General features: G+C 39.4%; 1 protein-coding gene across 1 annotated transcript; it reads left to right on the top strand.

The window, feature by feature from the left end:
* Nucleotides 1–4,390: 4,390 nt before the first annotated feature.
* LOC307131244 (uncharacterized protein) lies at nucleotides 4,391–33,464 on the top strand. Its single transcript, XM_079824800.1, has 4 exons — nucleotides 4,391–4,458; nucleotides 11,579–12,014; nucleotides 18,438–19,837; nucleotides 31,883–33,464. The coding sequence occupies exons 2-4, from the start codon at nucleotides 11,630–11,632 to the stop codon at nucleotides 31,895–31,897; spliced, it is 1,800 nt and encodes a 599-aa protein (XP_079680926.1). The 5' UTR covers nucleotides 4,391–4,458; nucleotides 11,579–11,629; the 3' UTR covers nucleotides 31,898–33,464.
* Nucleotides 33,465–72,089: the final 38,625 nt, after the last annotated feature.

Genomic DNA, 72,089 nt, shown 5'->3' on the forward strand with positions numbered 1-72,089 from the left:
CTGTATAAAATAAAAAAGGCACTATGTTTATGATATGGCTCACATATTTAGGTCTAATAACTACATTTTTGTCTATAAAGTCTTAAAACCACATTCTGTGATACAACAATAGTATTTACAAAGAATATGGTGGATTCACAACTGTCATGCCATTCACTGGAAGCAGATCGAGTGAAATAAACGGTGAAACAGATGAACAGATGCCGTTTAAACTCTTTTTTTCTCTCTCTCTCTCTCTCTCTCTCTCTCTCTCTCTCTCTCACGCACACACACACACATATATATAGCCTATAGTGTTTTGTAAAGTTTTTTTTTTTGTTGAGAAATCTATCGCCAGCACACAGCACATATTTACACATTCAACAAAAGATACTTTTCTGATGACTAAATTCACGTCTCGCGCACGCACTGTACGCTGACACTTGCATAGGCGTATGTGAGAATTCAGACTTTAGTGAGAACCTGAATAGATTTCCATTTATTTTATATCAGCTAATGATATTTCTTACCCAAGATCTTCCCCTAAATTTATCACAAACATGAGCAATACATTTAAATAAATAATCGTTTTTCCGATAATAAGCTTACTGATCAACGTGTTAATAAGTTTTCAATTTGTAACAATATAAGTGAGGACATTTAGTCTTGAAATATATTGTCAAAACAAGTTGAAGCATATGAAAGCGCACGTACACACACAGCGCTCTTCTAAACTGTAATTAAGATCACCTGTCTGTAATTATCGTTTCATTATAACCTGATCCAGAGTCCTGCACGGGTCCGATTTTGTAAACCCACAACCGCAGTGCTTAAAACCGCATCCGACCCCACTAAATAAAATCTGCACCCGACCCGACCTCCTTAAAATAGAACCGAGACCTGACCCGCACCCACAATAAAATCTGTTTAGCATATCACATTATAGACACACTTACAAAAATGTTTATTGCCAGCATACAGAAGTTATTACACGACCATTAACACAAGGACAACTTCAGCCGGGACATTCTAAACGCTTGAAAAATGCTTAATGTGGCTTAATGTAGGTAAGACACTGTTATAGATGCTCTGTTGGGCGTCGTGACGTCATTACTTGGCGTGGCCTTCATGTTGATAGCCTCCTTTACAGCTACTCGGATTCCTGCGCACTGTTTATAGACGTACTCCCTCTCAGTCGTGTCTTAATTTGATTCATTTGGCATTATTATTTCAACCATGGTAAACTGTTGCTGCATTGTAGGGTGTAACAGCGCAACACATTATCGCCATGGGAAAAAGGCCGAAAATGGATTAACTTTCCACCGCTTTCCTGCTTGGAGGCGTAACCACGGAGACCAAGTAACAAAGGGTCGTCGGCTTTCACAAAAGGACGCTGTCAGCTGGATGCAAGAGATGGAATTCACGTGGAAAGGGTGATTGGATCCGTCCGCAACAAGTACACTATTTTGTCAGATAAAGTACAGATTCACATGGTGTTGCCATGCAAGGATGAAGACATGACATTCCTCGATCTGTATGTTGTGCTCTGACAAACATGAGCCCTAGTGTTGTGCTGAAATAAATGTGCATTAAATACAGCCATAAGTGTCTGTTGTATTCATACCCACAATCGTCACAATAAATATACTTAATTTAAATGCATGTGTCTTATAAACAAGAAGCAATAACAGTATAATGTGCTAAAGCAAGAAGTGTCACACACTCAGATGTTTTTCAGTGTTTATTTGCAAGTAGTGCAACCTGAGAACACAGAACGCTGCAGTGCAGTTGGAATGCTTCAAGGTAAAAGGTTACATAGGCTTCGTGATCTGCAGCTCCTGAACCCATACATTTGTGAACTGCACATTTCATATGGATCCAAACAGTTAATAGTTCCGATTTTGTCCATATACCGGTCCCTGGCTTCCCGATTTAACGCATCCCAGTAAATTTCACATCCATTCTCCCAACTCTGCTTCTGCTCATTCGATGGAGTGAGGACTCCTCTGTATGTTTACATTCACGAGGCCATCAACATGGCCGCCACGTCCCTGAATGCAACGCGGCACCCAAGCCCTATTAAGAGACCAAACTCAGTAAACATAATACTAATAACGTATACTATGTACAAAAAAATCAGATGAGCCCAGAAAATGAACGCAACGCGTTTAATTACACGTTAAGCGTTTTCCTCCCATAGAAAACCATTATAAGAAAACGCTTAACGTGGCTTAATTTACTAAGACAGTGTTATTAAGAGACCAAACTCAGGAAACATAACAAAAATACTGTTCGATAGAACAGCTTGTGCTTGGTTTTGTTACCGCAGTTATCTGCGTGCTTCCTCAGCGATGAACTTCCACATTTGCGGCTATCTTTTCTTCAACTTCTCATGATCCATCTCGACGACTGCAGTGCAGGCAGATCGCACGCGCGGTTGTGATTCTTCTGGGAGGGCGCGCGCGCGGCCACAAATAAACTGATATGGATTTGAAATTATTTTATCAACTTGAAATACAGGCAAGGCATATTTTTGTAAATGCATATTTTTAGGAACCCATCTACAATATACATACATATATTGTTATATATAGGCCTATATTCGTTTGCACGTGACTGTTTAAAACCCGTGTTTAGACCCGTGTTTCTCCCTTGTCCGACCCGCACCCGTATCCGACACAGTCAGATGTTTTTCACCCGTTTCAGCAATATTCACGGGTCACCCGTCGGGTACCCGCACCCGTGCAGGACTCTGACCTGATCCTTACCAGCATTTACCATTTGGCCTGTGGATAGACCAGGTTTATCGTGCTGTCTACTGCATGTTGTAAGTACAAGTTTGCTGAGTTGTTGTGTACAGATGGTGTATTACTCATCTGTTGTGTTGTTTAGAATAAATACCTAATCTGTGTCTTGAATTTCTTGTCCTTCGTCATGTTAATGGCAGCTGAGCCCTTAGGTTAATTGTTCTGTATGAGGTGGTGTTCTTTTGAGTTAGTATATTGCACATCGCCACTTACTGTCTGGATGTTCATTCATTCTTTTTCATGTGAAGTAACCTAATGGCCATAGAGAATGTAACAGTATATAATGCAAAATGGTAATTAAAATATTACTCTTAAGTCCAAATTATGAGCTGATTTTATTTACTAAATGTAGTAAACAGTTGCGCAGAGAACATGTTTGTGAAGGAGTGATCTAAGGTTAAATGGTTACATTGAATACCTTGTGTTCTTCAGAAAAAGACCTTTTTACAATGTTTTTTCACATTTATTTTTATTTTTAAGAACTTGATAACAACTGAAAACTGGCCATATCCCTTAGGACCAGCCTGATGTTTCACAACTGGCTATATCCAAATATAATGTTGTGTTAGGGCAAACAGAAACCGGCAGTCTTTTACAACTTATCATTAACATAAATATTCCACAGTCTCTAGTCTCGACTCTTCTGTTTTGAAAAGTTAATGTATGACACACAATATACTGGGGCTGATGCTATTTATAAATATAAAATATAGTACAAAGACATTGCTCTATAAACAAATTAATTTAACTACAGTAGGTAACATGTTGTTCACTGATATTAAAGTTAATAACAAACCTACCGAGACTTATTGAAGATCAGGTTTTCTTTACACTGATCATAAAGACCATACCTTCTTTACTCATTTGAGCAATGCAGACGTCAAAGGGTTAGTTCACCCCAAAATGTAAATTCTGTCATGAATTCCTCTCTCTCGTGTTGTTCTAAACCCATCAGACCTTCGTTCATCTTCAGAACATAAATTATGATATTTTAAATTATGAGCTCACTGACCTCTCCATAGACAACTTTAATGAACAGTTTAATTTCCCAGAATGGTAGTAAAAATGTCATTAAAATAGTCCATGTGACTCGAGTGGTTCAACCTTCATGTTATGAAGCGATGAGAATACTTCTCATGCACAAACAAATAAACAAAAATAATGACTTTATTCAACAATGTCTTCTCTTTCCTGTCACTCAAAAATTGAGATTTTATATTATATTTATTATATAATAATATATTTATCATTGAGAATATCTAGATGTAGATCTATATATTTAGATGTAGAATCTTATAGTCTACATCTTAAAATCATCAATCATAATTAGGTTATTTTCAGGTATTTTTAAACTCAAATGAACTTTATATGTACTTATATATTATACAAATAATTTATTCCCCTAAACAAAACAGTTTTAACTTTTAGACAAAGTCTCTCAGTCTTTAGTTTCCTAATATTTTCAGCACATCATTGAACAACATGTATTTAAATATGTATGTCACCAATACATTCAACTCTGAATTTCTGCCATCTCTTGTACTATTTGTATTTGTGCACTTCTGTGATTGTAGACTGGAGTGTGTGAACGGGACTTTTATTTTGGTGTGGTGATGTGACGTCATAAGGCTGCGCCGCGCTCCTGCATGTGTTGCGATTCTGCTGGAGAAAGGTTTGTGTTTAAAGTGTTTAAAGTGTTTAAAACTATAGAAACCATCTTCAAAGTTTTACAAGCAACGCAGATTGAATTACTTATTATTAAATGTAACATTGCATTGCTTTATCTAACATTTATCAGCGTTGTGTGAGTAAAGTAACAGAATAAACTCACGAGTAGAAACTGAGCACGTGTATGAAACTCTCTAGTGTTCATTATTAGTGTGTAGTGCTAGTGTTGAGTGTTACTGAGACTGAATTAGAGCTGATAGAGACTCAGTTCATCATATAAACATGAGTTCAGTCTCTGGAGAGTAGAGATGATGAGAGAAACTGAGCTTTATCACACTCTAGTGTTCATTATTAGTGTGTAGTGCTAGTGTTGAGTGTGACTGAGACTGAACTAGAGCTGATAGAGACTCAGTTCATCATATAAACATGAGTTCAGTCTCTGGAGAGTAGAGATGATGAGAGAAACTGAGCTTTATCACACTCTCTAGTGTTCATTATTAGTGTGTAGTGCTAGTGTTGAGTGTGACTGAGACTGAACTAGAGCTGATAGAGACTCAGTTCATCATATAAACATGAGTTCAGTCTCTGGAGAGTAGAGATGATGGAGAAACTGAGCTTTATCACACTCTCTAGTGTTCATTATTAGTGTGTAGTGCTAGTGTTGAGTGTGACTGAGACTGAACTAGAGCTGATAGAGACTCAGTTCATCATATAAACATGAGTTCAGTCTCTGGAGAGTAGAGATGATGAGAGAAACTGAGCTTTATCACACTCTCTAGTGTTCATTATTAGTGTGTAGTGCTAGTGTTGAGTGTTACTGAGACTGAACTAGAGCTGATAGAGACTCAGTTCATCATATAAACATGAGTTCAGTCTCTGGAGAGTAGAGATGATGGAGAAACTGAGCTTTATCACACTCTCTAGTGTTCATTATTAGTGTGTAGTGCTAGTGTTGAGTGTTACTGAGACTGAACTAGAGCTGATAGAGACTCAGTTCATCATATAAACATGAGTTCAGTCTCTGGAGAGTAGAGATGATGAGAGAAACTGAGCTTTATCACACTCTCTAGTGTTCATTATTAGTGTGTAGTGCTAGTGTTGAGTGTTACTGAGACTGAACTAGAGCTGATAGAGACTCAGTTCATCATATAAACATGAGTTCAGTCTCTGGAGAGTAGAGATGATGGAGAAACTGAGCTTTATCACACTCTCTAGTGTTCATTATTAGTGTGTAGTGCTAGTGTTGAGTGTGACTGAGACTGAACTAGAGCTGATAGAGACTCAGTTCATCATATAAACATGAGTTCAGTCTCTGGAGAGTAGAGATGATGGAGAAACTGAGCTTTATCACACTCTCTAGTGTTCATTATTAGTGTGTAGTGCTAGTGTTGAGTGTTACTGAGACTGAACTAGAGCTGATAGAGACTCAGTTCATCATATAAACACGAGTTCAGTCTCTGGAGAGTAGAGATGATGAGAGAAACTGAGCTTTATCACACTCTCTAGTGTTCATTATTAGTGTGTAGTGCTAGTGTTGAGTGTTACTGAGACTGAACTAGAGCTGATAGAGACTCAGTTCATCATATAAACATGAGTTCAGTCTCTGGAGAGTAGAGATGATGGAGAAACTGAGCTTTATCACACTCTCTAGTGTTCATTATTAGTGTGTAGTGCTAGTGTTTAGTGTTACTGAGACTGAACTAGAGCTGATAGAGACTCAGTTCATCATATAAACATGAGTTCAGTCTCTGGAGAGTAGAGATGATGGAGAAACTGAGCTTTATCACACTCTCTAGTGTTCATTATTAGTGTGTAGTGCTAGTGTTTAGTGTTACTGAGACTGAACTAGAGCTGATAGAGACTCAGTTCATCATATAAACATGAGTTCAGTCTCTGGAGAGTAGAGATGATGGAGAAACTGAGCTTTATCACACTCTCTAGTGTTCATTATTAGTGTGTAGTGCTAGTGTTGAGTGTGACAGAGACTGAACTAGAGCTGATAGAGACTCAGTTCATCATATAAACATGAGTTCAGTCTCTGGAGAGTAGAGATGATGAGAGAAACTGAGCTTTATCACACTCTCTAGTGTTCATTATTAGTGTGTAGTGCTAGTGTTGAGTGTGACTGAGACTGAACTAGAGCTGATAGAGACTCAGTTCATCATATAAACATGAGTTCAGTCTCTGGAGAGTAGAGATGATGGAGAAACTGAGCTTTATCACACTCTCTAGTGTTCATTATTAGTGTGTAGTGCTAGTGTTGAGTGTGACTGAGACTGAACTAGAGCTGATAGAGACTCAGTTCATCATATAAACATGAGTTCAGTCTCTGGAGAGTAGAGATGATGAGAGAAACTGAGCTTTATCACACTCTCTAGTGTTCATTATTAGTGTGTAGTGCTAGTGTTGAGTGTTACTGAGACTGAACTAGAGCTGATAGAGACTCAGTTCATCATATAAACATGAGTTCAGTCTCTGGAGAGTAGAGATGATGGAGAAACTGAGCTTTATCACACTCTCTAGTGTTCATTATTAGTGTGTAGTGCTAGTGTTGAGTGTGACTGAGACTGAACTAGAGCTGATAGAGACTCAGTTCATCATATAAACATGAGTTCAGTCTCTGGAGAGTAGAGATGATGGAGAAACTGAGCTTTATCACACTCTCTAGTGTTCATTATTAGTGTGTAGTGCTAGTGTTGAGTGTTACTGAGACTGAACTAGAGCTGATAGAGACTCAGTTCATCATATAAACATGAGTTCAGTCTCTGGAGAGTAGAGATGATGAGATAAACTGAGCTTTATCACACTCTCTAGTGTTCATTATTAGTGTGTAGTGCTAGTGTTGAGTGTTACTGAGACTGAACTAGAGCTGATAGAGACTCAGTTCATCATATAAACATGAGTTCAGTCTCTGGAGAGTAGAGATGAGAGAAACTGAGCTTTATCACACTCTCTAGTGTTCATTATTAGTGTGTAGTGCTAGTGTTGAGTGTTACTGAGACTGAACTAGAGCTGATAGAGACTCAGTTCATCATATAAACATGAGTTCAGTCTCTGGAGAGTAGAGATGATGAGAGAAACTGAGCTTTATCACACTCTCTAGTGTTCATTATTAGTGTGTAGTGTTGAGTGTGACTGAGACTGAACTAGAGCTGATAGAGACTCAGTTCATCATATAAACATGAGTTCAGTCTCTGGAGAGTAGAGATGATGAGAGAAACTGAGCTTTATCACACTCTAGTGTTCATTATTAGTGTGTAGTGCTAGTGTTGAGTGTTACTGAGACTGAACTAGAGCTGATAGAGACTCAGTTCATCATATAAACATGAGTTCAGTCTCTGGAGAGTAGAGATGATGGAGAAACTGAGCTTTATCACACTCTAGTGTTCATTATTAGTGTGTAGTGCTAGTGTTGAGTGTTACTGAGACTGAACTAGAGCTGATAGAGACTCAGTTCATCATATAAACATGAGTTCAGTCTCTGGAGAGTAGAGATGATGAGAGAAACTGAGCTTTATCACACTCTCTAGTGTTCATTATTAGTGTGTAGTGCTAGTGTTGAGTGTTACTGAGACTGAATTAGAGCTGATAGAGACTCAGTTCATCATATAAACATGAGTTCAGTCTCTGGAGAGTAGAGATGATGAGATAAACTGAGCTTTATCACACTCTCTAGTGTTCATTATTAGTGTGTAGTGCTAGTGTTGAGTGTTACTGAGACTGAACTAGAGCTGATAGAGACTCAGTTCATCATATAAACATGAGTTCAGTCTCTGGAGAGTAGAGATGAGAGAAACTGAGCTTTATCACACTCTCTAGTGTTCATTATTAGTGTGTAGTGCTAGTGTTGAGTGTTACTGAGACTGAACTAGAGCTGATAGAGACTCAGTTCATCATATAAACATGAGTTCAGTCTCTGGAGAGTAGAGATGATGAGAGAAACTGAGCTTTATCACACTCTCTAGTGTTCATTATTAGTGTGTAGTGTTGAGTGTGACTGAGACTGAACTAGAGCTGATAGAGACTCAGTTCATCATATAAACATGAGTTCAGTCTCTGGAGAGTAGAGATGATGAGAGAAACTGAGCTTTATCACACTCTAGTGTTCATTATTAGTGTGTAGTGCTAGTGTTGAGTGTTACTGAGACTGAACTAGAGCTGATAGAGACTCAGTTCATCATATAAACATGAGTTCAGTCTCTGGAGAGTAGAGATGATGGAGAAACTGAGCTTTATCACACTCTAGTGTTCATTATTAGTGTGTAGTGCTAGTGTTGAGTGTTACTGAGACTGAACTAGAGCTGATAGAGACTCAGTTCATCATATAAACATGAGTTCAGTCTCTGGAGAGTAGAGATGATGAGAGAAACTGAGCTTTATCACACTCTCTAGTGTTCATTATTAGTGTGTAGTGCTAGTGTTGAGTGTTACTGAGACTGAATTAGAGCTGATAGAGACTCAGTTCATCATATAAACATGAGTTCAGTCTCTGGAGAGTAGAGATGATGGAGAAACTGAGCTTTATCACACTCTCTAGTGTTCATTATTAGTGTGTAGTGCTAGTGTTGAGTGTGACTGAGACTGAACTAGAGCTGATAGAGACTCAGTTCATCATATAAACATGAGTTCAGTCTCTGGAGAGTAGAGATGATGGAGAAACTGAGCTTTATCACACTCTCTAGTGTTCATTATTAGTGTGTAGTGCTAGTGTTGAGTGTGACTGAGACTGAACTAGAGCTGATAGAGACTCAGTTCATCATATAAACATGAGTTCAGTCTCTGGAGAGTAGAGATGATGGAGAAACTGAGCTTTATCACACTCTCTAGTGTTCATTATTAGTGTGTAGTGCTAGTGTTGAGTGTTACTGAGACTGAACTAGAGCTGATAGAGACTCAGTTCATCATATAAACATGAGTTCAGTCTCTGGAGAGTAGAGATGATGAGAGAAACTGAGCTTTATCACACTCTCTAGTGTTCATTATTAGTGTGTAGTGCTAGTGTTGAGTGTGACTGAGACTGAACTAGAGCTGATAGAGACTCAGTTCATCATATAAACATGAGTTCAGTCTCTGGAGAGTAGAGATGATGGAGAAACTGAGCTTTATCACACTCTCTAGTGTTCATTATTAGTGTGTAGTGCTAGTGTTGAGTGTTACTGAGACTGAACTAGAGCTGATAGAGACTCAGTTCATCATATAAACATGAGTTCAGTCTCTGGAGAGTAGAGATGATGAGAGAAACTGAGCTTTATCACACTCTCTAGTGTTCATTATTAGTGTGTAGTGCTAGTGTTGAGTGTTACTGAGACTGAACTAGAGCTGATAGAGACTCAGTTCATCATATAAACATGAGTTCAGTCTCTGGAGAGTAGAGATGATGGAGAAACTGAGCTTTATCACACTCTAGTGTTCATTATTAGTGTGTAGTGCTAGTGTTGAGTGTTACTGAGACTGAACTAGAGCTGATAGAGACTCAGTTCATCATATAAACATGAGTTCAGTCTCTGGAGAGTAGAGATGATGAGAGAAACTGAGCTTTATCACACTCTCTAGTGTTCATTATTAGTGTGTAGTGCTAGTGTTGAGTGTTACTGAGACTGAACTAGAGCTGATAGAGACTCAGTTCATCATATAAACATGAGTTCAGTCTCTGGAGAGTAGAGATGATGAGAGAAACTGAGCTTTATCACTCTCTAGTGTTCATTATTAGTGTGTAGTGCTAGTGTTGAGTGTTACTGAGACTGAACTAGAGCTGATAGAGACTCAGTTCATCATATAAACATGAGTTCAGTCTCTGGAGAGTAGAGATGATGAGAGAAACTGAGCTTTATCACACTCTCTAGTGTTCATTATTAGTGTGTAGTGCTAGTGTTGAGTGTTACTGAGACTGAACTAGAGCTGATAGAGACTCAGTTCATCATATAAACATGAGTTCAGTCTCTGGAGAGTAGAGATGATGGAGAAACTGAGCTTTATCACACTCTAGTGTTCATTATTAGTGTGTAGTGCTAGTGTTGAGTGTTACTGAGACTGAACTAGAGCTGATAGAGACTCAGTTCATCATATAAACATGAGTTCAGTCTCTGGAGAGTAGAGATGATGGAGAAACTGAGCTTTATCACACTCTCTAGTGTTCATTATTAGTGTGTAGTGCTAGTGTTGAGTGTTACTGAGACTGAACTAGAGCTGATAGAGACTCAGTTCATCATATAAACATGAGTTCAGTCTCTGGAGAGTAGAGATGATGGAGAAACTGAGCTTTATCACACTCTCTAGTGTTCATTATTAGTGTGTAGTGCTAGTGTTGAGTGTGACTGAGACTGAACTAGAGCTGATAGAGACTCAGTTCATCATATAAACATGAGTTCAGTCTCTGGAGAGTAGAGATGATGGAGAAACTGAGCTTTATCACACTCTCTAGTGTTCATTATTAGTGTGTAGTGCTAGTGTTGAGTGTTACTGAGACTGAACTAGAGCTGATAGAGACTCAGTTCATCATATAAACATGAGTTCAGTCTCTGGAGAGTAGAGATGATGGAGAAACTGAGCTTTATCACACTCTCTAGTGTTCATTATTAGTGTGTAGTGCTAGTGTTTAGTGTTACTGAGACTGAACTAGAGCTGATAGAGACTCAGTTCATCATATAAACATGAGTTCAGTCTCTGGAGAGTAGAGATGATGGAGAAACTGAGCTTTATCACACTCTCTAGTGTTTATTATTAGTGTGTAGTGCTAGTGTTGAGTGTTACTGAGACTGAACTAGAGCTGATAGAGACTCAGTTCATCATATAAACATGAGTTCAGTCTCTGGAGAGTAGAGATGATGGAGAAACTGAGCTTTATCACACTCTCTAGTGTTCATTATTAGTGTGTAGTGCTAGTGTTGAGTGTTACTGAGACTGAACTAGAGCTGATAGAGACTCAGTTCATCATATAAACATGAGTTCAGTTTCTGACGAGTAGAGATGAGAGAAATTAAATAAATATATAGTGTTTGTGTAATTTGTTTTCTTTTATTAGTTTGTAGTGCTAGTTTTGAGTGTTACTGAGACTTTTGATACTGAAATAGAGCTGATTGAGACACTCAGAGATTTAATGTGGATTTATTTTTCGTCTTAAACAGGACAAACACACAGAAAAACTCCTGGAGAAGCGACTGAGATCATTAATAAAGATGGTGTTTATTAAAGAGGAGAGTGAAGACCTGAGGATTGAAAATGTATTCAGTTTGAAACATGAAGAAACTGAGGAACAAAGAAAGAAAGAGGAGAGTGAAGACTTGAGGATTGAAAATGTATTCAGTTTGAAACATGAAGAAACTGAGGAACACACAGAGAAAGAGGAGAGAGAAGACATGAAGATTGAAGAAACATTGAGAGTGAAACATGAAGAAACTGAGGAACAAACAGAGAAAGAGGAGAGAGAAGACATGAAGATTGAAGAAACATTGAGAGTGAAACATGAAAAAACTGAGGAACACACAGAGAAAGAGGAGAGAGAAGACATGAAGATTGAAGAAACATTGAGAGTGAAACATGAAAAAACTGAAGAACACACAGGTTGGTTTCATTCTCAAAGCTGAACTCACTCATTTGATATTTTCAAGTCTACACGCTCACAGATCCTCTCATTATAACAAGCAAAGCTTATACTCAATGTAAATAATTTTTTGTGCTGTTAGATTCATTGGTTTATAGAGGGATTTTCTGTCGATCACTATAACGGCTGCACTGCTTGCTTTCTGTAGTCTAAACTATGTTTCTTAAGAGGACCAACGTCCACATATACCGCAAAGTTTCAGGAATGACGAGCGCTTTTAATTGACTGAATCCGCTATCCTGTTCCGCGAGTCGCTCCTGAAATGGCCTAGACCAGGTAAACCCAGCCCAAACTGCAGGCGATTTGATTTTGGCCTGTACCTCAGGCTGGAAACTTGTACATATTTCTATCCTGCTTCTGTTACAAATTTGCGGGGACCAATCAGAAACCGGCTTATTCACCTGGCGCGCTATTGGCGGGTTTAACACAATGACGGATAGTTCGGTGCACGCGTGTAACCGAGTGCAATCTTTAACAGTTCACAGTCGTCTTGTTTCAAGCGCCGAACACACTTCAATCTGAGTTCCCACACTCGCCCCCAGGGTATTTGTAACTTGCGTTTGCAAAATCTTTGCACTCACATCTAGAGCTTAAAGGGATAGAAACTTCTGTCATCATTTACTCACCCTCAAGTTGTTCCAAACCTGAATGAGTTTCTTTGTTTTGCTGAACACAAAAGAAGATATTTTGAATAATGTTTGTAACCAAGCAGAGAAAGCAACCATTGACTACCATAGTATTTTTAGTCAATGGTTGCTCTCTCTGCTTGGTTACAAACATTATTCAAAATATCTCCTTTTGTGTTCAGCAGAAGAAAGAAACTCATACAGGTTTGAAACAACTTGAGGGTGAGTAAATGATGACAGAAGTTTCATTTTTTGGTGAACTATCCCTTTAACAAGTAAAACGTGACAGACATATTCTCTTCCATTTCTACTCTGTTAAAGAAAAGTTACTGTAATGTTAGCTTTTAGAGACATCAAAGGGGGAATTTCCTTAGGCCAGATTTTGCTCCTGATTAGATTAGATTAGATTCAACTTTATTGTCATTACACAAGTACAAGTACAAGGCAACAAAATGCAGTTTAGGTCTAACCAGAAGTGCAATAGCAGCAAGTGCAGGATATACAGTGGTTGCGTAAGTGCAGGACATGGATATGTACTGAGTATATATAAATATGTATAAATAGAGAGATGGTTATTACTATAAACAGAACTGAATTTACAGGTGAATATGTACAGTGAATATAATATACAGATGGCTATTACTATAAACAGAATTTACATGTGAATATGTACTAGGAATTTAATATACAGATGGCTATTACTTTAAACAGAATTTACAGGTGAATATGTACTATGAATATAATATACGGATGGCTATTACTATAAACAGAATTTACAGGTGAAGTTTATTATTAAGTTTACTATTTATATCATTAGTTCCATACACAGGCTTGCAGTCGGCGGTGAAGAGGGAGTAGAGAAATGGGCTTAGCACACAGCCCTGTGGTACACCAGTGTTGAGTGTAATGGACGTGGAGCAGGTGGATCCTGATCGAACATTCTGGGGTCTGTCTGTTAGGAAGTCCAAAATCCAGTTACACATTGAAGTGTTGATGCCCAGGTCTCCAAGTTTGGCTATTAACTTGGATGGGATGACAGTGTTGAATGCTGAGCTGAAGTCAACAAACAGCATGCGTGCATAAGTGTTCTTATTGTCCAGATGGGTGAGCACAGAGTGCAGTGCCATGGAAACGGCATCCTCTGTGCTCCTATTGCTGCGATAGGCAAACTGGTGTGAGTCCAATGTGGATGGTAGAGAGTCTTTTAGGTGTTCCAGGACCAGCCGCTCAAAGCACTTCATAACGATGGGTGTGAGTGCTACAGGGCGGTAGTCATTAGGGCACCTCGGGCTAGAGTGTTTTGGCACTGGCACAATGGAAGTGCGTTTAAAGCATGTTGGTACAGCTGCTTGGGCAAGAGACAGGTTGAAAATGTCTGTAAAAACTGAAAAAAAAAAAAAAGCTGCTCCGCACATGCCCTGAGAACACAACCAGGGATGTTGTCTGGTCCAGCAGCCTTGTGTGCGCTGATCCGGCTCAGTGCCTTGCAGACATCTGTGGAGGAGAGTGTGATTGGTGGGTGGTCAGCTGAGGGTTTGAGCTTGGTGGCAGTTTCTCTGTTGTCTCTTTCAAAACGAGCATAGAAGTAATTTAGCTCGTTCAGGAAGTTGACATCAGTGGCTGCGGGGGTGGACTGGGTGGGTTTGTAGTCGCTGATGGCCTGGATGCCCTGCCACATGCGTCGAGGGTCAGAGTTGGAAAAGTGTCCCTCTATCTTTAGCTTGTAGCAGTGCTTGGCCTTTTTGATGCCCCTCTTCAGGTTTGCTCTGGATGTACTGTAGGCTTGTGCATCTCCTGATCTGAAGGCAGTGTTGCGTGACTTCAGCAGGAGTCGCACTTCCCTGTTCATCCAAGGCTTCTGATAAATGTACCCTATACAATAGCCTACTCATCAAACATTCAGTGTGTGATTGTGTAAAGGTGTTCACGAGATGCCAACCTTTCGCAAACTTGCTTTCAACGGCGAGCACTCGTTCTCATGGAGACGGCGGTGTGCACGGAGGGGAGGGGCTGTGTGTGTGTGTGTGTTGTGTGTGTGGCGCGCAGGGGCGTAAATCGCAGAGTGGATGGGGGGGACAGGACCCCCCCTATATGAGGGCTGTCCCCCCCTAAAAACCATGCTGAGTATTGTAAATAATATAACAATATATATTTAAAATAAATGTGTAAGTAGTAAAACAATACAAACGCAAACGGGACAAAAAAATGCGTTTTAAGTTTAGAAACATTTTGAGTCCCCCCTTGCCTCACAGTGGTTTGATCCACCGCACACCTCAACTAACGTAGTAGAACGTAGAAAAACTACCACACAAGTTTGGGGAGAGAACAAGGCTCTTCAGACAGCATTTGTGAAACACCAGTAAGTCGCGGTCAAGGCTATTTTCACTTTAAACGTCAGATGAAGTGATTCTTTTCTTTTTAATACAGATTAGGCAAAACACTGTTAACATCACTTGCCCACCGCCGCACCCCCTACGCTCCGCTGTATAGTAATAAAATCATTGAGTTCAGTTAGAGAACTGACAAAACAATTAAAAACTGAACGGGTCTGCTCAATACAGCACGAGCCGAACGAGCAAACAGCTGACAGACAAGATTATCGAAGATTTGGTTTCAAAGTGTAAAAGCGCCTATTTAAGGGAGTGTGTCATTGTACTGTTTTGTTGTTGTGTTTTTCATTACGAATAATAGGCTAATGAACCCAAAATTCAAGCAACCCGCCCCCAAATTCTAAAAATTGGCTAATTCTAAACCGAAAGTTCAGTCAGATCTGTGTAGGGTTTTGCTCAATATGATGATAAGGGGCAGATCAGAGGGCTTGCTGCAGTTAAATATCTAAATATCTGAATATCATATTATAAAATACTATGTAGAGGACGCAAGATAATTTAATAATTATAATATGACTGCGTGTTGAACCTTAATCGTATTTAAACTACTATTGCGTTGTTGTTGGTCAGATAAAATAACATAGAAAAGAAAAACGGACATTAGATAATTTTTCAGTGCACCAAAACGCCAAATAAGTACAAAATGTTGTTTTTTTTTTTTTTTGTGGTACACACATCCTTACAAGTACGATTTTGGCTGTATTATTTGTATTTGTGTTATATTTAGTGAAAGAGTTGATTTCTCTAGTGAATAAAATTATGCTCTATATTAGCCGTTATATTCATTATATTCTACTTAACCTGTTAGTGATGTCTTGATTATTTCATGCATGTTAAATAAACCTGTCGTGAAAATGACAGACACTGTGTATAAAATTATATTTCAACAATGAATTGGAGAAAAAACTATTTTATAATTGGAGTTAAGGGTCCTGCACACGGTGCGATTTTTCTAAATCCTTTGCGAATGTTGCTTGTCAGACTGTATGAACATGATCCCTGATGTAATGTCACACTGTAGGATCTCAGTTGTCATTATGTCAGACTGTACGACAGTCAGACGTGAAAAACGGACGCAAGCAAGAGACTCGTACGGACTGAGTTTTACGTCATCAATCCGTGATACGTTCGGTAACGGTGAGCCGCATTCACATACACAACGGTAGCGTTCAGCAAACAACAAAAACAAGCAGTGGCATTTTTCATTCACCTGACTCTTTTCGACATGTTCCCTGTTGTGATTTGATGTTGTAGCACGAAATGCGTCATTGGGTTCTGCGCTCCTACTGATTCTTGATTTGACGATCGTCCTAGGAGAAGTCACACTGCAGGATTGCGCCTAAAATCTTCTGACACTGCCAGAATTTTGTCCGAGGTAAAATTTGATCGCAACGGTCATTAATTGGTTGTCGGTGCACATGTCAAACTAAAGATCAAAGACTTCAGATTTTAGCCTAGCATCAGAGAAATCTTTTATGATTTCAAAATTTGTCTCAGACGGCCAAATCGTGGCCAAAATTGCACAGTGTGCACCCGGCTTTAGAGGGTGTGCAGCTGAAGCTTGACCTAACAGAATTAAAGGGGTGGTAAAACACATTCTTTCGAAGGCTTGATTGTGTTTGTGGGGTGCACTGTAACGTGTTCATGCTTCGTTTAAAAAAAAATTCATTATTTTTCATATATTTTACTTTTATTCTACACTACTCTGTCCCTCTTTGTAAAAACGGTCTGATGGTTTCCGGGTTGTATGAAGCCAGTCCCTCAAAATACGCAATGGGCTCAGATTGGTTAGCTGTGTTGTGATTCGCTAACCGCCTAGTGCACGTTTGTCGGAAACATCACGCCCTTTACCTTTACCGGTAGACTGTGCTTTGGGTAGTATTAGAAACAATGGCATCAATAAAACCATACCAATTTGAGCCAGAATCGGACCCAGACAATTTTAGTGAAGATGATCGAGCAGAACCTGTTCAGTCCTCAAGAGTAAAGACTGCGGATCTATAGTGATCGCTCCTGAATGGCACTGTTACTTTTGTATTTATAGAACGATTATAGCCAAATATCTGTCGCAAGAACTATTAACCCAAAATGAACACTAAACATTGGCTTTACTAGTAGCCAAATCAAACACAGAACCATGTTTAGCATGCCTGTAGATAAACAATACATAAAAGCTCTAATCAAAGAATAATTTACACTAATGCCAAGTTCGCTGTTGAGATTTAAAAAAAAGTTTGTAACGTTAGGTGTTTGTCGGATAACGTTAAGTATGAATGAGCATTTAACAAACTGGTTTGCAGAGCCAAACAGCGTTATCATCTGTTTACTTCCTTGCCACAACGTACAATTAACAATACAGACTATTACAGGAAAACACATCAACGAAAAATAAATCATACTTACAGGTTGTGGCCCGTAAACAGCTTCTGTTTTTGAATCCATCCTTCAGGACAAGCCGCTGTGCGAATCCTGCATTGAACTCGCGAAGATTGTGGAAGCTTTCCTCCGTGAATTGTGCAGCGGGTGCCCTGGCAGTGTTTGTCTCGTGCAGCTGAACCGCGGCTCGTGTATTGCAAATACAGACGAATATTGTCCATTATGTCACATTTTCCGGTCTTCTCATCCGACCCCTGTTCCCCTCTGTCTCATACACACACGCATATAAAATGTTGTATATTAAACGCACTGCAACGCACTCCCGTCCCTAGGAAGGCTGAACAGAGTGGACCTGCAATCCGGATGAAAATAACAGCGTTTCGTCGGCATTGCGCCAACAACACTCCAGCCTACTAACCACAACAACGCTTCCCCCCGGCGATACAAAATGGCCTCGCCCCCACTTATTTAATATTCTCGGAGGAGGGGTTTATGTAAATATTGGGGCTGGTGATGTCAGAGACCCTGGAGGAATGTCTAGTAGTCCCTACTGGCCGTTTGCTGTAGTCCTTAGAAATTGATTTCTTTAAAAGCAAATATCTCCCTTTGCTTTAAACTTTGAACATTGTAACTTTGCAGATGTTGTTTATGCTCAAACAGCAACATTACACATTAGCTAAAGTTAGAAAAGTCAAATCGTGCTTTACCACCCCTTTAAATAGCAAATCGAATCATAATATCTGTCAGAAAAATCGCAATTAGATATTTTCCCCAAATCGCAAATCCCTATATTCCAAACCACTTCAATAACAACTGTGGCAGTGTCCTGAACACATAGAATCCAAACATGATGAAAAGTGAGTTTGTAAATTTTCCTAAAGAACTGTAGCTTACTGGGTATAGGATGTAACATACATGTTTCTGGTTTAATGTCTTTGTCTGTTGTTTTGTGCCATTTAACTGGGGTTAACTTGTTTTTTGTCTCTTTTAGATCTGATGGCACTAAAAGTGGAGAGCCAAGAACTAAATAAAATGGAAGAGAAAGATCCGTATGGGCAACATCATGATTTCATAGCTGGAGAAAAATCTTTTAGTTGCTCACAGACTGAAAAGATTTCCTCACAAAAAAAGTCTGGAAAGAGTTTAATTGAAAAACAGCACCTTAAAGTCCACAGGAAAATGAACACTGGGGAGAAGCCTTACACCTGCCAACAGTGTGGAAAGAGTTTCAGACGTAAAGGAAACCTTGAGGAACACATTAAAATTCACACTGGAGAGAAGCCTCACACCTGCCAACAGTGTGGAAAGAGTTTCACTCAAAAAGTAACCCTTAAGGAACACATTAAAATTCACACTGGAGAGAAGCCTCACACCTGCCAGCAGTGTGGAAAGAGTTTCACTCGAAAAGGGCATCTTAAAGGCCACATGAGAATTCACACTGGAGAGAAGCCTTACACCTGCACTCAGTGTGGAAAGAGTTTCAGATGTAAAGGAAACCTTGAGGAACACATTAAAATTCACACTGGAGAGAAGCCTCACACCTGCCAGCAGTGTGGAAAGAGTTTCACTCGAAAAGGGCGTCTTAAAGGCCACATGAGACTTCACACTGGAGAGAAGCCTTACACCTGCCAACAGTGTGGAAAGAGTTTCACTGATAAAGGAACCCTTGGGAAACACATGAGAATTCACACTGGAGAGAAGCCTCACACCTGCCAAAAGTGTGGAAAGAGTTTCACTCAAAAAGAGTCTCTTAAAGTCCACATGAGAATTCACACTGGAGAGAAGCCTTATACCTGCCAACAGTGTGGAAAGAGCTTTATTCAAAAAGGGCTTCTTAAAGGCCACATGAGACTTCACACAGGAGAGAATGCTTACCCCTGCCAACAGTGTGGAAAGAGTTTCACTCATAAAGCAAACCTTGGGAAACACATGAGAATTCACACTGGAGAGAAGCATTACACCTGCCAACAGTGTGGAAAGAGCTTCACTCATAAAGCAAACCTTGGGAAACACATGAGAATTCACACTGGAGAGAAGCCTTACACCTGCCAACAGTGTGGAAAGAGTTTCACTCATAAAGAGTCTCTTAAAGTCCACATGAGAATTCACACTGGAGAGAAGCCTTACACCTGCCAACAGTGTGGAAAGAGCTTCACTCATAAAGAGTCTCTTAAATTCCACATGAGAATTCACACTGGAGAGAAGCCTTACACCTGCCAACAGTGTGGAAAGAGTTTCACTCGTAAAGGAACCCTTGAGGAACACATTAGAATTCACACTGGAGAGAAGCCTCACGCCTGCCAACAGTGTGGAAAGAGCTTCACTCGAAAAGGGCTTCTTAAAGGCCACATGAGAATTCACACAGGAGAGAAGGCTTACACCTGCCAAGAGGTAATGACCCCTTCCTCTCCCAACTTGACTGGCCTGCACAGAGTCCTGACCTCAACCCGATAGAACACCTTTGGGATTAATTAGAGCAGAGACTGAGAGCCAGGCCTTCTCTTCCAACATCAGTGCCTGACCTCACAAATGTGCTTCTAGAAGAATGATAAAATAAAATAAAATCCCATAAACACACTCCTAAACCTTGTGGAAAGCCTTCCCAGAAGAGTTGAAGCTGTTATATCCGCAAAAGGCTGGCCAGGGTTAGTTCACCCAAAAATTAAATGTCATTTATTCTCACCCTCATGCCGTTCCACACCCGTAAGACCTCCGTTCATCTTAGGAACACAAATGAAGATATTTTTGTTGAAATCTGAAGGCTCAGTGAGGCCTCCATAGGGAGCACAGAAATGTACACTCTCAAGATCCATTAATGTACTAAACACAATTTAAATCAGTTCATGTGAGTACAGTGGTTCAATATTAATATCATAAAGCAACGATAATATATATATATATATATATATATATATATTTTTTTTTTAAGAATCTTAAACATAAATAGCCACACAAATGTGGTCCAGGAAAAGCGTACTTTGATTATCTTCACTGCATGCATATTTAAAGGTCCCGTTCTTCGTGATCCCATTGTTCAAACTTTAGTTAGTGTGTAATGTTGCTGTTAGAGCATAAATAATACCTGTAAAATTATAAAGCTCAAAGTTCAATGCCAAGCAAGATATTTTATTTAACAGAAGTTCCCTTTCAAAGCCTACAGCGAACGGCCGGCTTGGACTACATCCTGGTACTTCCTTCATTAATTACGTCAGTAGAACAGTAGAACAGACTAACCTCCGCCCACAAGAATACGCGAAAAAGGGGGCGTGGTCTTGTTGCTGTCCCACGTGGAGAAGAGGACGGTCACGTGGAGAAAAGGAACTGTAGCTTGAGTGTGTTTGTCGCCATGTCGTCGAGACGCTGTTATTTTCATCCCGGAGTCAAATCACCTTTGTTTGGCTTTCCCAGGGACGCTATAGAGATCATTCTCCCGTTAAGAGGCATGACCTTTCCGTACAACGTGCGCTAAGCTGCTGTCGAATCACAACACAGGAACCGCTGGCACAATCAGAACTCGTTACGTATTTCTGAAGGAGGGACTTCATAGAACAGGAACTCACCAGCCGTTTTTAGGACAGTGAAAACAGCGGTATACAGATAAGTAAATTGTGTGAAAAATACTGTTTTTTTACACGCGAAACATGAACACATGTTATATTGCACACTGTAAACACAATCAAAAAAACACGAAGAACGGGACCTTTAAAACAAAATGAAATATAACATTCAACCTATAAATATGTGGTTCAGGCAATATGTGAATATGTACTCTGATTGTCTTCACTGTAATAAAATGAAATATGACAAACACAACTCTCTTTTTGTTAAACGTCAGTTTTAATGATCAATAATGGCCATTATAAAAGTATAAGTAAAAGGTATAGGAAGCTCTCCAATAAGAAATAAAGCAAACCATTCAGTCAAAAGTATAAAGTCAGCACTTTAGTAGGCTATGGTGGTAAAGTTAAATATGCAAGGCATGTTTATTTATAAATCACATTTCATACACAATGGTAAATCAAAATGCTTTATAGAACTGGTCGATATAATCAAAAAATAATATCTGTATTTTGGTTTAAATGGCGATACACGGTATACATCCTGGTATTTTCTAAGTTTTCCTATTTGGATGCAAAAAATCAGTATACATTTTTTTTTTTTATAGATTTTTTTTACATCCTGCCCAGTGATGTCCTAAAAACAATGTTGATATTGAAAGCTATAAACCAATACAGTGAATGTAATGTAGGATATATTATGTGCAAATTGGAGGTTTACAATTAATAATTTTGTTTTTAAATTCACTAAACTAAAAATGAAAATAAAAACAAGCATATTAGCCTATATTTATATATAACCACATTTTAATGGTCGCTTTCATAAAAATATACTTACTTTTAGGTTTAGAATTCCACATATGGCACATTTATTGTCCAACAACAAATATTTTAGAAGTATACTTTAGTCAGAATTATTGCATTTCTATTCTTTTGCGCTCCGTCTGTTTGGCGCACATGCACGCAGTGGCGCTCGTTCACGGAATTTTAGCAGAGATTCACTTGCAGAAGGTGTGTCCTCTCCTGACATAAAATGGACATATTTGCATGACTTTCTAACATTTACTGATGGAGAATATACCTGTGAAATGTAAGTTATGCACTGAGGAAAGCACCACATTTCAAACGCATTAAACAGAACAAATAGGCTATTTATCTGTCTGTCAGCACAAGTATCTCTCAGAGCGTCTGACTGGGCAAGCTGCTTTAAACTATACGGGTCAACTATATCTAACTATATCCAGTTATTTTGAAGCCCTTAATATAAAGCATGTGTCTTGTTGAGGACAAATTGTATTATGCACTTTCCCTGCATCAGCTCATTCTGCGTACTCCGCTATTTTTCAGATGCGTTCGTATCAATCTACTGTATATCGATATAAACGGTATTGCCTCATTCCATATTGTCTCTTTAAAATGTATCAATATATATTGTTCAAACTCGATATACCGCTCAGCCCTAATGCTTTACATAGAAAAATTATTAAAATATTGATAATCACGACTTAATAAAAATACCATGTTTAAGAAAGCAAATAACAATAACCAAAGATAAAAACAAGTTTAAATAAAAATAAAAAAACGTTATAAAAAGATGATACATAGATAAGATGAAGTGCAATCAGTCGGACACAGTGTGTTAGGGGATAACAGTTTCGGACTCAAGACCAGTTATGAAAATTGAAGACCTGGGGCCTCATTTATGAACGAAAGAAGGCGTACGCCACTCTCTACGCAATAATTGGTATTTATAAAAAGCAAACTTGACGGGAAAATGTGCGGTCCTTCACGCAAGCTCTGACCCAGGCGTACACACAAAAACGGGTGAAATGAGAAATGGCGACACCGTCGGCAGATGAAGAAACACGTGAAAGTGTGTGAAACTGTAGACCGTTGTGTAAAAGAAATGGCAATACTGCGTCTCATAAATAACATGAAGACTTCACAAAGCAAGTATTACAATTAACAGCCTACACGAACCCCCGTTTGATCGATCTGCAGTGCAAAACAAACAAAAATGTGAAATATGTTTGCAATAATATTGACATGTTATGCAATTCATCCCCATAAATAATATGGTAAACAGAATGAAATATGTCAATGTGTCCATCTGGCGGAGCAGATATAGATGCAATTAGATAGACAGACAGATGGATAGATAGATAGATAGATAGATAGATAGATAGATAGATAGATAGATAGATGGATGGATGGATGGATGGATGGATGGATGGATGGATGGATGGATGGATGGATGGATGGATGGATAGATTTCCACGTAGATTATAACCGACATCTGTAGCTTGTCAGATGCAATTAAATGGATGGAAATAAAATGCCCTATCACAATGCGTAATGATGCACGATGGCTGATCTTGCGCTCTTAGAAGATGTGGCAAATGGAAGGATTCAGAGTGAACGCATCTTCACACGGCAAGAAGACTTGCTGGCAAACGAGGACACACTCTGGCAATGGAGCGCTAGACGCTTATTTGCCTCGACTTTGATGTCCGACCATTTCTTTTTTATTTTGGCCATGGTCCGAGGTTGTGAAGCTACAGCATTTACGGCATCTGCAACCTTTTGCCACTCAAGTGCCTTTTTGGCATTAGTAATGCCCACACAGTGCCCTCCAAAACAACATTTTTCTCCTCTGTTCCACCTTGCCAAGGTTGAGTGAAGTTACGTCTTTTTTTATTTCCTCTCTGTGTTTGCCATGATTTCGCAATCGATGAATATTAACTTGTGGGCGTTTCACGGACTATTTATGGGCAACTATGGGCGTGACATGAAGCCGCAAAAGCTGCTCTACATTTAAGATTGATTGTGGAACGTAGAATGTGTGTGCGCACGGTTTTATAAATCTGAATATTTCTGTACGTACGCACGTCCTATGTTTCATCCGTACGCCACTTCTGACGTAAATCCTACGCAAAGTTTTATAAATGAGGCCCCTGAACTCAGTGATTTGGAGGAGTGGCCCAATACTTTTTGGCAAATTTGAGAATTTGAATAATTCTAATAATGTGATGATCGGGTGCGGATACCTTAATCAGAGAAAATCATAGGTGTGGAAGATTTTAGCAGTGGATTCGGGTGACATTAGAGCTGATCCACACATCTAGCACAGTATACTCTACAATAAACAATAAATAATTTACACAATGTGAGTGTAGTTCTCACAGCTTTAACCAATATACACATACTTACAATATACATATACTTTAAACAATATACACTAAACATACATTAAACAGTATACATTAAGCTATAGTAATGATAATATACCATGTACATTATACATTATTATTCACAGTAGAGATCCAATGTACAATAGGTGCTATGTGATAAATGATAAATAAATGTGTATATAATGTGTGTGTATCTACAGTGGGTTGTGCTGAGTGATATTCTGTCCAGTGTGTGTTATGATCCTGATGGATCAAGAGTTCAGGAGTCTAATTGCTTGTGGGAAGAAGCTGTTCTGGAGTCGGCTGGTGCGTGTTCTGATGCTGCGGTACCGTCTGCCTGATGGCAGCAGTGAGAGCAGCCCATGGCTCGGGTGGCTAGAGTCTCTGATGATCCTCTGAGCTCTCTTCACACACCGCCTGGCGTAAATGTCCTGGAGGGAGGGAAGCTCACCTCCGATGATGCAGCTGGCCGTGCGCACTACCCTTTGCAGGGCTTTGCGGCTGCGGGCGGTACTGTTGCCGTACCAGGTGGTGATGCAGCCAGTCAGCAGGCTCTCTATGGTGCTGCTGTAGAAGCGTGTGAGGATGTGGCGGTTCATTCCAAACCTCCTCAGCCGTCGCAGGAAGAAAAGGCGCTGATGAGCCTTCTTCACAACGGCCTCGGTGTGGACGGACCATGAGAGTTCCTCTGTGATGTGGATACCGAGGAACTTGAAGCTGCTGACTCTCTCCACCGGTGCTCCATCGATGGTGATGGGGCGGTGTTCTCTCTCATTCCTCCTGAAGTCGACCACCAGCTCCTTGGTCTTGCTGACGTCGAGGGAGAGGTTGTGCTCCTGACACCACCGTGTCAGAGTGTGCACCTCCTCTCTGTAGGCCGTTTCATCATTGTCAGTGATGAGACCTACCACTGTCGTATCGTCAGCAAACTTGATGATGGTGTTGGAGCTGTGGGTTGCCACACAGTCATGTGTGTACAAGGAGTACAGGAGTGGGCTGAGAACACAGCCCTGAGGGGCTCCAGTGTTGAGAGTCAGTGATGAGGAGATGTTACTGCCCATTCTGACCACCTGGCGTCTGTTTGACAGGAAGTCCAGGATCCAGCTGCATAAGCTGTTTAAGCCTAGAGCCCGGAGTTTAATGTCAAGTATGGAGGGCACAATGGTGTTGAATGCTGAGCTGTAGTCTACAAACAGCATTCTCACATACGTGTTCCTCTTTTCCAGGTGGGAGAGAGCAGTGTGAATTGTAGATGAAATGGCATCATCAGTGGAGCGGTTTGTGCGGTATGCAAACTGCAGTGGGTCCAGTGAGGGGGGGAGAACAGAGCAGATGTGGTTTCTGACTAGTCTCTCAAAGCATTTGCTGATGATGGGGGTCAGAGCAACAGGACGCCAGTCGTTTAAGCAGAGTGTTTTTGATTGCTTCGGTACAGGAACAATGGTGGACGTTTTGAAGCATGTGGGGACCACGGACAGGGAGAGGGACAGGTTAAAGATGTCCGTGAAAACTCTGAAAAATATGCGCCTGAAGCCAGTTGGTGCGCGCACGCTCTGATGACGCGGCCCGGATTGCTGTCTGGACCCCCGGCTTTACGGACGTTCACCCGCCGGAAGGATCGGGTTACATCCACTACAGATACGGAGAGTGCACCAACCTCTGTATCTTCAGCCACGAGCTCTCTCTCCGCGAGGGCGGTGTTAGTTCCCTCAAAGCGAGCATAGAAGGTGTTGAGCTCGTCCGGGAGAGAGGCAGCGGTGTTCACGGTGGAGTTTGTGTTCCCTTTGTAGTCCGTGATGGTGTTAATTCCCCTCCACATGCTTCTGGAGTCGGTGGTGTTGAACTGTCCTTCAATCTTGTCCCTGTACTGCCGTTTTGCTGCTCTGATGGTTTTCCGGAGGGCATAACTTGCTTGTTTATGCTCCTCCGCATTACCGGAGTTAAAGGTGAAGGTCCGCGCATTGAGTGCCGCGCGAACATCCCCATTTAGCCACGGCTTCTGGTTTGGGTACAGCCGTATTGTTTTGGTCGGAACAACGTCTTCTACGCAATTCCTGATGAAACACGTTTATAACTTGTTTATAACTTGTTTATAACCTGTTTATAATTTGTTACGAAAAAAAAGTTTAATACCTCAGAAAAATGTACTTTCCTCTCTTGTCAACATTAGCCTGGTGCAAGCAATGCGTTACTAACTACACAGTGACTTGTATTTCTTAGTACATTACTTGCATTCGCCCGGGAAGGCGTCCAGATATACGGTCGCAGGAGAAAGTCTTGATGATGGTTCCATCCGATGGTTTTGCAGTTGCGATCGATTCCTTCTGTGATGAGCGAAGGAATGACGGTGAACTTGCATGGTTGCTTTGACATCGAGGTTGAGGAAGTTGCACAAGCTGTAAGTTGGGCCTGCTGGCTGAGATGTGTTGTTTCAGCCAGGAAGAAGAGAAGGAGAAAAAGAGAATCTGAGATCACTCTTTTTAAGGTATGGGAGTAGTCACACCCTCCTGAGGTAGACTTGACCAGCGGGAAATTCTTCTGGAGATTTAATGGCTCTTTTGTTCAAGCATGAAATCAGTGGGTCTGTGCCCATTTATACTCTAGTTAATGTAACAAACACACATTGCCTACTACAACGACGTGACCTATGTGAAGGTGTAAGTCGTGAAGCGAGAATTAATTTGATTGGAGACATGACATATATGAGGTAACATGAAATAGTAAGTTGTTCATAAGACATGCATAAACTAAATAACATACAAGACAGTATGTGTGTACATACAATGTCCTGGGGTTTATGTTCATTTATAGACAGTTTGTCTATAACTTGAGGCAAAAGCGTGTTTTACAGGCTTTTTGTCTTTGCCATGTGGCCACATTCTTTTAGGCTGTAAAACAATGGTTATCTGATGGTAACCCAGGTAACGGAGTATCCTGGTACCCTGTGCTATTGGAGGAAGGTCTGCTAATAAGCATAGAGCTTTCAAAACATATTTGTTCATGTAACACAGGGGTGTCCAAACTTTTTTAAAAGGGGGCCAGATTCGATGTTGTGGACATACCCGGGGGCCGGTCCCTTTTCTATTATATATATTTATTTTGTTTATTTGTTTTGTTTCTTGGAAACATGACATATTTGACAAAAGCTTGAGCTGACAGTAGAGTAGCTTGAGATGTAAATTTATAGATATTTAACAATAAATAAAGTAAATAAAGTAAAACTTTCATCAACCAAAAGTTTTAATGGGTGAAATTTAAATATTATTAGTGAGTTAGAACTCTGTTCTTATTTAAATTTAACAAGTGCTACTTTTCTTACTTGGTATGTTTGTCTTTTTTCCAGTCCAAATATCTAAAAATTCTTAAATCAAGATACTTTTACCAAGGAAAATGACATTTTTTCTTGATTCCTGGGGGGAAAATTTTAAATGAATTAAGTTTTTGCTTGAAACAAACTAAATTATCTGCCAATGTATTAGAAAAATTATCTTATAAGAAAACCAAACAGAAAAATTATAATTCTTACCCATTGGCAGATATATTTGCTTGTTTTAACCAAAAACTCACTTCAATTTAATTTAATTTTCCAGAAAATAAGAAAAAATATCTAATGTCATTTAACTTATCTAGTAAATGCATCTTGATTTAAGAATATTTAGATATATTTATACTAGAAACAAGACAAAAATATAAAAATTACAGCATTTTTTTGTAGCGCACACAAGGCAAAAAGTTATTTATATATACACAGGTCCTTCTCAAAAAATTAGCATATTGTGATAAAGTTCATTATTTTCCATAATGTAATTATAAAAATTAAACTTTCATATATTTTAGATTCATTGCACACCAACTGAAATATTTCAGGTCTTTTATTGTTTTAATACTGATGATTTTGGCATACAGCTCATGAAAACCCAAAAAATTAGCATATCATGAAAATAACCAAGCTATTAACCTAATCATCTGAATCAACTAATTACACCTGGGATTCCTGAGGCTTTTAAAAACTCCCAGCCTGGTTCATTACTCAAAACCGCAATCATGGGTAAGACTGCCGACCTGACAGCTGTCCAGAAGGCCATCATTGACACCCTCAAGCAAGAGGGTAAGACACAGAAAGAAATTTCTGAACGAATAGGCTGTTCCCAGAGTGCTGTATCAAGGCACCTCAGTGGGAAGTCTGTGGGAAGGCAAAAGTGTGGCAAAAAACGCTGCACAACAAGAAGAGGTGACCGGACCCTGAGGAAGATTGTGGAGAAGGACCGATTCCAGACCTTGGGGGACCTGCGGAAGCAGTGGACTGAGTCTGGAGTAGAAACATCCAGAGCCACCGTGCACAGGCGTGTGAAGGAAATGGGCTACAGGTGCCGCATTCCCCAGGTCAAGCCACTTTTGAACCAGAAACAGCGGCAGAAGCGCCTGACCTGGGCTACAGAGAAGCAGCACTGGACTGTAGCTCAGTGGTCCAAAGTACTTTTTTCGGATGAAAGCAAATTTTGCATGTCATTCGGAAATCAAGGCATCAGAGTCTGGAGGAAGACTGGAGAGAAGGAAATGCCAAAATGCCTGAAGTCCAGTGTCAAGTACCCACAGTCAGTGATGGTCTGGGGTGCCATGTCAGCTGCTGGTGTTGGTCCACTGTGTTTTATCAAGGGCAGGGTCAATGCAGCTAGCTATCAGGAGATTTTGGAGCACATCATGCTTCCATCTGCTGAAAAGCTTTATGGAGATGAAGATTTCATTTTTCAGCGCGACCTGGCACCTGCTCACAGTGCCAAAACCACTGGTAAATGGTTTACTGACCATGGTATTACTGTGCTCAATTGGCCTGCCAACTCTCCTGACCTGAACCCCATAGAGAATCTGTGGGATATTGTGAAGAGAAAGTTGAGAGACGCAAGACCCAACACTCTGGATGAGCTTAAGGCCGCTATCGAAGCATCCTGGGCCTCTATAACACCTCAGCAGTGCCACAGGCTGATTGCCTCCATGCCACGCCGCATTGAAGCAGTCATTTCTGCAAAAGGATTCCCGACCAAGTATTGAATGCATAACTGAACATAATTATTTGAAGGTTGACTTTTTTTGTATTAAAAACACTTATCTTTTATTGGTCGGATGAAATATGCAAATTTTTTGAGATAGGAATTTTGGGTTTTCATGAGCTGTATGCCAAAATCATCAGTATTAAAACAATAAAAGACCTGAAATATTTCAGTTGGTGTGCAATGAATCTAAAATATAGGAAAGTTAAATTTTTATCATTACATTATGGAAAATAATGAACTTTATCACAATATGCTAATTTTTTTAGAAGGACCTGTATATATATATATATTTCTCTATATCTAGAATGGCTTTATGGTATTTACTCTATAAACATAAATACAAATGCACAAAACTGCAAGTTTATGACAAAAATAGTCTGCAATTTGGCCTCGAATACATGACTACATTAAAAATTAAATAAAATTAGATATTAACCTACATTTCTGACAAATTACCACCGTTAGAGGTAGTGTTACCACAATAAATCCATTATAAATGATGGTGAATTGTTGGTTGAAAAGTATTCTGACTTAATCGGCTCAGTGTTTCTTCTGATTTGCACGTTAGTGTTGTTGATTAAGTCAGCGCTGTTTAACTGGCTTTAAACTAAATGAAATCACAGAGAGATTTGCAGCTCGTACCGGAGACCTCCGTGCCGAACTCGAACACTTCTCACGGGCTGTTTAGTGGGCGCGTGATCGAGACACTCAGCAGGTAAACACATTTGTTCAGAGCTTGTGAGTTGCGCAGAGCTAGAGTAGTGCTGTTTCCGCCTTTGCTGCTGTTGCCCTGGCCTAAAATCTAGTACTGCCACCTTGCGTGAAAAAATCAGTGGCGGGCCACATATGATATATTTTAATAGACAAGCTGCGGGCCGTTTGAAATTCATCCCCGGGCCGCATTTGACCTGCGGGCCGGACTTTGGACACCCTTGATGTAACAGATGATTATGTGTTTGATTCACCTCAGTCGCTACATTCTTATATCACAATGAGCTTTTATATATCAAAGTCTCAAACTGCAAATTTTCTTACACTAACAGTAATAATTCTTATAACAGAAAAATTAAATAACATCCAAAACGAACTCTTTAATACTGCAAATACCACTTACGGCCATATGATGACCTGAAGAATTCACAGGTCTTCACATCAAAATTAAAGGTTGGTGTAACATGAAAGAACAAATATATTACTATTGAAGAAATATATTAGTATTGTACATTAAAGCGTAATTGATTAATAAATGAATGAATAAATAAATAATATACCATTTGTTAAAACGCACACAAAAGTTCTTAGTTCTCAGCCGTCAAAACAAAAGCTGTCTACCATGAAAGAATTACATTCACAGCAAAGCATACTATTATTATTAATTTATAATATTTATAATTAATTATATTTCCACTTCTAAATTGTTAGGTTATATCAAAACTGTGATACACCGTGAAACCACCAAAATCTTGCAAAAAAAAATAAATAAAAAAACATGATACAGATTTTTGGTCTAACCACTAGTGATGCGCGGGTCGGCTTTTTTTCCAACCCGCGGGTCCTGCTTTTATGAAATTATTTGGCCCGCCCCAGCCCGCACCGCACCAGTGTATAAATTTTAAAACCCGCCCCGCCCCGCATCCGCGACCATTAAATAGACATACTAGCCATTGTAATGTAAATGAAAACAGCCTTTATTTCTGAAAGTGCTTGGAAACATGGCCCTGTAAACTGGCAACACCATACAATTATTATGAATGTGAACCATAAATCAGGTCATATTAATAACAAGATAATGATAAAGATTTTCAACCTTTAATTTTCACCAAAGTAGCGTTTGGATCTTGAAGGCTTAACCATTTTTTATTTCAGATTTGTATAGGCAGTTTATAGCCTACGCTACATAACCACTAAACTTTTGTTTTATTTAGCACACAGAAATGTTCATAGCGTGTTTACATTCGCTGTGCAAAAAAAGAATGGCGTCCACTGTGCCAGGGTTTAATCTATTTCGGCTAGACTCCAGCACCTCGTCTTCCATCTTCACTTTTATCTCTCCGTTTTTGTTGTCGTGGCTGCCGGTGGTGGGAGCTGCTCGGCGCGCAGCTGTCATGACGTGCCGCGTGATGCCAAAGGCTTGGGGACATCATGCAAGTTACGTTGCTACGGCTTTCATATTGTAACCTTATCAAAAAAACCTAATAAAATATGAAAATAGATACTCCCAAATATTTTATATAGGCTATAGGGAATTGCAGGCAACATACATAGATTTTTTTATTTTGTTTTTAATGACCCGCCCCAACCCGCCCCGCAAATAAGTGAAGATTTCTTAACCCGCCCCAACCCGACCCGCAGGTTACCCGCGGGGCCCGCGGGTTATGAGACGACCCGCGCATCACTACTAACCACCCAGCACTACTCCATCCTTGAACAAACACACCTGCAAAATTCAACCCAACCCCCAAATTTTACCCCAAGTGTTCAAAATTAAATGCAGACGTCTTTCATTAAAACTTTGGCCCTCCAGGACCAAAGCTGCCCATCCCTGATCCATAGGATAGGATATATATCTTACTACCCTATACTCTGGTATTGAGGCTTTAAATGTCTAAATTATTTTATGTATGTTTTTTGTCCTAGATCTCATGGCATTGAAAGAGGCAAGTCATGAACTTAATGAAAGGAAAGAAGAGAAAGACCATTATGATGACCATCATGATTTCATGACTGGAGGAAAATCGAAACAGGCTAAAAAGACTTCTTCGCAAAAGAGAGCTCAAAAGACAAGAACTCAAAGTTATTTTACCTGCCAACAGTGTGGAAAGAGTTTCAGACATAAAGCAGATCTTAAAGTACACATGAGAATTCACACTGGAGAGAAACCTTACACCTGTCAACAGTGTAGAAAGAGTTTCAACCGAAAAACAAACCTTAAAGCCCACGAGAGTTCACACTGGAGAGAAGCCTTACACCTGCCAACAGTGTGGAAAGAGTTTCAGACATAAAGCAGATCTTAAAGTACACATGAGAATTCACACTGGAGAGAAGCCTTACACCTGTCAACAGTGTAGAAAGAGTTTCAACCGAAAAACAAACCTTAAAGCCCACGAGAGTTCACACTGGAGAGAAGCCTTACACCTGCCAACAGTGTGGAAAGAGTTTCAGACATAAAGCAGATCTTAAAGTACACATGAGAATTCACACTGGAGAGAAGCCTTACACCTGTCAACAGTGTAGAAAGAGTTTCAACCGAAAAACAAACCTTAAAGCCCACGAGAGTTCACACTGGAGAGAAACCTTACACCTGAAAACAGTGTGGAAAGAGTTTCAGTTAAAAAGGAAGCCTGAACAATCACAGAGAATTCACACTGGAGAGAAGCCTTTCATCTGTCAACAGTGTGGAAAGAGTTTCAACCGAAAAACAAACCTTAAAGCCCACAAGAGAGTTCACACTGGAGAGAAGCCTTACACCTGCCAACAGTGTGAAACTAATTTCAGTGAAAAAGGAAGCCTTATAGCCCACATGAGAGTTCACACTGGAGAGAGCCCGTATGCCTGCCAACAGTGTGGAACGAGTTTCAGACATAAAGGAAATCTTAACAGGCACATGAAAGTTCACACTGGAGAGAAGTCTTTCGTCTGCACTGTGTGCGGGAATGGCTTCACTCGAGAACTAAACCTTGTGAAACACATGAATATTCACACTGGAGAAAAGCCATTTACATGTGATCAGTGTTGAAAGACTTTCAGATATAAATGAACCCTTAGTTACCACATGAGAGTTCACACTGGAGAGAAGCCAGTCATATGTGGTCAGTGTGGAGAGTTTTTAGATTTAAAGATGTGAGATGGTGGTCCAGTGGGTTAAACCATGGAACTGATACGCAGAAGGTTGCTGGTTCGATCCCAGCGGTCACCACCAGTGTGTCCTTGAGCAAGGCACTTTACTCCATGTTGCTCCAGGGGGATTGTCCCTGTAATAAGGCGACACTGTAAGTCGCTTTGGATAAAAGCGTCTGCTAAATGCATAAATGTATATAACTTTAAAGGGATACTTTAGCGCTGGGAAGATATCTTACAAGAGATCTAAAGTTTTCTGTACACTTAAGTCAAAAGTCCAAGCGGCAACTAAAGTTGCTGGTGGGCAAATGACTTGTAAGTAGATATAATGGGGAAATGGGGGTATACTGTGTTAACAGGTTAATAAATCAAGATTTTTGGTCTTGTTTAGTGTTTTTTGCTTTCATAATATCCCACCTAAAACAGAACTTAACCCTTTAACTGACATCTCTACTGTACAGTAGACCTTAATTCAAATAGGGAAAAATATCATATTTTATGAGATTATGTCTTATAAGGGCCAAAATATTGAGGACCCTTCATCCAGTTTGGAATGGATGCATTTCATTCTAATCGGTCAAGGACCCTCATTCTTCTTATGACTAGTAGCTTATGATTCCATTATAATGTGGAAATTCAGACAAGTAATGAGTTTACATTTACAATATTATATGAAATCACCTACTACAGTCAGCCATTGAATACTATGGGACTAATTATTTATTTATATTTGTTATATAGATGTAATATTTTCATCATTATATTAATTTATTTTCATTTACCTTTTTGATACACAACGCCCTGTTGGGGCAACTTAATGGCTGTATGTTGTTCTGCACTGTTCCACCACTTTAAGTCAAATGTATTTGTTGTTTGTTGTATTTTCATATTCAACAGATCAGAGGTGTGGACTCACACTCGAGTCATGAATTTGATGACTTCAGACTCGACTCGACAAAATATACAAAGACTTGCAACTTGACTTGGACTTTAACATCAATGACTCGTGACTTCACTTGGACTTGTGCATTTTGACTCGAGAAGACTTGCTACTTCCCATGAAAACCTGGGGGGAAAAAAATTTTCACACGGCCACGCCGCTCTCAGTGTATCTGCATCTGTGAAAAAAATGTGCACCACCTGTATGCATGCAGAGAGCACGCGCGCTGCCTGCACGACATCCAATCACTGTAGTCCCATGTTGGTTTGATTCAACAGCATCTTAGCAGGCACATTACAAGACAACCACTGAAGCACAACAAGCAACAACACGCCAATTGGCAAAATGATACCAAAGATAGTTTTGTTTGGCTATAAAAATTACGAGGTAGTCGACAAAAAACGAGTTGCAATTTGTAAAACATGAGGGGCGAAGATTACAGACGGAGCTGCCACAACGTCCAACTTTGTTCGGCACCTGAAGTTGCACAAAGAAAGGTACGTTTTGAACGAATGCAAGCACCTTATCGGATGTACCGTAACTTACTAGCTGCTGCATATTTACTGTATCAACGAGACAATAAACGCACGTCTACCTTGCTGGTTCATGCTAACAAAAATAGGAATTTTTGAACCCGGATTATATGAGGTACATGAGTGCATAGACGTTGGAACCGGGGGGTTTCCCCACCCCTCTAGGGGCCAGCCAGCTGCTTTTTTCGTTGTTTTTGTTTTCCGTTTATATATATATATATATATATTGTTGGGGTAACAGCTTAGGACCCAGGACCAGTAGTGAAAAATGAAGACCAAGAGTCAGGGAAAAATTTACTGAAGAATAGTTTGCAGTTTCATCAGCAGAAGCCAACTTCAAGTCTCACAAGGAGTTCGTAGGCTGCGCTCCCTCTAACACAGTCTCCCCGCCTCCGCCTCACGTCAATACAATTTCTAAACAGTTATACTGTTTTCAAGGTCTAACCACGTCATTATTGTAATGTGGAATGATTCTGATTGGCTCTAACAACATGCAATGTAAGCAACTTTCCACACGTAAACAGATAGGAGCACATATCACTAAAAATGCATAGACTCGTTGTCGCCCAGTCCTAGATTTAGATTACAATGACCTCGGAGGTCACAGAAAGACGTCTCCACGTCTGGCATCGTCTGCAGAAAACTCCATCTCCAATACTGATTCTGCAAAGATCATGCAACGCACATACACACAAAAGCTCCAAAGAGTAACAGTTTGCTCAAGGTTGAGAACATCTTAACTAACTATCAACAAGGCACTTTTCCAAAACATCTTAGTACAGAAGTGAATTTATTCTTTTAGTAAGAAAGGCACATAAAAGAGGTACATTTCTCTGAGTCCCCAAAAAGTCACGTAGACCTGTAACCTATGTGGACATAAGGTCACTTTAGGATGACATATAGATCAACACATGCAGAGAGGCCCCCCTTCACTCCCAGAGTGTTTCACACTCCAAGGACAGTTGCCTGTCAGCTCGTTTAACACAGACATCAGAGCAGCACCTAAAGAAATTTGTTTCCACAAGCACACAGCAAATATATATAATAAAATCTACAAAATCACTCATTAAATATAGAGAAGTTATAGATGAACTGATTTATCCAATGTAGAAAATAGTTATAACTTGATTATCATTGATTCTTATTTTATTATTGATCATAAAACCATTCTTGAAGGATATGTGTATAAACGAAGAGACACAGGTATCTGACCTGCCCCATTAATATAGACATGGGTCTATATATATATAGGTATGTGGCGCACATATATATACAGAATCTGTATTAAAATGTGTTTGATTTAAGCCTACATTTCAAAATTTTGTGTCATAAAATTATATTGCGCATACAGCTCAAGCACGATGGACCAAAGAGCGCGCATTTCGACATTTGCAGTAAAAACTTAAAATATAAATTCTCAGAAAATACATTTAATACCAATATATTGAAACGTCCGTTTATATACTCCATTAATAAAGGAGTCCAAACATTGGAAAAATATCAGTCCACATGCGTTTTATATTTAATATGAGGGAAATAGACATGCATGCATGCGTGACACAAAAAATCTTTAACTTTTAGGTAGCAAAATATTTTTAAGTAATTCTGTCAATTACACTAAGGTTATTACATTGTGCCTTTCAGTGCCTATGCCTCGCGAGTGGATGATAGCCCTGAAGACGCCTGGCAATGATATACCTTTAGTGGTAGTATAGCTTTAGTTTTTTGAGGGAAAGGGCTTTCTTATGACTTTTGAAGCAGTGAAAATATTCTTAATATTGCATACACTGAAACTGAAATGTATTATCGTATACCGTAGTGTACAATAGACAATGAATTTTAACACAACAACATTGATATGAGTAAAGAGTAGTTTCAAATGCTATGGCAAAGAAACAGCGCCTGCAGTGTTTTGCACACACGTTGCAGCTGGTTGTGGGAGACGGTTTGAAAGAAACAAAAGTGGCATGTCCTTCTCTCTACAAGTTATCAAAACTTAGCTCCCTGCTCCACACAAGCACAACGTTTAAAGACATCTTCGATGGTGAATTTGGGGAGCACAGAGGCATCCCTGCTGCAGTGAGCACGAGGTGGAATTCCACACTGTGGCAGGTGAAAGCAGTCCTTCATTGTGATCAGCAAAAGCTCTGCGCAGTTCTTGAGAAGGCCGGGCATAAAGAACTGTCATTCACACCACGAGAGTGGAATCTGCTGAAGGAGTTGGTGGACATTTTGAAACCTTTCGGAGAAGCAACTGATTTGACACAGGGAGAAAGTCATTACAATCAGTGCAGTTGTTCCATCCGTCTTGTCCCTCAATCACCATCTTGAGAAGCTGACGCCTCAAGTTCGTTTCCTGAGCGGCCTGGTCAGAGGTCTGCAGGCATCCCTGAAAAAAAGATTCTTGGGATCTTCATTAATGTGAAAATGGCCCAGTCTCAAGAAGGGATCACTGCCCCTTTTTCAGACACAGTCTATCTGAAAGCAGCTGCCTTGGATCCAGCCTTTTGTCTGCTGTGGATTGAGCCCCATGTGCTGGTCAACCGTGACATCAAAGCAGAGGTGGCACAACGAGTTAAAGGTAAATATTGACTTGCAATGCAATTTAAATGCAACGTAAAATAATTTGATCTTAATCTGATCTAGGATCTAATGTGATATTAATCTGACTTTAACAATAATAACAATTTTCAGTCTTGCACAGTATCATCAACATCAGTAATGGTAATAAGGGCTCTTTTGTTTCTACTGTTGTGACACATTTTTTTTTAGAATTGATCCTGCAAGATGCTGCAGAGACGGAGGTTGTGCCTGTGCCAGTGCCTGCTGAAGAAGAACTAGAAGACATGGAAGGAAAAGGGCTGTTTGCTGCAAACCATAAGAGGCAGAAAAGGGATGTTGGGACCCCACCAGCAGTACAGCTAAGTCACTACATTGGCATGGCAGAAGGACAGAATGCCCTTTTGTTCTGGGCACTGAACAGTAAGACTCTTCCTTCACTCTTTCAAGTAGCCATCCGAGTCTTGGCAGTGCCTGCTTCTAGTGCTCCAGTGGAGCGAGTTTTCAGCCATGGTGGCATCATTCCGCATCCCCATCGTGCACAAATGACTGACAGACTTTTGGCCAATTTGATCTTTTGCAAATGCAATGCAGTATAGGGGCATCCCTCCACCTGTCCACAGCACGCGTGCACACACACACTCACTCTCTGCTCATCACCTGTCCACACATCTCTCTCTCTCTCTCTCTCTCTCTCTCTCTCTCTCTCTCTCTCTCTCTCTCTCTCTCTCTCTCATATTATCACGTTGGTCCAGTATTTCAGAAGATTTTATTGATGACATGTTTAAGTTAGCCCTAAGTTTAGGCTAAAAGGACCCATGTCTATTTGAAAGTTAAACTGTTTTGCAATATGAGGTCAATACAATACAGGACTGAAGCTGCTGTGCATTGTTCTAGTGCAATATGCTGTTGAAATAGAACATTTAAATTTTCACAAAAAATGCTTGTGTTTTTACTGTATTTGATTAATGTCATTGTATAAAAAGAGGTTTAAATAAATACAAATCTTACAGACATACATGATTTGTATAAATTTTATTTCTGTGGTAAGAGGACTTGAAATGACTTGAAACTAAAACGGTAGGACTTTGGACTCGACTTGAGACTTGTTGGCTTTGACTTTTGACTCGACTCGGGACTTGCCTCATCTTTGACTCGACTTGACTCGGGACTCGAGGGCAAAGACTTGAGACTTACTTGTGACTTGCATAACAATGACTTTGTCCCACCTCTGGTTCCTGGTGCTTTTTCATGCGCTCGGTTGGATACCAAAGTAAGCCGGTCAATTAATGAGTTTGATCTGCGCTTCTCTGACTTCACAATACAGCACTCAGCCTTTGCCATCTTTGCCAATCCTTTGACCGTCGACGTCCACAGTGCGCCCCATCACCTTCAGATGGAGTTAATAGAGCTTCAAAGCGATAGTGGCCCGAGAGCAAAGCTCCAGGATTCTGCACTCAAGGACTTTTACCGTCTACTGCCCCCGGCTTTGATGCCACAACTTCTGCTCATGTTCTGTCCATGTTTAGAAGCACATATCTGTGCGAACAGATGTTTTCAATTATGAATCTAATCGAGACCAAGCACAGATCAAGCATCATGAAAATGAATACAATATTTGTAACTCAAATAATAATCAAATAAAGAAACAGTTATTTAACAATGTGTCAAGGAATAGTATCATTTATACAGTCTTACAGTTACACCTGGCCCTTTGAGGGCAGCCATAATGCTGAAGTGGCCCTCAGTGAAAAGGAGTTTGACAGCCCTGAATTAGAGTCTAAAACAAGAACTTTCATTGTCGTGTTTGCACTTTTCTGAACAGAGGTGATCTTTAGTTTCTAAATTCTTTATTGCTGATCTCACGCTTCAGAGAGTCAAATTTTGTGCGAAAGCCTTGAGGTCTTGAGGAGCTGGACAGGTGGAAAACCTGTAATTTCCTAGCATTATTTCCTTCTATACACATTGGAGGTTGTGTTAAAGGGAATACTGCCAGATAACATGTGCCTTTCTTTTAATGTAGCCATCACAATCTTAGTATTTCCAAGTTTTGTGCGGGAACAGTTTATTATATCTGATGCGGTGAGAATGTAGTTTTCTCACCGTATTAATTTTGTTACTGAAAGGAAAATGCACAGCACATATTTACACATTCATTTAACTGCCACACGGGATATTCACCAGTGCGCTGCCCCTAAGCAAGGACCGATAAAATATTTTTTAAAAAAAACTAACTGAGCCGTATTTCAGAGCCTTGAGGGCTGTGAAAGGCCTCTCTATCTAAACTCTTATGTAAATCTCAAGGTTGGCTTTGTTTCTGCAAGTCTTTCCAGTGATGCCACATGAAATGATTCTCTCTCGTATGAGTTATTACATAAACCCAAGATTTTTCTGTCTGCAACTCATTCCACACTGATGACATATAAAACCGTTCTCTCATAAGTGTATCCTCATCTGGTGCTTAAAGGTGACTTTATATCTGAAACTCTCTCCACAGAGATCACAAATGAACGGCTTCTCTCCAGTGAACTCTCATGTGGCATTCAAGACTTCCTTTTTGGATGAAATCTTTTCCACACTGTTGGCAGGTGTAAGGCTTCTCTCCAGTGTGGATTCTCATGTGTGTGTCAAGGTTTGCTTTTCGGTTGAAACTCTTTCCACACTGTTGGCAGGTGTAAGGCTTCTCTCCAGTGTGAACTCTTAAATGGCCTTTAAGATGCCCTTTTTGATTGAAACTCTTTCCACATTGTTTGCAGGTGAAAGGCTTCTCTCCAGTGTGAATCCTCATGTGGTCTTGAAAGTGTGCTTTTTGTCTGAAACTCTTTCCACACTGTTGGCAGGTGTAAGGCTTCTCTCCAGTGTGAGTTTGTTTGTGCATGCTAAAGTTTCCTTTTTGATTGAAACTCTTTCCACACTGAGGGCACGTGTAGGGTTTCTCTCCAGAGTGAACTCTCATGTGACTTTCAAGGTATCCTTTATCAGTGAAACTCTTTCCACACTGTTGGCACGTGTAAGGCTTCTCTCCAGTGTGAATTCTCATGTGGGCTTTAAGGTTCCCTTTTCGGCTGACACTCTTCCCACACTGTTGGCAGGTGTAAGGTTTCTCTCCAGTGTGAGTTCTTAAATGTCTATTAAAGTTTCTTTTATCACTGAAACTCCTTCCACACTGTTGGCAGGTGAAATAAGTTTCTGTCTTTTGAGCGTTTTCTTGGGAGGAACTCTTTTCAGTCTTTGAACAACTAAAAGATGTTTCTTCAGTTATGAAATCATGTTTCTCATGTTGATCTTTCTCTTCCTTTCCATTCATATCTTGACTCTCTTCTTTCACTGACATCCGGTCAAAGGAAAAAAAGACAAATAAAATGTTACCTGCATGATGTTTTAACATATGTTTTGATTATGTTTAATTTCATATGATTAAAAGATAATATAAATGAACGTTTTATGCCTTCATTTGATTGCCTTGACTTCATTTATAACATACACATACAAACATTTCTGAAGGAAAAAATTGATTGAAATGGACCCTTCGGATGAGACGTTAAACCGAGGTCTTGACTCTCTGTGGTATTTAAAAACCCAGGATGTCCTTCGGAAAAAAAGAGTAGGGGTGTAACCCCGGCATCCTGGCCAAATTTACCCTTTGGCCTCTGTCCATCATGGCCTCCTAATCATCCCCATTTACCAATTAGCTTTATCACTCTGTCTCCTCTCCACCAATCAGCTGGTGTGTGGTGGGTGTTCTGGCTCAATATGGCTGCCGTCTCATCATCCAGGGGGTGCTACACATTGGTGGTGGTTGAGGAGACTCCCCCGTTCTATATGTAAAACGTTCTGAGTACCTATTATTATTATTATTATTATTATTATTAAAATCACTGCTTGTTAAATAATTTACTATTAAAATGTAATTAAGCCATTTGTGACAGGACGGTTTACTCTTCGTTACGGCAAACAGATGTCTGTAAAAACCCTTGGATGCATGACTGACATGGTTGCTGGCTAGCAAGAAGCCAATTTTGTACATTGTACTTTTGACTTGTACCTCAAGTTTTTTTTCCCCAATTTTTTTGTTGTTGTTGTTACTTGTTATGTCTTTAAAATTGATTTTGTTAAGCCCTTGGCCTTAATTGGGGGAAATAAAAATCCCATCTCCATTAAAACTGACTCTCTTCGTTTGTGAATGTGCCATAACATCAACCTCTTGAGGCCCAAATCCTACAACACCATTAAAATGGAATCCAGAATAAAAAAAAGGAATTGGAGGGGGAAACGTTTTTCATGGCCCTGAATATGTAATTTAAATAAAAATAATAATATAAATAGTTTTTTAAATAGTTTTTCATGATTTAGATGAATTGCATGTTTTACTAAAATGTCATGTAACCATTAAAAATGTATAATAAAAAAAATCTAAATCCAGAAAAATTAAAACAGAAAAAAATGAATTTGGGAAAACATAAACCATTTCATAGGACCCTAGTATGAGCAGCGTCTGTACTGTCGTCCGGTTTCAAAATACATCTCTGTTATATTGTCATTTTCTGATCTTTGCAACATCACAACCTTGTTTCTGCAGTAACTTTCAGCATGTGTCCTAAAACAACTTCTGACGTTTATGTTTTACAGTTGTGTTCAAAATAATAGCAGTGTGTTTAAAAAAGTGAGTAAAGCTCATCAATACACGCAAATGCATTGGGAACTGCGCATTCTATTCTAAGTCAAAACATGAAGAAAAATTTAGCTCATTTGTTATTACTTTACAGAAAGTGAAGGAAAAGGAATATTAGGCTGTTCAAAAAAATAGCAGTGTCTGCATTTTTCTTTACAAAGTCAAACATTTACTGTATAAACTGAAAAATGCTTGATTTAGCTTTCTTGTCGATCACTGGACTAATATTTAGTTGTATAACCACGGTTTCTGAGAACTGCTTCACATCTGTGTTGCATGGAGTCAACCAATGTCTGGCATCTGTGAACAGGTATTCCAGCCCAGGACGATTGCACTACATGCCGCATTTCTTGGTTTTGCCTCAGAAACAGCATTTTTGATTTTGAGTCACCACTCCATAATGTTAATCTTGTTGGTCTGGAACCAAGATGCTGCTCGCTTACTGGTGTGTTTGGGGTCGCTGTCTTGTTGAAACACCCATTTCAAGGGCATTCCTCTTCAGCAACATGACCTCTTTAAGTATTTTGATGTACTCAAACCGATCCATGATCCCTGGAAAGCGATAAATAGGCCCAACACCCATAGTAAGAGAAACATCCCCATATCATGATAATGTTTGCACCACCATGCTTCAGTCTTCACAGTGTACTGTGGCTTGAATTCAGTATTTGGGAGTCGTCTGACAAACTGTCTGTGGCCCCTAGACCTAAAAAAAGAACAATCTTGCTTTCATCGGTCCACAAAATTGCGCCATTTCTCTTTAGGCCAGTGTTCTTTGGCAAATTGTAACCTCTTCAGCATGTGTCGTTTTTTCAACAATGGGACGTTGCGGGGGCTTCTTGCCGATAGCTTGGCTTCACATAGGCGTCGTCTAATTGTTACAGTACTCACAGGTAACTTTAGACTTTCTTTGATCTCCCTGGAGCTGATCTTTGCCATTTTGGCTATTCTTCGATCCATTCGAATGGTTGTTTTCCGTTTTCTTCCACGTCTTTCTGATTTTGGTTGGCATTTTAAAGCATTTGATATAATTTTAGCGGAGCAGCCTATACTTTTCTGCACTTCTTTATTTGTTTTCCTGTCTCTAATCCAGTGGTTTTTCAAACCTATCTCGGAGGACCCCCAGCCCTGCACATTTTGTATGTCTCCCATATTTGACACACCCACTTCAGGTCTTGCGGTCTCTTATAATGAGCTCATGAGTTGAATCAGGTGTGTTAGATGAGGGAGATATACAAAATGTGCAGTGTTGGGGGTCCTCCAGGACAGGTTTGAAAACCCCTGCTCTAATCAACTTTTTAATCAAAGTACGCTGTTCTTCTGAACAATGTCTGGAACAACCCATTTTACTAAGATTTTCAGAGAGAAATGCACAGGACAACATTTGCTGCCTGTGTTCATCGGATCAGCACAAAAATCGAATTTGGACTGACAGTCTGAACGTAGCCTAAGAGTTAGAGTTCTTCAACTTTGTAATCCCCGAACCCGAAAACCCGAACCAGGTACTGGTTACCATAGCAGCAAAAACACATTAGCAGTACAAGACCTAAAGCTCTATGACCTAAAGGAATTGTAGAGAGTTGCACTCCCACTTCACTTTGAAACAGACAAAAACACTTGAGAAATGGAGACATGTATCCAAGTTTCCCACCTCTAGATTTTCCTTTTGTATTGTTTTTGCCTATGGATTAATTCAAACCATGGGCGTCACTAGGGGGGCTTCAATATGGTCATGCAGAATAAGGCATTAATATTTATAGGTATAAGTTATAAGAAAAAGCCAATATCCTAATATGCGTACTAATAAGCTACTAGTTAATAGTGAGAATCGGACCCGTAACCCTCTAGGCGCCACGGCCGAGTTTACTCGACAAGATGCGGCTCTGAATAAAACGGACGATTTTGTCAAATAGGGTGTCAAATTTCGTTCGACCTCCCCTCCACTAGATGGCAGACATATCATACTTCATCCCCGACGCAAAAAAAGTCATGCTTCTATTCAAAATCTTCGAGCAAGAGCGCATTGAATCAGTGCGAACAAAAGCGGAGCTAGTGTGCGAGTGAGCCATTTTATCAGAGCAATATTGTCAATGTCAGCGAGTATTTGCATTAGATTATTATTATTTTCTAATGGCATCAATAAAACTTACCCGCAATGAAGTGTTGGGTCTTCTATTCGCGGACCCTGATTCTGAAGGGGAATATGACGTGATTCAGAAAGTGAAAGTATAGCCCTACTACACCAAGCACAAATGTTGAATCCTTTGCTCAATGTAGATGGTCCTTTGCCCAATGTCAGTGGTGGGAACACAGTGGTGTTTCCCGGGGTCGGAGTGTTCATCGTGAAGTTAGCAGGCGTGTTACGCCGGCTTCATACCGCACGCGCAAGCAGTGAGTTGGCAGGGCAGGAGTGGTGCGTATGGAGAGCGGGAGCTGCGCGTTGTGCATTCAGACTGGCAGTGTTTGTCTGGTGCAGCTGTATTGCAAATACAGTTAGAAGGCGACGTGGAGGCAGGGTGGGGAGTCGCAATGACAATGACAGTAGTCCGAACTGTGCACACTCGGCGGGCGCGCACGCTTCTGTCTCTCATCTTGTCTCATCTCACTCATGATCTCTGCCTTTTCTACTTGTGACTTTATGGCTTCTTGGCCATAAGTCAATTAGGCATAGTGTTGAGCTCATTTGCATATTTAAAATAGATTTTTCCAAGAAACTTGTAAAACAAAATACTTTTCATGTATACTTTCACCGTGTGAGGTTTGATTGTGATAGGAGTAAAGGAAAAAATAAGCCAATTAAGGGTGTATTTTGGGTATATTCGATTAGTATATTGCTCATTTGCATATTCATTTTCAAAGAAACTTCTAATACAAAATGTTTTACTTTTCTTGTACACTTTCATTGTGTAAAGTTTTATTGTGGAAAAAAATTAAGCCTATGCGGGTATATTTTGGGTAGCCTTTATTCGATTAGTGTATAGCTCATTTGCATATTCAAATTCATTTTCAAAGAAACTTGTAATACAAAAAATGTTACTTTTCATGGATACTTTCATTGTATAAAGTCTTATTTTGATAGGAGTTAAGGAAAAAAAAATAGCCCCATTGGGGTGTATTGTTTATCTGGCCTTACTGGCGCACATCTTGGATTGATGAGAATTCTACATATTTCCTCAACTAGGATTTCTTAGGACTTTTAGTATGTTGGTCTGGACACCTTATAGAAATTATCTATGCTGAAAAAATCTTTTACAATTAGTTCTATTTTTGGCTCCAAAATGAGTTACTTTGCCTGGACTATATAAGATGTGATAACTCACACCAGAGAGAAGTTCCTATATTTAAGAGACCTGAAACGGCAATTGAAGTGTTTATCAGTGTGACTAGGGCTGTGTATCACCAACAATGTCACGATACGATACGTATCACGATATGGATCAATTTGGAATGAAATTTATTTTGAACAGAGTTTAGTAACAGTAATATCTGTTTATTGAATAACCAGTGTTAGAATAGTTGTGATAACGGAAAAACTATTTTGTTTTTGTCATAAAAAAAAGAAAGAAAAGAGTTAAATGAAATAAATAAATTGTCACACAAAAAAACTTTGGAAAGGCTTGGTTCTTGATTATTTTGGATATATTTAAGGTACAATACATGGCACATTTTGAAACAAATCTCATGCAAAATCTAAAATCTAAAACAAATTTGGGAAAACAAATCTCTTAACTAGTGCTGTAAACTATGGGAGTCAGTTGTACTATAATATTAAAGGTAAAAATGAACTGATTTGTAAACACTTAAATTACACAAAATTACAAAAAAAATATATAATAATAAAGTTATAATATTAACTTTACAAATTACATAATATACATATTTTTTTTAAATATAAACATTTAAATGGTGGCTGTCATAAAAACTTGCCAGGTTAATTCAAACATGCATTCAATATTGAAGAACATTACAAATTATAATGAATATGGAATATGATATTTAGCAAAATGCTTGTCTCTAGAGTCAATTTTTCTAGCTGCTGACTAACGAGTTTATGGACACTGGATATATTTTTTTTCTGAGGTAAATGTTACATGACATTGTTTACAAGCTTTTACTGGCGCCTTTCTGCGTTTGAAACACTGATCGAGTGATTCCATGTGACATGATACGGGTTTCGGTAAGTTGTACTCTATCTTTTAACACACGTTCAGATGTTCATTCATGTTTATTTTGCGCTGTAACTGGTATTAAGTATTAATGCGGAAGAGAAGATCTGTTCACGTGCGCTGTGCTTCTCTAGAGCTGAGCTGCACCAAAGCGATCTCGCGCCACAGCGCCAAAACGGTATTTATGTTTTTGAATTTCGTACCCGCGTTGTCAGCCGGAAGCTAGACGGCACATGGCGCGCTGAACGCTTAAACCCTCACGAGGAAGGTGAGACAAAGTCTCCTTCACCATCACGGTGTTCGGCTCTAAAGTGAATGACAAGGTGTGTTGCATATATGCAAGGTGTGTCGGGTATATTTCACTTTATACCCACGGGATGCAAATCTTGCACGCCACTGGCCAATGGCCCATTCTCTATATTTCAAAGCTGATAGGGGCTCTCAGAAGTGATCCCAATTCGTCGGTGGCATACGTTGAACGTGACCGACTGAAAGGGAACTGTATTTACCTTGGCATAGTTGAATAATAAAAGTTCAGTACATGGAACTAACATACCATGAGCCTCAAACACCATTTTTTCCTCCTTCATATGTAAATCGTGTGCTTGAAAAAGACCACTGAAAAATGGCCATCATAACACAGACTGTGATGTAGTTGGGATCATTATATTTATTCCTCCCCAAATTTGCATATAGCCTATCAGCCCATGTTCAAGGCCAGGCAGTTTTAATGTGGACCTACATGGCCGAATCATCAGAAGTTCTGCAGGTATTGTGAAGATGAGGTGTTAGGGAAACAGCTTAGGACCCTGGACCAGTAGTGAAAAATGAAGACCAAGAGTCAGGAGTTAGATTAATTCAAGAAAAATTTACTGAAGAATAGTTTGCAGTTTCATCAGCAGAAGCCAGCTCAAGAGTAGTTCGTAGGCTGCGCTCCCTCTAACAGTCTCCCTGCCTCCGCCTAACGTACATACAATTTCTGAACAGTTATACTGTTTTCAAGATTTAGCAACGAGAGGAGCGTTCGAGTGTCCATGGTTGTGGTTGCTATATTTCAGTCATTTAAATCCCCCAATCAGAGCTTTTCTGTTAAAAGAACACATTATTTTCGGTATTTTACTTAAAAAGTGCATGCTCTCGCTCTCTCTCTCGCACACATGATGATCTGAAAACACCAATAAACAAGTAAGCTGCATTTCTTTTCTGCTTAAAGTGTCATTCAGGTGGTCTGTGTTCTGTCACGACTCACGAGCTGCTTGTGCTGTTTTTCGATTGTGTTTGCTGAATAACTGCACTTGTGTGAGCTACTGAAATGAGCCAATCAGAGCAGAGCTCAACATTATTATTCATGACCCTTACAAATAAGACAAAAACAGACCATTTTATCCTAGGGACAAATTCTAGAGTTGTAAATGGACATGTAAAACCGTATCTGGAGTATTTTTGCCCTTACTTGCCCCTTCAAAAAATCCACTAGTCCCACAAACAAGTTGTTCTTTAACTTGTAAGAATATACATTTAAGTGCTGTCAAGTTATTAACGAAATCAATATAAGATATAATAGCCCTTATAATATAATAAAAAAATATATATGTTTTTATTAATTGATTTCCCGTGTCACAGACAGTCATACAGACTGCTGCTAATCGTAAACCCTGCCTACATGACCAAGCCGCTTTTTTCATATCAGTGTGAAATAGACTCAAAATACTCAAAAATGACAAATTGATTTTAGTCATACGGGCAAGTGTTATACATCATTCGAATCTGTTAATTTTCTACTTCTAGTTTTGTGCACTCACAATAAAAAACAAAATGTGCTCAATTTAGTCCATTCTGATACTCTTCAGAAAATGAACTCCAACTTAGTGAATACATGTCACACAAACATGAGACATATGTCTAAAGAAATGTCGAAATGTCAGGTTTTTAAATGATGTACATAAAATCGAACTCAAATATTCTCCGTTTATGTAATCTATTTAAAAAGAGAGAGATGTCAGTTGTTCGTGTGCTGCCTCAATATCTGCTAATGGGCCACGCCCACGGATCGTGCGCTCTATTCAAAGGCTAATTCTGATGAGATCTATCCAAACAAGTCAATGCTCACATCAACTCGGTAAAACACATCAAGTTTAGTGAGATTAATGTACTTTACATCGTTTTGAGATGCAGTAAGGAATAATCCTGGGATAATTTACCTCCAGAAGAAGAGTTGGTATCTTTCGAGGAACAATGGATCCACCCGAGGATTGTGACAGTTAAATATATTCTCTGTTATTCTAATTGCGATATAGATACAGGTGTTTGTGAATATTAAACCACAAAAAGACTGTTTAAATGTGAATCCTGTATATTCTGCTTGTCTCTGTGTGAATGAATAGAACTGACATACTTTCACTTACTACACATTAGTGCTGCACGATTAATCATATCGCAATCGCAATCACGATATCAAGCCTGTGCGATTATATGATGCAAAATGCTGCAATTTTATGAAATAAATTCATAATAAATAAATGCATGTGTGGAGTGGACATGACAACCCATTCTCTCTGAGAGCTGTTTGCCGATTTTATACACCGCTAATAAAAAAAAAGGACCAGTGAGTTTCAGTTTAGGCAGTGGCACGTGGCGCGTATGGTCATGTTGTGACTTTTTCCGGTGTGCGGCCCGGAGAACGAGTGAAGATGGATGTCGAGCAGGCGGACACTGAACTGGTGGCCAGAAAAAATGCTACCTCTGTTATATGGCGATATTTTGGCTATAAGATATCCGACACTGAGCAGAGAGAGGTACTGTGCAGAATTTGTAAAAATAAAGTTGCTACATCACATGGCAACACGACAAATTTATATCAGCACCTGAAACAGCACAGAGAAAAGTATGATGAATGCATGAAGGTGAAAGCCCAGATTAGTAAAGAAACAACTGAACAAAAAAACAATCTGTAAGCTGAAAAAAAAAAAAAACACAATTACAGATGTGTTTGAGAGTGTTGCGCCTTCACAGAGATATAGAGAAATCACCGACTCTATAACGCACTGCTTGGCAGGAGACATGATGCCCATATACACCGTTAGCAGGGGGGGATTTCAGAAAATGATCCGCACACTGGACAAGAGGTACCAGCTGCCCTCGCGGAACTATTTCTCTCAAGTTGCAATCCCTGAGCTTTACAACAAATGCCGTGGCGAGGTTTAATTGGAAATGGCTACGTTAACGTTCTTTTCAACAACTACGGACCTGTGGTCAAGCAGAACAACTGAACCCAATATTAGCCTAACTGTGCACTTTGTTGACGAGGAGTTTGAACTGAAAAGCCGCTGCCTGCAAACATCCTCTTTCCCAGACGACCACACGGGAGAGAACATAGCTATGGGCTTGAGAGAGGCTTTGGCTGCATGGGACCAAAGAGTGGCCTATTTTATTTAGGGCTGCGTATATATAGGGTTGTGTATAAATTACACATCTGCCACAGATATTTTCCTACTACTGCACAAACATTTATAGCTTAGAGTGGTGACATATGAATATTAAAGTGTTTGTTGTCATTTTTGTATTACTGTTTTTATGCTATAAGGTTAGAACTAGGCATTTAATCAGAGTGTGAATATTAAAATATGAATGTTTTTAGTCACTGTAGTCAGTAAATGTTTTGTCTTATCACTCACAGGTAATGCCCTGAAAGATAATGCACATTGCATTAACCGGGCTACTGGGATATGCAAGAAGATTGTGGGCCACTTCTCCCATAGCTGGAAGAAAAGAGTTGCTTTGAGGGAAGCACAAAGAGAGCTTAACCTCCCAGAGCATGCCATGGTGACAGGCTGCTCAACACGTTGGGGTTCTACTCAGAAAATGATCGCTAGACTCCTGGAGCAGCAAAATGCTTTGTCCAAGGTTCTCTCTGCAGATCGCAAAGTGCGACACCTACTGCCCTCATGGCAGGACCTGGAGGTCCTGGAATCTGTCAACAAAGCACTCAGCCCACTCCAGGACTTCACGGATGCCCTGTCAGGTGAACGATATGTGAGCATATCTTATGTGAAGCCTGCTCTGCATATTTTGAATACCTCAGTGCTGGCTGAAGAGGAAGAGGACACTGGCCTGACCAAATCACTGAAATCTAAAATTTTGAACTACCTCAACGAGAAATATTAAGTCATGCAGGACCTGCTAAACATGCCCACATTCCTAGATCCAAGGTTCCGAACACAATACATCTCTGCAGAAGAGACCCAGACCTTAAAGGAACGAGTCATCTCTGAGTTGATAGTGAGTGAAAACACAGTGTTTACTTAACTGGCTACAATTCTATGTAACAGATTTCTAAAACATGTACATTTTTTATTTGTTTCAGGAAATTCATCAGCAGCAGCCTGTAGCCCAAACAAGCAATGCAGCGATGGACAAGGATAGCCTAGATGTGGAAAATCCACCTGCTGCTAAAGCCAAGAAGAAAACTCTGGCCAGTTTCTTCAAGGAAAACACACGCACAACAACACCAACAGCATCAACCACATTTGATCCCATGGTACAATTTAGAGAAGCAGTGGCTGTGGAACTCAACGCTTACATTTACATGCCAAGTGTAGACCATGGAGAAGACCCGCTGAAATGGTGGAAGTTACACAAAATAAACTTCCCTAGGCTATGCAAACTAGCACAGAAATATCTGTGCATACAAGCAACAAGCTCTGCATCAGAGAGAGCTTTTAGCACTAGTGGTAATGTTGTATCGAATCATCGCTCCTGTCTGAAACCAGACAAGGTGGAAATGCTTGTTTTTTTGGCAAAGAACCTCTCAAGTGATAAGTAGAGCTTTTTAGAAAGAGGATTTGGAAGTACCAGTTTGTTGCCTATGTTTTTGTTTTTGTAAATGACCAACGACAGTTTTAGTGGTTTGATTGAGTGAACCACACATTTATATCCAAATTCCTTTTTGAAAGTGTATACAAACATGTTACGTCCAGCTAAAATATCCTTGTTTGGACAGAATGTTCAAAATATCTTATTTTCATGAACATAGAAATTTCTTTATTTTTTTTCAGCTAAATAAAACAAATAGAACAATTTGAAAACGTTGTGCATTTGTTTGTTGTTGTTGCTAGTTTGAGTTGAGAAATACAAATTTCAGCATTATCAGTTATCTGTGTGTGGATTTTCCTTGAGAACCAAGCAAGTTGACTCATGATACCATTTGTTTATTATTTTGCAATCGCATATCGCAATCGCAATATTGACCTCAATAATCGCAATATGACATTTTCCCTAAATCGTGCAGCCCTACTACACATACAGTTTACCCAAACTATACTGAGATGAGTGATGCAATAAATATGTAATAAATACTGAAATAAAATGTTTTAGCAAACATATAAAACTGCAGATTAACATGTCATAGACGCAAGACAACACAAGATTTCTTTGGCCTGTTTTGGACAGATTATGAAGCGTTTACTGTAAAGTAGCCTAGCGTCACATCAATAAAGATTTTGTTTGCAAAGTTCTGCACAGATACTATAAATAAAGTACCAGTCAATGTTTGGACACATTACTATTTGAATTAATGTTTTTGAAAGAAGCCTCATGCTCATCAAGCAAAAATTTATTTGACCAAAAATACAACAAAAATCCATTTAAAATAATGGTTTTCTATTTTGATATACATATACTATTAAATATAATTTATTTCTGTGATGCAAAGCTGAATTTTCATCAGCCATTAATTAATTTATTCATCCAAGAATCCTGAAAAAAAGTATCACAGGTAATAAAAAAAAAAAGAAGCAATATAATTAAATAGTAAATCAGGATTTATTTCTAGGTATAATGGTGTACTCAAAATATGCCTTTGCATTACATGATGCTCTCATATTATGGTAGCCCAGATTGTGCTGAATGCAGTGTAATTACACTTTTTACCATTAGTATGTTTAATATTAATAAATAATCCACAATACCCCTCACCCAACAAATAAACTAAATTAAGAGTTCTTCAACTTTGTAATCCCCAAACTGGTCCCCAAAACCCTGACTATGTTTTTGACTATGGATCTTTTGAAATGTTTTAGAATTGCTTACCATAGCGAACAAAGACCACATGTATAACATGTTTAGTCAATAGATTAACCAGGGGCTGGTTGACTAGTCTAAACTGCTTAGACTAGTCTTAAAAGTAAGTAATCTAATTTGGTTGCATGTGGTCTTCGATCAGCCTAAGATAACCCCATCACACATAAACTCTCAACCCACTGGCTGTCGCAGATCATCTCGGGCCACTCATCAAAGTGTGCTTCAAAGATTCTGCAACTGCACAGGAGTACAAATGTGCAATAACCAGCACTTTAGACACAGTTGCTCCCCTGCGCTTAAAGAAGATTAAAGAAAATAGTCCAACGCCGTGGTACAACGAGCACACTCGGGCCCTTAAAACAGCAGCCAGTAAAATGGAGCACAGCTGGAAGAAAACAAAACTAGAGGTTTTTTGCAATTCGTGGAAAGAGAGCATGATCGCATAAAGAAAGGCCGTAAAAACTGCTAGATCTGCTTATTTCTCGATTCTCTTAGAAGAAAACAAACACAACTCTAGGTATTTATTCGATACAGTGACTAAATTAACCAAAAATAAAGCTTCAACTTCTGATGTTTGTACACAGCAGTAATGACTTTATGAACTTCTTTACGTGTAATATTGATAATATTAGGAAGAAAATTATAACCATGCAGCCGTCTACTACAGTATCACATCAGAGCATTGTAGTGTCACTGAGGAAAAATTACACTCATTCACAGCTATAGGAGAAGAAGAATTGGCTAAACTCGCTAATTATCAAAATCAACAACGTGCATGCTCGACCCTGTACCGACTAGGCTATTAAAAGAGATGCTACCAGAGTTCATAGAGTCTCTTCTTAATGTCATGAATTCATCTTTGTCTTTAGGATATGTACCGAAAACTTTTAAGTTGGCTATTATTAAACCACTTATTAAGAAAACGCAAATTGATCCTACAGAATTAGTCAATTACAGGCCAATCTCAAATCTACCCTTTCTGTCAAAAATACTTGAAAAGGCAGTGTCTTCACAATTATGTTCCTTTTTAGAAAGAAATGGTATCTGTGAGGATTTCCAGTCAGGATTTAGACCGTATCATAGCACTGAGACTGCTCTCATCAGAGTTACAAATGATTTACTCTTATCATCCGATCGTGGTTGTATCTCTCTATTAGTGTTACTCGATCTTAGCGCTGCATTCGATACTATTGACCACAACATTCTTCTGAATAGACTTGAAAATTATGTAGGAATTGAACACATTAGTGGGATTGCTTTGGCATAGTTTAAATCATATCTATCTGACTGTTATCAGTTTGTAGCAGTAAATGAAGAGATGTCTCACCGATCACAAGTTCAGTATGGAGTACCGCTTGGCTCAGGGCTAGGACCGCTACTCTTCACCCTGTACATGCTACCACTGGGAGATATCATTAGAAAGCATGGCGTTAGTTTTCATTGTTATGCTGACGATACTCAGGTCTACATAAAAAATTGGATGACTAGTAATTTCCTGCAACTTAATTCAGAAAAAACAGAATTTTTAATTATTGGACAAAAAAGCTCCACAAGTAGTAGCCTAGAATACTGTCTAACACTTGATGGCTGCTCTGTCAAATCCTTGTCATCAGTGAGGAACCTGGGTGTGCTCTTTGATACCAATCTCTCATTTGAAAGCCACATTTCTAGCATCTGTAAAACTGCATTCTACCATCTTAAAAATATTTCTAAATTACGCCAAATGCTCTCAATGTAAAATGCTAAACAGTTAGTTAATGCGTTCATGACTTAAAGGCTAGATTATTGTAATGCTCTACTGGGTTGTTGCTCTGCTCGCTTAATAAACAAACTCCAGCTGGTCCAAAACGCAGCAGCTCGAGTGAACCAAAAAGTATGACCATATTAGCCCAGTTCTGTCAACACTGCACTGGCTGCCTATTAAACATTGCATACATTTTAAAATCTTGCTTATTACTTACAAAGCACTAAATGGTTTAGCTTCCCAGTACTTGAGCAAGCTCTTAACATATTATACGCCATCACGTCTACTCTTCTTTTCCTTTCAGCTGTTCCCTTCAGGGGTCGCCACAGCAAATCATCTGCCTCCATCTAGCCCTATCCCCTGCATCCTCTTCTCTCAGACCGACTACCTTCATGTCCTTCTTCACTACATCCATAAACCTCCTCTTTGGTCTTCCTCTCGACCTCCTGCCTGGCAGCTCTAACCTCGCCATCACGTCCACTGCGGTCTCAAAATTCTGGCCAGCTGATAATACCGAGAATATCGAAATCAACTGCAGGCGATCGATCCTTAAATTACCTCATCGACATGGCATCCTCAATAAACCCGTCTCCGGCATTCGAATATTCCCATTTAATAATTGTTTAATCGATATATCATCCACAATAAACCCATGTCCGGCCTGATGGCTCCGATCTTTCGAAAATTGCAATTTAATTAATTGTTTAATCGATATGTCATTCTCAGTAAACCCGTCTCCGGCGTGATGACTCCAATCTTTCGAATATTTAAATTTAATTATTGTTTAATCGATACATCATCCTCAATAAACCAGTCTCCGCCGTGTTGCCTCCGATCTTTTGAATATTCTGATCTAATATGACCCCTGAACTGTAAAGTTGCCTGAAAAAAAATCATACGCTGTTTGTTAATTGGCCAGAGGAGATCTGGCACCCCGATTGAGCCTGGTTTCTCCCAAGGTTTATTTTTCTCCATTATGCTCCTGTCCTGATGGGGTTTTGGTTCCTTGCCGCTGTCGCCTTTGACTTGGCTTGCGCAGGTGGGGACACTACATTTTCAACTAAATATCCAAATAAATCTGATTAGTAAACTACATTAACTATATCAACTAAATTACTGATCTGCCCACATTGTCACTGTATAATAATTGAAATGAGCTGATGACATCACCGTTTTCTCTGCATCATTATTTTCCTGTTTAATACTGTGAAGCTGTTTTGAAACAATCTGCCTTGTAAAAAGCGCTATATAAATAAAGTTGACTTGACTTGAACAGAACTATTTAAAGCATGTACCACAAACAACTTTACATGTGACACAAACAAGATTTTATTAGCTAGACTAAACACTTACACTATCTAACATTCAAGGGTTTATTTGTCTTTTTCAACAAGAATTAAGCATAGAACTCACTAAATTCATGTGGGTTATAAAATTTAAGTTCACCCAAAAATAAAAATAATGTCATTTATTACTCACCCTCATGCCGTTCCACACCCGTAAGACCTCGGTTCATCTTCGGAACACAAATAAAGATATTTTTGTTGAAATCTGATTAGAATATTTTTGGTGCGCCAAAAAAAAACTAATTGATAACTGATTACAAAACACTGCTTCATGAAGCTTCGGAGAGAATCGAATCAGCGAGTCGAATCAGTGGTTTGGAGAGCTAAAGTCACATGATTTCAGCAGTTTAACACGCCATCCAAACCATGATTTGACTCGCTGATTCAACACGCTCCGAAGCTTCATGAAGCAGTGTTTTGAAATCAGCAATCACTATATAAGTCGTTATTTTAATTTATTTAAAAAAATATTCTTGTGGCTTTATAATATTAATATTGTACTACTCTACTCGCATGGACTGATTTAAATATGTTTTTAGTACATTAATGGATCTTTAGAGTGTAAATTTCATTGCTGCCTTCAGATTTCAACACAAATATCTTCATTTGTGTTCCGAAGAAGAACGGAGGTCTTACGGGTGTGGAACGGCATAGGGGTGAGTAATAAATGACATTATTTTCCTTTTTGGGTGAACTAGCCCTTTAATGTGTCCTGTAACCAGACACCTAGTTCTTCCTGTTTGTAAGTTGGATGAGGGATATTATGGATCATTTGTTAACAAATATTTGTGTCTGACCGGTCTCAGTCATTATAATGTGGTGTTCACACCGGACGCGATTGGCGCGAAGGTGGACGCTTGAACATTTTGAGTTTACTCGCTTTATTCGCGCGTGAAATTCGTGCAAATCGCGTGTGACATTCACCTCACAACAGACGCGAATTCACGTCATGGGAGGGGCTTCTGCCAGCCGGCTCGTCTCGTTGAGAAATGGCTGACATGGGCTGTGTTTACACGTCTTTTTTTGTTAAAATCTACTGTTAAAGGAAATGTATGTAAGATTGGGGCCAAAACTGGTACTGCAATCACTTTCAAATGACTGTAGAGCGGTGTATCCCCTCTCCCCCTCCCCCTGACTCGAGGTTGCCAGATAAGCTGCAGGATACAGCAGGAACGTAGGCTGCTACAGGGAACTTCCAATGGCAAGTGACGAGTCCTACACAGCAAGTTCTTTGTTTATTCATTGTCACAACGTTTTTCTGATTCATAACGAGGTCTTATAGGTTTCGTAAAGTTTTATTTTTTATCCAAAAAGTTTGTAGCTGCAGCTGTGGTAACTAGAGCAGAGCTGGCAACCCGGATGCCGAAACACTACTAGTAGATAGTAGATGGGTGGAGGGTGGCGCTTCAGGCCAAAACACAACATGTCAACATCAACATCAGTTGAGGGCTGCAACTTCACTTTTAAAATGACAATATCCTGGCCAGACAACTGTTGTCAGTGATATAAATATTTGAAATTAACATGATTTCTTAATGTCTAGTGACATATCAGGGCGATTTTATGATTAATTGAAATATATTTCTTACATACAGTTCCTTTAATGTGTGACAAAACGTAGTTTTAAGACTTTTTCAGGCGATAATGTAGTTGTTTAAAGCTCAAATCGGTGGCTTATTTATAATTTCCTCAGCCAGTCCTTCTGCTGTCTGCCGCTGGCTCTGATGTCCCTGTGGTGTGTCTCGAGCTATAATTTGTCTTGTAACGGACGATCTTTTGTCTCATGGATCTATAATTTGTTCCCTGGCAAATCGTTTAGGCTGAGGGCAAAGAGAAGTTTCATTACTTTTTTATTTTTAGGCTATAACTGTACGTTACAGTTGTACCCGACTAGCACTGACTTTGAATTATCAGAGTGATAATCATATCGTCTGAATCAGATATTAATATACAGATTTTCTCCTCATTGTTGTCACTACTAGAGCAAGCTCCTAATTGGTTAACGCGGCGCGAATATCCGCCAAAGTGCAGATTTTTCAACTTGAGCGAATTGCGCGTTCAAAACGCTCAATTCGCGCGAATCGCACAGCAGAATGCCATTTCGCGTCTCTGCATTGACTTAACATGTAAATCACTCGCGCGAATCGCCTCCAGTGTGAATCCTCATGTGGACTTTAAGGTTTCGTTTATGTCTGAAACTCTTTCCACACTGTTGGCAGGTGTAAGGCTTCTCTCCAGTGTGAAGTCTCATGTGCCTGTTAAGGCTTCGTTTAAGTCCGAAACTCTTTCCGCACTGTTGGCAGATGTAAGGGTTCTCTCCAGTGTGAATTCTCATGTGAACATTAAGGTTTTCTTTACATCCGAAACTCATTCCACACTGTTGGCAGGTAAAAGGCTTCTCTCCAGTGTGAATCCTCATGTGGACTTTAAGGCTTCGTTTATGTCTGAAACTCTTTCCACACTGTTGGCAGATGTAAGGGTTCTCTCCAGTGTGAATTCTCATGTGAACGTTAAGGTTTTCTTTACATCCGAAACTCATTCCACACTGTTGGCAGGTATAAGGCTTCTCTCCAGTGTGAATCCTCATGTGAATGTTACAGTTTACTTTCCGTCTGAAACTCTTTCCACACTGTTGGCAGATGTAAGGCTTCTCTCCAGTGTGAATCCTCATGTGGCTTTTAAGGTTTCCTTGTTGTTTGAAACTCTTTCCACACTGTTGGCAGGTGTAAGGCTTCTCTCCAGTGTGAAGTCTCATGTGCCTGTTAAGGCTTCTATTATGTCCGAAACTCTTTCCACACTGTTGGCAGATGTAAGGGTTCTCTCCAGTGTGAATTCTAATGTGAACGTTGAGGTTTTCGTTACATCCGAAACTCATTCCACACTGTTGGCAGCTGTAAGGCTTCTCTCCAGTGTGAATCCTCATGTGGACTTTAAGGTTTCGTTTATGTCTGAAACTCTTTCCACACTGTTGGCAGATGTAAGGCTTCTCTCCAGTGTGAATTCTCATGTGGACTTTAAGGTTTTGTTTATCAGTGAAACTCTTTCCACACTGTTGGCAGGTGTAAGGCTTCACTCCAGTGTGAATTCTCATGTGAGCTTTAAGGTTTTGTTTACGTCTGAAACTCTTTCCACACTGTTGGCAGGTGTAAGGCTTTTCTCCAGTATGAATTCTCATGTGAACATTAAGGTCTCTGTTATTTCTGAAACTTTTTCCAGACTGTTGGCAGGTGAAATAACTTTTCGTTCCTGTCTTTTGGTCTCTTTTTTGTGAGGAAGTTTTTTTAGCCTGTGTCGATCTTTCTCCAGTCATGAAGTCATGGTGTTTATCATAATGGTCTCTCTCTTCTTCCCTTTCATCAAGTTCATGACTTGCCTTTTTCAATGCCATGAGGTCTAGGGCAAAAAAACATACATAAAACAATTTAGACATTTAAAGCATCAATACCAGGGCATACGGTAGTATGATGTATATAACCTATCCTATCCTAGGGATCAGGGGTGGGTAGCTTTGGTCCTGGAGGGCCACTGTCTTGCAGAGTTAAGCTTTAATGAAAAATGCCTGCCTTTAATTTAAGCAATCCTGAAAACTGGGAGTTAAATCTGGGGGTTGGGTTGAATTTTGCAGGCGTTTGATCAAGGATGTATTGATGATAGGAGTATTGCTGGGCGGTTAGACCAAAAATCTGCATCATTTTGGCAGTTTAAAAATATATCAGTTTGTATATAACCTAAAAATTAAGAAATGAAAATGTAATTATAAAAAATATTATTATAAATTAATAAGAATTATAATAAGTATGCTTTCCTGTGCAATTTACAGTGGGGAAAACAAGTATTTGATAGACTGCAGATTTTGCAGGTTTGCCCACTTTCAAAGCATATAGAGGTCTGTAATTTTTATCACAGGTAAGGCCTGTTCACACCGGGGCGTTTATCGCCGACGTTTAACGCCTCGTGACTAAACAATGGGCGCCAATGTGAGTGTGCACACCAACGTGTAAAACGCCAGGCGTAAAAGCGTAATTAAAAAAAAAAACCGCCTCGGGTTTGTTTTTTTATTTTGACGCAGCGCGTTAAAAACTGGGCGACCAGTGAGATCCGCGCTTTTGTTCACGTGCCTGGAGCTCCTGAAGTGACAGTAAAACACGACTTGGTGGCGCTCAAGCACAAAATCGGTCTTGCCGAGCACACATTGATACGACGAAGAAGTAGTAAGTAGACAAAGAAGAAGATGGGCTGCTAATGCTGCTTACCAGTTAGCAAAAAGTGTGTGAATGGTTTTGGCCATAAACATATGTCAGTGAAAATTGCTTGGGTGTGAACACTCAAGACGCGCCGAAAAACGCTGGCGATAAGCGCGTGCGATATTCGTCCCGGTGTGTACAGGCCTAAAACTCTTCAACTGTGAGAGACGGAATCTAAAACAAATCCAGAAAATCACATTGTATGATTTTTAAGTAATTAATTTGCATTTTATTGCATGACATAAGTATTTGATACGTCAGAAAAGCAGATCTTAAAGGGTTAGTTCACCCAAAAATTTAAATTCTGTCACTCATGTTGTTCGACACCTGAAAGACCAAACACAAATTAAGATATTTTTGTTGAAATCCGATGGCTCAGAAAGGCCTCCATTGGCAGTAAGGTAATTTGCACTCACAAGACCCATAAAAGGTACTAAAGAGTTGTTACAAAGTCCATCTTCAGTGGTTCTACAATAATTTTATTAAGTGGCGAGAATATTTTGTTGTGCGAAAAAAAAAAAAAAATCAAAATAACGACTATTCAACATGTCCTTGTTTTCCGTTTGGGCCTCTGATGTGAACTGACGAAGCACCACGATGCATGTGCGAGAATATGACATAGCGCCGGCTCTTGGGCATCCAGGAAATGCACACTTTAGCTCCATTTTGACCACTACCTAAAGACCTAAAGCATGATCAATGTAGAATTCAACAGCTTAGATACGGTGCGTCTTCCTCTGCTTGTAAACAAGTACAAGCAGAGGAGTCTCTTCCGGGTCATGTGTCAGAACGGCGGCTTTATTCTCGCGCATACGTTGTGGTGCTTCGTGAGTTCACGTCAGAGGCCTAGTCGGAAGACAAGCACCTGTTGAATAAAGTCGTTATTTAGATTTTTTTGCGCACAAAAACTATTCTCGTCGCTTCATAAAATTATTGTAGAACCACTGTAGTGAGATGGACTTTTTTATGACGTCTTTAGTACCTTTTATGGATCTTGTGAGTGCAAATTACATTGCTGGCAATGGAGGCCTTTCTGAGCCATCGGATTTTAACACAAATATATTCATTTGTGTTCCGAAGATGAACGGAGGACCTACGGGTGTCGAATGACATGAGGGAAAGAACTAACCCTTTAATATTTGGTACAGAAACCTTTGTTTGCAATTACAGAGATCCTACATTTCCTGTGGTTCTTGACCAGGTTTGCACACACTGCAGCAGGGATTCTGGCCCTTCATCTCCCTCCAAAGATTTTCTATTGGGTTCAGGTTTTGAGACTGGCTAGGCCACTCCAGGACCTTGAGATGCTTCTTACGAAGCCACTCCTTAGTTGCCCTGGCTGTGTGTTTCGGGTCGTTGTCATGCTAGAAGACCCAGCCACGACCCATCTTCAATGCTCTTACTGAGGGAAGGAGGTTGTTGGCCAAGATCTCGCGATACATTGCCCCATCCATCCTCCCCTTAATACAGTGCAGTCGTCCTGTCCCCTTTGCAGAAAAACATCCCTTAAGAATGATGTTTCCACCTCCATGCTTCACGGTTGGGATGGTGTTCTTGGGGTTTTACTAATCCTTTTTCTTCCTTCAAACATGGCGAGTGGAGTTTAGACCAAAAAAGCTCTATTTTTGTCTCAACAGACCACTCGACCTTCTCCCATTCCTCCTCTGGATCATCCAGATGGTCATTGGCAAACTTCAGATGGGCCTGGACATGTGCTGGTTTAAGCACATTGCATGCGCTGCAGGATTTTAATCCATGACGGCGTAGTGTGTTACTAATGGTTTTCTTTGAGACTGTGGTCCCAGGTCTCTTCAGGTCATTGACCAGGTCCTGCCGTGTAGTTCTGGGCTGATCCCTCACCTTCCTCATGATCATTGATGCCCCACGAGGTGAGATCTTGCATGGAGCCCCAGACAGAGGGAGATTGACCGTCATCTTCAACTTCTTCCATTTTCTAATAATTGCGCCAACAGTTGTTGCCTTCTCCCCAAGCTGCTTGCTTATTGTCCTGTAGCCCATCCCAGCCTTGTGCAGGTCTACAATTTTATCCCTGATGTCCTTACACAGCTCTCTGGTCTTGGCCATTGTGGAGAGGTTGGAGTCTGTTTGATTGAGTGTGTGGACAGGTGTCTTTTATACAGGTGACGAGTTCACACAAGTGCAGTTAATACAGGCAATGAGTGGAGAACAGGAGGGCTTCTTAAAGAAAAACTAACAGGTTTGTGAAAGCTGGAATTCTTACTGGTTGGTATGTGATCAAATACTTATGTCATGCAATAAAATGCAAATTAATTATTTAAAAATCATACAATGTGATTTTCTGGATTTTTAGATTCCGTCTCTCACAGTTGTAGTGTACCTATGATAATTACAGACCTCTACATGCTTTGTAAGGGGGCAAACCTGCAAAATCGGCAGTGTATCAAATACTTGTTCTCCCCACTGTACAACTTAAGAAGGATCAGGTCCTTCCTATCGGAGCATGCTACACAACTCATTGTACAAGCTTCTCTTCTATTTAGACTGAACTATTGTACTACTGAACTCTCTTGGCAGGCTTTCCAACATCACTGTCAAACTTCTGCAACTCATCCAGAATGCTGCAGCAAGAGTAGTCTTTAACGAGCCAAAGAGCGCACGTCACACCTCTCCTCATACATTGCAAAAAAATGTTCTTCTTACTTAGTATTTTTGTCTTGTTTCTAGTCTAAATTTCTAAAAAGTTAAATTATCTGCCAAGTGGGTAAGAAAAATAATCTTGTTTCTGATTGAAATTGTGTTTCTTGTTTATGTCCCTAACAGAAATTAGATTATTTTTCTTACCCCATCCGGGCTCTCAAGTGTCACGCATTGAGCGTGACAGTCACTCATTTCGGCCTTTTGTCACGCACTCCCGCCACACATTGTATTTCCCAAGCAGAAAAACTATTTATCATATATTTAATATGCCACATGGGCGCTGTGGCATATTAAATATATGACAAATAGTTTTTCTGCGTGAGAAATGTATCTGGCGCGCCGCTCTCTCTATGGAACCGGGCAGGAAAGCTCGTCTCCCCTGCCACTTGTCAGCCAATCAATACAAAAAAATAGGCTACACAATAACCAATCAGTAAATAGCACTAATGTATCTGGGTAAGATTTAATGCAGCAACCAATGAAAAAAAAGGCATCTTGGAATTGTTCACCATCATCCTCACTCACAGAGGAAACCACTGGAGCTCTGAGCATCACTTTGAGCACAGAGTAAAGGCCTGTACACACCGGGACGAATATCGCGCGCGCTTATCGCCAGCGTTTTTCGTGCCGTTTTTCGGCGCGTCTTGAGTGTTCACACCCAAGCGATTTTCACTGGCGCTGCGCCGAGTGAACGTGCACATTCAGTCGATGCGCTCCCGGTACACAAGGTGGTGCTGCGGCACTTTAAGCCTCTGACACTCGCTTGTCACACAGAAGGAGAGGAGAGACAGTATTTACGTGCTTGCCAAAACCATAGACATATTATGTATATGGACAAAACCATTCACACACTTTTTGCTAACTGGCAAGCAGCATTAGCAGTTCATCTTCTTCTTTGTCTACTTACTACTTCTTCGTCGTATCAATGTGTGCTCGGCAAGACCGTTTTGTGCTCGAGCGCCACCAAGTCGTGTTTTACTGTCACTTCAGCAGCTCCAGGCACGTGAACAAAAGCGCCAATCTCATTGGTCGGACAGTTTTTTACGCGCCGCGTCAAAATAAAAAAACGAACCCGAGACGTTTTTTTAAAAATGACGCTTTTACGCCTGGCGTTTTGCGCGTCGGTGTGAACACTCACATTGGCGCCCATTGTTTAGTCCCGAGGCGTTAAACGTCGGCGATAAACGCGTGCGAAAATCGTCCCGGTGTGAACAGGCCTTAAGTCATAATCTCTTGTTTTAATGTTCCAACAAATTGACACAAACAATGACAATTTGACTGCTGTTAGAGAATGTTTCCCAGATAATCAGCATCAGTTTTTCATGAGTGTCTGTAATTTAGCCAACAGTTTTACAGCCTGTTCACTGACAACACCTGCTCAGAACAAGTAGTCTAGGCCTATAATAAGCTACATACTATATTGCTTCAGAATAAATTATTTTTACAACACACACAAATTTATATATATATTTTTTCTGGACAAGCAAATGTTTTACTCGGCCAAGTGAGTGACAGATTTACTTGTCCCAAGGACAAGCACGTGAACAGGCTTAATGTCGAGCCCTGACAGTAAGTCATCTCATATTTGCTGGGGAATATATGTGTCCAGGCAGCTGGTAGGTTAGCCAACAGTTTGACCAGAGTATAGGAATTTCAGCAGCTAATTCTGACAATTGATTTAGTTTGGATTCAGAAGAAAAGAAAAAGGAAAGAAAAAACTACATATTCCAAATTTTGAAATATTAATTTGCCATTTGCCTCCTCTCTGACATCTTTGAAATAGCATGCAATAATGAATAGCCTACTATGCATTGTCTGGATAAAATATAATGTTTTTCACATGTAAAGTTTTCACATTTCTCTCTCTCTCTCACACACACACACACACACACACACACACACACACACACACACACACACACACACACACACACACACACACACACACACACACACACACACACACACACACACACACACACACTAAGAAATGCTGAATTAAATATGTTTTTATTTGTTCAAATTGTCATTTTTCAGATCAGAACCCCGTCTAGGGTGACCACCTGTCCCGCTTTGCGTTGTACCGCACAGCATTTTCAGCAGTCTGTTGATTTTTAATGATCATATTGAGAAAACATGCATGCGTTCTTTTGCCTTTTTAAGAAAGCATTTTATTTATTATTTTTGCGGCACCATGCGTTTTTCACCTATATTTAACAGCGCTTCGTCAGAAGTAACATCCCGCCTTACACAAATACAAAAGCCGTATTTTAAACCATATCCAATGGTTGAAAAGAAAGGAGTAAACACGGTCACTAGTAGGTTGTGACGGCTGTCAATCAAAATGTGGAACGGTGATTCGTTCCATGTGTTCCCTGTCAGAAAACGAATGGATAGTTCTGTACATAGGCCTATATATATATATATATATATATATATATAAACTACAATCCCCCCCCAACATGTTTTATTTATTATATATATATATATATATATATATATATATATATATATATATATATATATATATATATATATATATATATATATATATATATATATGAATTAATATATAAGATTAACTAATTTAATGTTGTTTTATTTGTTTCATTATTTATTTTAGTTGGATTTTAGTTGCACTTGGTCAGAACTGTTTCAAAAGTAGTTATCTGCATGATGCCTGCTGCCTTTGGGCTCAGTGATGTTGAATTTAAGATTATACAACAGTTTCAGGTTATGTTTTAGTGTTGGTAACATGTCCCACATTGTCCCACACAAACTTACTAATCGTCCCACATTTGGTTTGTTTGATGGTGGTCACCCTAACCCCGTCCCCACCCAAACCCCTGCCGCCGTCGCCAAAATGTCACTCTGAGCTCAGTTGAAAACTTGAGAGCCCTGCCCCATTGGCAGATAATTTAGCTTGTTTTAAGCAAAAATTCACTTTGATGTTTTTCCCAGAAAACAAGAAAAAAATATCTTATGTCTTTTTACTTAGCATCTTGATTTTAAAAAATACCAAATAAGAAGAGCATTTTTTGCGGTGTAAAATTGTGCTGTTGCAAATTGCCGCTGGCATCAAATACAAGGCACTGATGTTTGCCTACAGAACAACCACTGGCTCTGCACCCCTATACTCCTACATTAGTGATGCGCGGGTCGGGTTAAGAAATCTTCACTTATTTGCGGGGCGGGTTGGGGCAGGTCATTAAAAACAAAATAAAAAAATCAATGCATGTTGCCTGCAATTCCCTATAGCCTATATTAAATATTTGAGAGTATGGATTTTCATATTTTATTAGGTTCTTTGATAAGGTTACAATACGAAAGCCGCAGCAACGTAACTTGCGTGATGTCCCCAAGCCTTTGGCGACACGTCATGAAAGCTGCGCGCCGAGCAGCTCCCACCACCGGCAGCCACAACACACTTTCAGCTGTTGGCCGGGTGCTGGAGTCTAGCCGAAACAGATTAAACCCCGGTACAGTGGACGCCATTCTTTTTTTGCACAGCGAATGTAAACACGCTATGAACATTTCTCTGTGTTAAATAAAACAAAAGTTTAGTGGTTATGTAGCGTAGGCTGTAAACTGCCTATACAAATCTGAAATAAAAAATTGTTAAGCCTATTAGATACAAACACTGCTTTGGTGAAAATTAAAGGTTGAAAATGTTTATCATTATCTTGTTATTAATATGACCTGATTTATGAGTCATATTCATAATAATCGTATGGTGTTGCCAGTTTACAGGGCGATGTTTCCAAGCACTTTCAGAAATAAAGGCTGTTTTCATTTACATTACAATGGCTAGTATGTCTATTTAATGGGTGCGGTGCGGGGGGGCGGGTTTTAAAATTGATACACTGGTGTGGTGCGGTGCTGGCTGGGGCGGGCCAAATCATTTCATAAAAGCGGGACCCGCGGGTTGGAAAAAAAGCTGACCTGCGAATCACTATCCTACATGTCCTTCAAAAAAACTTGCTACATGTACTGTACAGGACTAACCGGGTCTGATCACAGCACTTGTATATTGTTACCCTATTGTTGGCTGATTACTTCTAATGCTCTCCACATTTGTAAGTAACTTTGGAAAAAAGTATCTGCTAAATGATTAAATGTCAATTTAAGATGTAGCAAACAGAGGTGTCAAGTAACGAAGTACAAATACTTCGTTACCTTACTTAAGTAGAAATTTTGGGTATCTATACTTTACTGGAGTAATTATTTTTCAGCCTACTTTTTACTTCTACTCCTTACATTTTCAAGCAATTATCTGTACTTTCTACTCCTTACATTTTAATAATAGCCTCGTTACTCCTATTCCATTTCGGCATGTTTTCATTCCGGCTTGTCGTCAAAAAAAAAAAACTATCCACTGTCTCCAGATAAATCGCGCCATCCGGATAGAGTGAATTTGATTGTGGTTGGATGAGAAGGATAAACACAAACCATTCCGACACCCTATTGGGTTGTAGGCGATCAATCACGCCTGCACCTGCACAAATCACACACCATGTTGCCAGATAGGGCGGGTTCTCGCCGACGAGCACGCACTTTCAGCCAATCAGCGATCAGCAGGCAGACGTGCTCATTCAAGACTTTAGCCGGGTTTTAGCGCGATAACTCGTAGCTGGATATTCCAGTGATCGCTATGCCAGTGGCATAAATATACAGTAAGTTGTATCTACAGTAAAGAGTGGGAGAGTGACTCAACTCTCAAACGTGAATTACACCTGTGACACGAAGACTCTTTATAAATATAACCGTGACTCCTGTTCATCATCATACACACACATCTGCAATTAGCAACACCGACAGATGCTGAAAGATGTTAAAATCAACGATTAATCCGTTCTGACTGTACTAAGTGCATGTGCAATGTACTTCACAAAAGACGTACTGTAGTTTTGTCAAAGCAAAGTGCAACAGTGGTAAGCGCGTTGTTGTTATTTATTTGTTGACGGATTATTGTACAGTATCAATGAATTACGCATTTTGGCAGTGGTGTGTGCATTAACGTGTGAAATGCCTGTTTATTACATTGCTTTTTCCAATCTCTATATTGGGCACTTTTTGCACATAAATTGGCTTCTTACTGTTGACATTGTGTTTTTCTGAGGGATTGCCGTTTTGACAGTTTCTACCTGGACATAGTCATATTTGATCCGTTTTACTGGGAATTTTTTTATCATCAATGTTATGTTTTAAGGAGATAAAATGGTAACTTACTTATCAACATTGATTGTAATGGCAATAAAATAATATCACATTATTTTGGCAGTTAAAGTTTTGGGATTTTTCTTGGAGTGACTAGTTGCCTATAAGTATTGTAAAGGTGCAAAAAGTCAAAATTCAGAGGCATGTTATCAATAACCATTTTTGAATATAAATGCACATTTGGTGAGTTTTTGGGCTGGAAATCGTCAACCCAATCTGGCCACACTGATCACACATTCAAATAATGGTTATTGATAACATGCCTCTGAATTTTGACTTTTTGCTCAGTACACATATGGTTCTTTAATGTATTTGCATTGTCCTAAAATGCGTTGATTTTCAATGGGAATATATGCAGCTGAAACGGGTAGCCTATGCATCAAAAAAATTTCAACATTACATTTTTAATATAACATAGTCATTATGGCCTTTAGACATTTTTTTTTTTTTGAGGAGGTGGGGTATGCACTGTGGCACGGCCTAATCTTTTGTCCTTAAAGGGATAGTTCACCCAAAAATGAAAATTCTGTCATCATTTACTCACCCTCAAGTTGTTCCAACCGGTATGAGTTTCTTTGTTCTGAAGATATTTTGAAGAATATTTGTAACCAAGCAGATTATATGCAACCATTGACTGCCATAGCATTTTGCCCCTACTATGGCAGTCAATGCTTTCTCTTTCTGCTTGGTTACAAACATTCTTCTAAATATCTTCAGAACAAAGAAACTCATACCGGTTGGAAGTACTTGAGGGTGAGTAAATGATGGCAGAATTTTCATTTTTGGGTGAACTACCCCTTTAATGGCATTTTTTCCCCTTACATTACTTTTACTTTTGTACTTTAAGTAGTTTTGAAACCAGTACTTTTACACTTTTACTTGAGTAAAAAGCTTGAGTTGATACTTCAACTTCTACAGAAGTCTTTTTAAACCCCAGTATCTATACTTCTACTTGAGTAATGAATGTGAATACTTTTGACACCTCTGGTAGCAAAACAAAAAAGACATGCAATTACCACTATATCTGGAGCATTGGAGCAGATGTTCCATTATAACATTCCATTTGTACCTGTGTAATGTCTTGTAGCCTATAATTCGAATTTAATTTTACTAAAGCATAAAATACAAGCGCATAAGCAGGACCTCAGTTTTTAATTGGACGTGCTTAACGCAATTATCTCACGTGGTTGCGCAGCCGACAATAGCGGGTAGGGAGATAGAAGTCATGAAAGCAGTAAAAGAACGCACCGCCCGGGCCGTGGGTTCATGTAGACCGCTGGTGACCACTTTCTCCCATAGCTGTCAAAAACAAAACAAAAAAACAACGGCTTCAGAAAGAACAAACTGAGCTGGACCTGCCTCAGCACTCCTTAGTAGGCTACTGGTAAGTTTTAACTCTGTTTGGGAAAGATTGACTACAAATAAGCTGGGCCTGCGAAATTGCATTCAATATAGCTAATCAATAAATAATCTATTGTAGGCAATTAAATATAAGTATGTGATTCTGAAATTCCAATTTCATTAAAAGGCTATCGAAAAAGATAACCGTCTGGCAGGCTTACAATCACAGTGGTGTGCAACACTTTGTTCAATTAAATAGCCTTCGTTAAATATTTGAACCACTGAGACAAAAGCGCACACAAGATATATAAATTAATATGAATATGTAAAAATATGTAATATAAATATAAATAATAAGTAATATACAAGTAATATAAATAATAAGTAATATACAATCACGGTAGTGTGAGCAGCGACACTTTGCTAAATTAAATAGCCTTGGTTAAATAGCACCACTGAGACAAAAGCGTGCACGAGATAGGCATATAGCCTATATATAAATGTAAAAATAGGCCTAATATAATATAATATGTAAAAATGATTTATGTAATATAAATAACAAATATAAATAATTATATATATATATAAAATATAAAATATACAATCATTAACCTAAATAGCCTTGGCAAATTACCCTAAAAAGTCTTCGTTAAATAGCCTTGAACCACTGAGACAAAAGCCCACACCACACGAGATATGTAATATATGTAAATGTTATAAAATATAAAAAATAAATATAAATAATAAAAGTAGCATAATACACAATCACGGTTGTGTGAGCAGCGAGTGACGACACTTTGTTAAATGAAATAGCCTTGAGCCTTCCTTAAATATTCTTCATTAACCACTGAGACAAAAGCGCACACGAGATGTAAATGTAAATTAATAGCCTGAATTTGTACAAATATGTAATATAAAAATATAAATACTATAAATATAAATAATATATTATATTATATGGGCGGGTGTGCGCGAAAGTAGTTTAAGTGATTGTTTGATGACGACGACTGTAATCTGAAAGTAAAAATATTGGGAAATAAATAAACATGAACAAATAAATATATATGACTGATCAATACCGATAAATAAAAATGTGTTTGTTTGTCTTTGTTTATGCTGTTCCATCTTCAGATCTCTCAGTCGTGATCTGATCTGCTCTCTCAGCAACAAATATGAAGGCTGGGATGTAAACCATGGTCTAGTCTCTATTTCGTTTTGCCAGCACTTTTTTTTTCAGATATCATTCCATTTCTGTTCTAATTGTTCCTGTTCTAAACATGAAAAAATAAATGTAAAATAAACATGTTCTTTATTATGTTCAATTGCCTGCGCTGGTGTGTGCGTGTTGCGGGAAAGTCGAGCGGGAGCCATTTAAAGCGGTTTACCGCTGAACCGCGGGAATTTCTTGCTTTTCAACCGCGGTAAGAAAAAATCCATACCGTCCCAGCCCTAGTATTTGTTTCAATTTTTCTTCCAGACTGTGACTTATAGGCTATGCCAGGGCCGGCGTTTGCTATAGGCGAGCTAGGCGGTTGCCTAGGGCGACAAATGTGTTGGGGGCGCAGCCAGGCGCCCTGTAGTGGCGCCCTTAAACTTACTTCCCATTAAGCATAGAATTAGAACAAGCGAAATAAAACATAATGTTTATTAAACAGGATCATCCTTGGGCGCCCCCTCAGCCGCACGTTTAATTACTTAACCTGATTATTAGATTGAATTGATGGTGAGTATTGTCGAGCACAGGCGTTTAGGCGTTAGGTCAGGCAAGTGCTCATCACTGGCGCGTTCTTCAAAAATGAAGCGGTCTAAACCCTCGAGTGCACAGGGACGGAAAGAGAGAAAGGCACACGATCAAAAGAAAGCCCAGTATAGAGGTAAGTCTTCTCATCTCAGCCATAAAGGTGTCAAACAAAATAAATTTACTTCGTATTATCGATATTATCAACTAATATTGGACGGCATTGGACGTTTTATTGCTGTCACTAAGCTATCACTAGCTAGCTAGCTATCTACATATTACTACGCATTTCACTGACAATAAGGAAATCCAGACGAGCCAAATTTTAATGCTGCGTCAATTTTGAAGGTGAATAGAAATGCCAGAAACAACTGTTCATCTTTTATTATTTAAGATAGGGATAGAGCTACAAGAACTTATATATTTTAATTTTTGTAGTGGTAAGTACAGTGTATCCATAATAGCACTTTTGTTTGTAGAGGGTATAGTTAATCCAGTTTATGGGTCATCATTTGCTTAAGTGTCTTTACAGGTGCTTAAGAGAGTTTTTGCACAGTTTTTGGAGTTAATATTTGGTAAATATCCTTGAACATTCTTTCTAGCATTTGTGTATGACCAATTTATTGCAGTTGATCCTTCAAGTCTTAATTTTCTTGATTAAGTGTTGGAGTGACTATAAAAGCATTGTTGTTTGTTCATCCATAGTTTGAGTCATAATTTGTTAAATATCCTCCAACGTTCTTTGTAGCATTTTTGTATGTGCAATTTATTAGAGTGTATCATTTAAGTCATAATTAGCTTTTTAAGTATTGGAGTAACTATAGGAGCATTTTTGTTTATATAGTTTTTATAAATACTTAACCCATTTGTGCCCAACTTTTTTCTGAATAGTATGTTCTGCATTTATTTTCCCCAGGTTTTTGATTTTTTTCTTGAAAATCGTATTTGAATGTGTGGCAACTATAGTTGCCGGTGGGCAAATATGCCGTATGCACCCCTTCAATGTCAAATATGGATAAGAGGAGAACATTTAGCATCTAACTCAAAATAACTGCTTTCAACAGATCAATCTTTATTTATAATCAAATTTATTATGTTTGACTAAGTATACTAAAAACTATAGATCTGTTGTAAGATTTGTTTTGTTTGGATGATTCTAGAGACCTTCATGATTATGTTGATATATATATGTCAACAAAAAATACTTATTAGTAACATGAAAATTACTTTTCTTTGGGAGGGTTTGCCTTCGTTGTGCTCCCTGGAAGTAGGGGTAGAAAGTGGGCAGTCTCATGTGACAGGAAGGAAATTAATACTTTTTTTTTTTTTCTTGAAATCCTTTATTTGGTTGTCTGCTTGTGTATCATTAAGATATAAAACATGGATAATATCTAGAAAAATACTTACAGAAGGAAAATGACAACTATACACTGGCAACTATAGTTGCCGGTGGGCTTAACAAAACTTAACAAAACAACCTAGGGCAACCAAAGAGCTAGAGCCGGCCCTGGGCTATGCAATTATCAGACAGACATTATCTGACACTCTCACTGTCAACCTCCCACTGTCTAGCTTCCCGGCGGACCGCATTCTGCATTTCCTTCATAAATTGAATACAGAAGGCAGTCCGGCAAATATTTTACTTTATAATGTGTTAAATATGGATATTTTTCTTACACAAACCCATCGTTTCACTTCAGAATGCATTTATTAACCCCCAGAGCCGTATGGATCACTTTTATAATGGATG

This window comes from Gobio gobio (assembly GCF_949357685.1).
Source record: "Gobio gobio genome assembly, chromosome: 1".
Classification (NCBI taxonomy): Eukaryota; Metazoa; Chordata; class Actinopteri; order Cypriniformes; family Gobionidae; genus Gobio; species Gobio gobio.

What these genes read in the sequence shown, in the direction of transcription:
- LOC307131244 (XM_079824800.1), top strand. Translation starts at nt 11,630, where the DNA reads ATGGTGTTTATTAAAGAGGAGAGTGAAGACCTGAGGATTGAAAATGTA. An exon ending in AAAAACTGAAGAACACACAG is followed by an intron (nt 12,015 to 18,437) that starts GTTGGTTTCATT and finishes TGTCTCTTTTAG; the next exon opens with ATCTGATGGCACTAAAAGTG.